This window comes from Glycine soja, chromosome 16 (assembly GCF_004193775.1).
Source record: "Glycine soja cultivar W05 chromosome 16, ASM419377v2, whole genome shotgun sequence".
Lineage (NCBI taxonomy): Eukaryota > Viridiplantae > Streptophyta > Magnoliopsida > Fabales > Fabaceae > Glycine > Glycine soja.
In genome coordinates this window covers 29,994,514-30,066,602 of record NC_041017.1, presented here as the reverse complement: position 1 = coordinate 30,066,602, position 72,089 = coordinate 29,994,514, and the positions used below count along the sequence as shown (strand labels likewise).

At 35.7% G+C, this 72,089-nt stretch overlaps 5 protein-coding genes, 2 non-coding genes and 1 pseudogene across 12 annotated transcripts; 4 read left to right on the top strand and 4 right to left on the bottom strand.

The window, feature by feature from the left end:
* Positions 1 to 14,523: 14,523 nt before the first annotated feature.
* Positions 14,524 to 21,840, bottom strand: LOC114389953. Its single transcript, XM_028350650.1, has 2 exons — positions 18,511 to 21,840; positions 14,524 to 18,227 (listed from the first exon to the last, which is right to left on the bottom strand). Exons 1-2 carry the CDS (start codon positions 21,838 to 21,840, stop codon positions 14,745 to 14,747), a joined length of 6,813 nt encoding a protein of 2,270 aa, XP_028206451.1. The 3' UTR covers positions 14,524 to 14,744.
* Positions 21,841 to 22,196: 356 nt separating this feature from the next.
* Positions 22,197 to 23,639, bottom strand: LOC114389951. The gene has a single exon (XM_028350649.1). The coding sequence runs from the start codon at positions 23,637 to 23,639 to the stop codon at positions 22,197 to 22,199; it is 1,443 nt and encodes a 480-aa protein (XP_028206450.1).
* An 8,291-nt stretch (positions 23,640 to 31,930) lies between these two features.
* LOC114391113 (phosphatidylinositol transfer protein 3-like) lies at positions 31,931 to 35,796 on the top strand. 5 transcript variants are annotated; one of them, XM_028352103.1, is made up of 6 exons: positions 31,931 to 32,126; positions 32,831 to 32,931; positions 33,349 to 33,525; positions 34,167 to 34,265; positions 34,351 to 34,596; positions 35,168 to 35,796. In XM_028352103.1, exons 2-6 carry the CDS (start codon positions 32,866 to 32,868, stop codon positions 35,468 to 35,470), a joined length of 891 nt encoding a protein of 296 aa, XP_028207904.1. In that variant the 5' UTR covers positions 31,931 to 32,126; positions 32,831 to 32,865; the 3' UTR covers positions 35,471 to 35,796. The 5 variants fall into 5 exon arrangements, with proteins under 5 accessions (XP_028207904.1, XP_028207903.1, XP_028207906.1 ...); XM_028352102.1 differs by having other exon boundaries at positions 31,931 to 32,130; positions 32,837 to 32,931; XM_028352105.1 differs by lacking the exon at positions 31,931 to 32,126 and adding an exon at positions 32,159 to 32,177 and having other exon boundaries at positions 32,837 to 32,931.
* Positions 35,797 to 43,608: 7,812 nt separating this feature from the next.
* On the top strand, positions 43,609 to 48,048 carry LOC114391216 (TATA-box-binding protein). 2 transcript variants are annotated; one of them, XM_028352256.1, is made up of 10 exons: positions 43,609 to 43,815; positions 44,120 to 44,202; positions 44,973 to 45,060; positions 45,404 to 45,475; positions 46,013 to 46,063; positions 46,353 to 46,397; positions 46,499 to 46,591; positions 47,123 to 47,224; positions 47,314 to 47,387; positions 47,664 to 48,048. In XM_028352256.1, coding segments are annotated over exons 2-10 (603 nt in total). In that variant the 5' UTR covers positions 43,609 to 43,815; positions 44,120 to 44,125; the 3' UTR covers positions 47,665 to 48,048. The 2 variants fall into 2 exon arrangements, with proteins under 2 accessions (XP_028208057.1, XP_028208056.1); XM_028352255.1 differs by having other exon boundaries at positions 44,082 to 44,202.
* A 2,109-nt stretch (positions 48,049 to 50,157) lies between these two features.
* On the top strand, positions 50,158 to 50,244 carry TRNAY-GUA. The gene is given in 2 exon segments: positions 50,158 to 50,194; positions 50,209 to 50,244. It is a non-coding gene; the product is annotated as a tRNA-Tyr (tRNA).
* Positions 50,245 to 53,879: 3,635 nt separating this feature from the next.
* On the bottom strand, positions 53,880 to 68,131 carry LOC114389950 (annotated as a pseudogene).
* A 100-nt stretch (positions 68,132 to 68,231) lies between these two features.
* On the bottom strand, positions 68,232 to 68,867 carry LOC114389949 (CBL-interacting serine/threonine-protein kinase 14-like). The gene has a single exon (XM_028350648.1). The coding sequence runs from the start codon at positions 68,865 to 68,867 to the stop codon at positions 68,232 to 68,234; it is 636 nt and encodes a 211-aa protein (XP_028206449.1).
* Positions 68,868 to 70,610: 1,743 nt separating this feature from the next.
* On the top strand, positions 70,611 to 70,684 carry TRNAI-UAU. Its single transcript has one exon. It is a non-coding gene; the product is annotated as a tRNA-Ile (tRNA).
* The last annotated feature ends 1,405 nt before the right edge of the window (positions 70,685 to 72,089 follow it).

Sequence of the window (72,089 nt, the reverse complement as noted above, 5' to 3'; positions counted from 1 at the left end):
TCACCAAATCTTGATTATATGTGACAGAGTGCATGTTGCCACTAGAGTGTAGCAGATGTCACCTAGGTTCTAGTTCATATTTCCATCTTATAGGAAATGACCTACTCACTTTATTGTAAGGCTACATTTAACAAACAAATTAATATAAGCAAGAGTACTGTTATATATCAAGTCATGTTTATTTTAGAATAGTCTTGAAATAATTTCTAACTTGATCAATAACATGAACAATGTTGAACATTTCATCTGATTCTTTGTTAATCTTCATCATTATATTAGCCATTTCCTTTCAGTTTTGTTGATGTTCATTCATGATTTGTAAACTTCATTTACAATATAAACATGACATTAATATGCATGATACATTTGACATACCATCATAAAGTCTTATTAACAAACACATACACATAGAACCATGCAAACCAGAAACAAAACTGTGCAACCAAAGCCTATTTTCTAACAGTGTGTACATGAAGCTACTACCATATACATGACCTAGAAGGCCACAACAAAAATAAAAAAACAAACAGCAACACTACCATAGCTTACGAACACAAGCTTCATTAGAGAATCCCAATAACAAGCAGCAACACTAACATTTACACCATTATCAATTTCAGAGAGCACATTTTCAAACATAATGCAAACGCGTTGCGATGCCGTCAACATCTCACCCGTGTTTCATCTTCTCAAAACCAAATATGGCTTATTTGTCGCGAGGTATGGAGAAGACGAAACACGACTAAGGTGGTGACCGCAGAACGTTGAAATGCGAGGAAAATTAGGTGCAAGGAAGATGAACTTACCTGCTAACAGAGCAAACGCGGCGAAGAGGCGTAGGGGCGCAAGGAGGAGAACAGGCGAGGAGGCGAACAGAAAGGAAACGAACAAACAAAAGTGCACGCGAGAGAAAATATGACTCATAGAGAAACTTCAAATATTTTTAAATGTAGGTTTTAACATCGGTTTTTACTAAAAATCGATGTTAACGTATCATTTATTAACATCGGTTTTTAGTATAAAAAAATACAATGTTAACGTTAGCATCACATAGTTAACATTGGTTTTTAGTAAAAATTGATGTTAACTCAATCATGTTAACATCAATTTTTTGAAAAACTGATGTTAACGAAGTCATACTATTTATAATTTTATCATCGCATTTTTGTTAACATCAATTTTATCAAAAAATCGATGTTAAGATGATGATGTTAAATATATATTTGTAATAATGTATACTGCTATTGCCTTTACTTGTTCATGGGCATGTTTTTGAGATGTAGTAGGTGATACTTTTCGTTGACCTTTCTTTTTGTACTTTCTCATAGAAGATCCCGAGAATGCAAAAAATTATATACGTTTGCATTTAAAATAGACTAAACAACAAACATATATGGGCATATATAGAGTATAGTTCATTTCCTCTGATTATAATTTAAAATGATGTCTTAGTCTTATACGTGTCTGATTTCAAAAGGTTCTCATAAAAGATGTTCTTGTTAAACAAAACACCCAACTTGTAGAATAAGCCTCTTTGTTTGTTAAACAATGGATGTGCATTATTCATCCTTTGTCCTAACAGAATTGTTCTTTTGAAAAGGATAAATTGAAAAAGGTAAGAGGTTAAGAAAAACTCCTGAAAATATTTCTTTAAAGAAAATTCATAAAAACGATATCTTATTGAATAATAATTGTATTTTATTTTATATTATAGGAAGTTTAGAAAGAATCCACAATAAAGTTAAAATGTGCAGTTTATTTTCAAAAGTTATTTTTGTTATAGTAATTAAGAAAATTTCTTCAAATATGTGTAGTATAACTTTTATAAAGAAGAATTAATATATAGTAATTTAACAAATAATCAGACATTATAATCTCTGTCACAATACTCACGAAGCTTACGTACCCAACATATCAGTTTTGCATCGTCAAAGAAAAAGCACTAATGGCTCCTCTTAAGATTTACAAGATCAGCCAAATCCATCACGCAGGCAAGCATGCAAAACCATGAACGAATGATTTCCAAAACCCACTTTTCTCAAGTGCGACTCTGCCCACAGTGTCAAAGTTAATCAATCTCAGTATAAAATTTCCATCTTTTCCATTGTAATAAAATTGATGTTTTAGGTAAAAAAAATCAATTTTTTTAAAAAATAATTTTCTTTAACATAAAATATTATCTCTCATTTATTTCTCTTAAATCAAACAACGCATATCATTTTAGTTTTATTCTATTTATTTTTCTAAAATTATATCTCTTATTTCTTGTATTTTCATTTATTTTATTTTTTTCCCTTTAAATCAAACACACCATAAAGAATAAACAATATTAGACAGCGGCATGACTCATTTGACATTTCGACACTCTTAATCAAACTTTCTAGAGGGAGTAGGTAATTGGCTAAAAAATTGACAATTCAGTTCGGAGCTTACCCTTCTTGGCAAATTTCCCCATCTTGGGTTCTTTTAAAAAGTATTTCCCTAAATGGGGTTCTTTTGAAAAAATTTACATGGGGGGTTGTTTTTTACGTAAACTGCATGGGTTCTTTAGCAAACCGCCATTGCCAATGGCGAGTTTGCTGTGCAAAGCCACGTGGTATGGAAACCGCCACTCGTAGTGGCGAGTTGCTTTGCAGGTTCAAGTCGCCACCTGTGCTGGCGAGTCCGTGGTTGGCTTTGGAAACCGCCAGTCAAACTGGCAGGTTGGGTTTGCAGGAGGTTCAGGCGTAGGGGGTAGGCGGGCGGTGTAGCTACGGTGCTGCAGGTTGCAGCAGCAGGCCCAGAAGCCCAAATCGCAAGTCATGATGGCGATTTGGCTGTGCTGTTTGCTTCCAAAATATTTTCTGGCCTATAAAGCGATGCAGGAGGTGCTCCCTTGCTTCGTTTTTGAATCTTCACTCCTCACTTCATTGCATTGCTTCTTCCTTCTCTTGCCATTGTTGTTTGCTTCCTTCCAGTGAACCCATATTATTTTTTTCTTGCTACGTGTTTGTGTTATTGGTAAGTATGCTGTTAACTGAAATTTTTTTGTGTGTGTGATATATATTTTTAAGTATAATTGATATATTAATATTAATTGATAAATTTTTTATATATTGTAGGTGAAGTTTTTGTTCTTCTTTGGCCTACACTTTTTGGTTGCTTGTCTTAGTATGTATTTGAGGTAAGTTAATTTATTTTTATGTTGTTTGGTATATACTTTTATATTATATACATATATGTTAAATTAATTGTAGTTGAGATACTAATGTTATTTAGGTTAGATTTTTGTAAGTTGTAAGTTATTAGCTGTGTTATATATATATGTTAGGTTAGTTTTAGTTAATTTATAAATATTATTTTAAGAATATTAGTTAGGTTAATATACATATGTTAAGTTAGTATTAATTGTGCTTTAGGTTAGTTTTTGATAATATTATTTTGTTTAGATTTTATAAATTAGTATGGTATTATTTGTTTTATATATGTGTAGATTTTGGTTAGTATATATGTAGTACGTTTGTTTAGTTTAGGCAATAATTTTAAATTTTAAGTAGTATCCTAAAATAATAAAATTATTTGTGTTATATGTACGTTGTAGTTAATTTGTTAATATGAATTTGTTTAAGTTTTTTTAATTGATATGTTACTATTATTTGGTTTAGATTTTTTACATTTGTATGATATTATTTATGTTATATATATAGTATGTTAGGTTTGGTTAGAATGTTGATATTATTTAGTTTATTTTTTTAACTTTTCTTGGAATATATGATACGTTGTTAATAATATATATATATATATATATATATATATATATATATATATATTGTTTAAATTTTTGTTTCCATTGTATTTTTTGGATTTTTTAATTTATTTGTGTAATATATGTAATATAATTTAAATTTTATTTATTGGAAAATAAATTGGTAATTTATATAAATTTATGTATGTATTTAAATTTTTAATTTTGTTATTTGTATAGTATTTTAGCTAGTAATTTAGTTAGCATTTTATCTTTTTTATGTAATTTAATTTATAATTTTGTTAGAATTTTAATATTATTTAGTTTATTTACTTTTAATTTTTATTGGAATATATGATATGTTTTTAATTATATATATATATATATATATATATATATATTGTTTAAATTTTTGTTTCCATAGTATTTTTTGAATTTATTTTAATTTATTTGTGTAATATATGTAATTTAATTTTAATTTTATTAATCGGAAAATAAATTGGTAATTTATTTAAATTTATGTATGTATTTAAATTTTTAATTTTTTTATTTGTATAGTATTTTAGTTAGTATTTTATGTTTTTTATGTAATTTAATTTATAATTTTGTTAGAATGTTAATATTATTCACTTTAAAGATTTTTAATTTTGTATAGTATTTTGTTGTTCAAATTTATGTATTTTGTTATTTAGTGACATTTTAATTAATTTGTTGTAAGTCAAATTAATTTTTTTTATGTTAAATTTTTGTTGTCAATTTTTTTGATTATATTTTTTTTTACAGTATCGATGGCATCTTCCTCGTCGTCTTCATCAAGTATACAAATTAAGTCTAGTCCAATATAAGGAGACGTTTTATGGATGCAACCCAAACATGTTTCAGAACATGTTTGGAATGAGGAACCAGACAGAAAATTGCATATTCGACGAGCTGTCCCCATTTATCAAGGTCAAGAAGAGATACCAAAGGAAATTATTCCTCCACTTCGACAATCTGGCTTTTACTGGATAATGAAGATAGGCTACCTCAAAATAAATTCGTCATTAATTACTGCCTTAATTGAAAGATGGAGGCCCGAGACCCATACATTTCACATGAGATGCGGAGAGTGTACGATTACTCTTCAAGACGTCTCTCTATTATCAGGTCTGCCTGTTGATGGGGCACCATTAATTGGTCAAACTAATCTTGATTGGGGCGAATTGTGTGAAGAATTGTTGGGCGTCAGAACACAGGAGGGTGAACTACAAGGCAGTGTCGTAAAATTAAGTTGGCTGGCTCACCATTTCTCAGAAATAAATATCCATGACGGTAACGTAGAATATCTACAAAGATTTACCCGTGCATGGATCCTCATATTTATAGGAGGTGTTCTATTTGTTGATAAAAGTAGCAGTAAAGTTTCTCTAAGGTACCTTCAATTTTTACGGGACTTTGAACAGTGTAGCACGTATGCATGGGGACCTGCCGTGCTTGCTTATTTATATAGAGAGATGTGCAGCGCCACCAATTACAAAATTAAATCAATCGGAGGTATGTGCATCTTAATCCAAATGTGGGCATGGGAACGCTGCACGACTTTGGCTCCAAAGAAGACTCCTCCTGTACTAGAAAATAAACCACTAGGGTACATGTTAGTTGTTTTAAAAAAAATTCATTTGAAAATAATCAATAATGTAACGCATCGCCACTAATTATTTCATATTTTTTTTGTAGGTGACTGCGACGTGAAAACCAACATATTGACAATGATGATCTAATAGTTTTCCGTCGCAAATTGGATATCATGAAACTACATGAGGTAAGAAGATCATTATGTATTCGTTAAATAATAAATAAAATGTCATGTTTAAGTCAAAATTAACAATTGTCTTATTATATGCAGTTTCTGTGGGAGCCTTACACAGCAACTGTTTTGTCGATGTTGCCTCCCATTTGTTTGGTTGGTAGTGTGGCATGGTGCGCAATGGTGCCACTCATTTGTTTCCATGTTGTAGAGTGGCACCAACCCGATAGAGTGTTGCGACAATTTTGCATGCAACAACCTATTTTGGAGTCTCATTCGCAACCACAGAATATCCATGGGCTGACGCTGAAAGGCAAACAAGATGAAAATTGGTTCCAGCTGTTGGCCTCAATGATCAGTCAGTGGAATAATCGAGTTGACTTTAAGGTCGACATTTATCCTCGACAGGAGGGCCTATTGAGTTTTAACTCAGATTACATAGTTTGGTATAGGCGAAAAACAAAGATGTTTGTCGACCAAAACAATGCAAAGACAGCTACATTGGTATTTATTTCTTTTTAAATATTTAACTTCAATTTTTTTTAAAGCATCGACATTAATTTGCTGACCCTAATAATTGCAGGGTGAAGTTGCGGAGACATTGCAGTATATGGTGTCACCACAAGGGCGTAACACATGGACAGTGGATGATCTCGTGCCTTATGTGGAGAAGTTGACGATTTTATCCGAAGAGCAAGAGAGGATCACTGAGCCTGTGGCACATGGTCCAGCATCAGAGCGTCGATTTCCGCCACAACAATTTCACATGCTTTCGTCCAGTGTGGAAACTCGAGGTTTTGACAGACGAAGGGAGATTGTTCAAGCAGAAGATTTTTTCCAACAAATGGAGCAGCGTGGCCATGGAATGTACTACACGCTACCAACATTTTCTCAGTATCCTTCGCAGATGTATCAGTATCCTTTCGTATGGTGGTGTTGCGGAAACACATCCTCATTTTTCATGGCCGACCATGACCCCTTCGCAGCAACATGATGCCCCAATGGCAACACCTAATGCCCCATTAGCTCCGCAATGGAATGTACCCGGAGCAATACCTGATATAGGTGATTTATTAGGTGTAGATTTGCGTCACGAGTTTTCTGCTGAGGTTGAGCAACAAGGGTGGCGACAGTGGGCAAGAAGAAATCCTGATCGTGAAGCCCGAAGGTGGGATCGACCATGTGGCACAGGCTCATGCCATCACGGACACCATAATGACTGATTTTTATGTCTCTATTTAAAATTTGTGTTGTATCTTTGTAATTTGAATTTCAGACTTAATTTATGGTATCTCATAGTACTTGTTATGGAATGTGTTATGGAATTTCGTTTTCAATGACTATTTGTTATGGAATCACCATCGCAGACACCATAATGAGTATTTTTATGTTGCGCATCAAACTAGAATAATAAATAAAGTCGTAAAGAAAAATTAAAGTAGACAAATGAAAATAAGTAATGGTACTGACTAACGACAAACACCATTTTCAACTTCTAAATGAAAAATTAAAGTAGGTTTAGGGTTTAGGAGTTATGGGTTAGAGTTATGAGTTAGGGTTAGTGTTTATGAGTTATTGGTTAGGGTTATGAGTTAGGTTTAGGCTTTATGAGTTACGGTTAGGGTTATGAGTTAGGTTTAGGGGTTATTGGTTAGTGTTATGAGTTTGGGTTATGGTTTATGAGTTATGGTTAGGGTTATGAGTTAGGGTTAGGGTTTAGTAGTCAGTGTCTATGACTTAGGTTATGTGTTAGGGTTATGGGTTAGGTTTACGACTTAGGGGTTATGGGTTAGTTTTAGGACTTAGGGGTTATGAGTTAGGTTTAGGGGTTATGGGTTAGTTTTAGGACTGAGGGTTTAGTGTTATGAGTTAGGTTTAGGGTTTATGAGTTAGTTTTAGTACTTAGGGGTTATGAGTTAGGTTTAGGGGTTATGGGTTAGTTTTAGGACTGAGGGTTTAGTTTTATGAGTTAGTGTTAGGGTTATGAGTTAGGTTTAGGGTTTATGAGTTAGTTTTCGTACTTAGGGGTTATGGGTTAGTTTTAGGACTGAGGGTTTAGTGTTATGAGTTAGTGTTAGGGTTATGAGTTAGGTTTAGGGTTTATGAGTTAGTTTTAGTACTTAGGGGTTATGAATTAGGTTTAGGGGTTATGGGTTAGTTTTAGGACTGAGGGTTTAGTGTTATGAGTTAGTGTTAGGGTTATGAGTTAGGTTTAGGGTTTATGAGTTAGTTTTAGTACTTAGGGGTTATGAGTTTGGTTTAGGGGTTATGGGTTAGGTTTATGAGTTAGGGTTAGGGTTTAGGGGTAGTGGTTGAGGTTAAGGGTTAGTGGTTAGGGTTTAGGGGGAGATGCGATTGTCCATTTTTCCTTTGAGATGCGATCAATCCATGTTGCTATGGTTGGACTCAGTTCACGAAATTTTTCTAAATTTTGATAAAAAAATGTGCTTGCAAGGAGTGTAGGCTGCATAAAATTAGTTATGAATAACAATTTTAAGTATAAATGAAAGTAAAATAAACGTGACCATCAAATATGAAATCTTACCCAATTTCTTCAACATTTCTTTTTGTTTGGCATTATTGAATTTTCGATTGAAGTTGCTTGCTATGTGTCGCATGCAGTAGACATGATAACCGTGGGGAGGTTGTCAGCCAAGTGTTTCGTTAGTGACAACGGACTTTATACTCGCGTGTCGATCAGATATCAGACAAATACCATTTTTATCTGTGACATATTCACGCAAGTGTGCCAAAAACCATGACCACACTGTCAACGTCTCACCTTCGACCACGGCGAATGCTAGAGGAAGGACACCACCATTTCCATCTTGTGATGTGGCCATTAAGAGGGTCCCATGGTATTTGCCGTACAAATGTGTGCCGTCAACTTGTATGATTGGCTTACAGTACTTGAAAGCCTCTTTACATTGGTCAAAAGTCCAAAAAACTCTATGAAATTGGCGGTGTTCGCGACTAACCGTATTTCCAACGACAAAATCGTCATGTAGTATTTGAAAATACGATCCAGGAGAATGATTCTGCATGTGTGTTAGCCACGACGAAAGTTTCGCATATGACTCATCCCAATCGCCATATTCAATAGCAATGGCTTTCTGTTTCGCCAACCAAGCTTTTTTGTACGACACCTTGTACGCAAATTGACTGTTAATCCTCTCTTGAGTCAATGAAATTTTTATGGATGGATCTTCTCTGATCATGCCTGTGAATAGAATAACAAAATTTAAATGACAATTAAGGCTAAACAATAACATAATTTGAACATAAAATACGTACCTACTACACAAGTGACAATTAAATCTGAATCAGGTTTCTCGTGATCTTGGGTCATGGTCATATTGAGACATGTGTGTGGTCCATCCCATTGAGTGACTTTTCATGAATCAGTTTTTTTAGATAGAATTGCCCTCATGTAGAAAGGGCAAGGACAATCTGCATATTTATTCACGCAACAAACCACATACTTGTCCCATTTGCTTTCAACCACTTTGAAACTTTGATGCACCTTCATAACATATTGTTTGACCGCATTCTTTACCGCATCTTTACTATCAAATTCCATGCCAACATATAATTCTTGGCCAACATTAAAACTGGATGGCATCTCCAAACCATAAATGTCCTCCTCATCAGGATGACTCAAGTTGATATTATTATAATGCAAAGCATCATTCCAAAATGGATTATGAATTCCTTGTACACCTTATAGTCCAAAAAAAAATTCAAATCATACTTATTTGGCCTTTAATACAATTGTCGTTAAATAATAAATGTATTGACGTATTTTTTAAAAGGAAATCATACATTCTGCTGGATGAACAATTCTTACTGGTGGAATCATGTCGGGGACTTCATTGTCTGTATCTGATATACCGTCAACACTGTCATCTTTGTCTAACGACTCTTCAACGTATGAGTTAGACACAAGATAATCATCATCATCTTCGTCAAGATTTAAATTGCTCATATTTGTTGGCGGTTGTGTGTCATCATTAGATAAATAATTTCCACATGATGTAAGGGAATTTGCAGAATGAAACATTGAACCACCAGCCACATCCTTTTCTATGTACAATTCTAGAACTGACATTTCTTGTTGTTGTTTAAAACTTTCCAGCATCGTTTCAACGTCTTCGTCATCGCAAATTTGCAAGGCAATATATTTTTTTGACACTAAAAATCTACAACTGATAGCATAAATAATTTCATTATTTTCTAACTTTACCTTGTCTCCAATTTTTTTCTTCAAAGCATTGAAACTAATTCCACGTTTAATCTAAATTGTTTTTTTACTGCCTTCAAATATTACACCATCATTATCTTCATATACTTTTCCATTCAAATACAACACTGTTGTCGCGGTGATTTTTGGATATCAAGCTATTGATTAGCGTTGACTCGCAATTTTTAAGATCACCACCGATCTTTTATTTTTCCGAAGAAAATGGAGAAAGCTCGAAAAACCCTAGTTTTTAAGAGATCAAAAGGTCCGGGGGTTGGTTACGCAAAGGGAAGGTACTAGCACCCTAAACGTCTATAGTACTCTATAGGAACCTCTTGCTTATTTTATCTTTATGCTAAATTGATTATTTGTTTGGAAATAAATGCTTAAGTGTGAAAAGATTAAAGAGATAGGTTTAAAAGAAAGGAGAAAAAAGTTTTTTTGTTTATTGATTTGGAAAGACAAAGTCTTTTGCCTACATACCCGAATGGGATCAAAATCATGTAGTTCGGGGTAGAAAGTCGAGTGGTTGGTTTTGATTGATTTTAAAGTTCGAAAAAGAAGAGTTTAGGCAAGATAAGAGGCCGAAAAGGCATAGAAGAAATAAAAGAAATGAGTTCGATTGATTTTAAATTGGAAAAAAGTTTTGATTGATTAAAGATTGATTAAAGATTTGATTAAGAAAGAAAGAATAAAGATTGACCCCCTTTTTGAAATTTTGATTATGGAAAGTTTTTGGGTTTTGACTTTTTTCTTTTTTCTTTTTTTTTTTTTTTTTTTTTTTAGTTATGCAAAGATAAGTCTAAACGCGCCGGATCCCTTAAAATGACGTTGGATCAAGTGAGGGTCCTTTTCCTCGGATACGGTTCAAATTACATTATCGTCCTCGGCAAAAAAAAAAAAAAATGTGAGTGTCGGCGCAGATTCTCATCTTTATTTTTATTTACATTGGACCTAGATACATTCTAATTGGCAATAAAAAATTGCAAATGCATTAAAATAAATATGCTAGAAGAAATAATAAAAATGCATGAAATACAAAACAATAAATACATATGGTGCATAAAATAAATAAAGAAAATAAAATGCAAGACATAAAAATAAATATAATGCTGGAAATAAAAAAGAAAATAAAAATGCAAGACATAAAATAAACATGATGCTAAAAATAAATAATAAAAAATGCAAGACATAAAGTAAACATGATGCATAAAATAAAAATAAACAAAATAAAATAAAAAATGCAAGACAAAAAATAAATATGATACTGGAAAATAAAATGCAAGACGTAAAATAGATATGGTGCTGGAAAATGAATAAAGAAAATAAAAAATGCAAGGGCATAAAGTAAATATGATGCATAAAAAAAAAGCAACAACAAAAAAAGAATAGAGAAGAAAAAAGGGGGTGCAGAAGTAACAGGGAAGTGCAGAAAGTAAAATACTAGAAGAAACAGAAAAAAGAAACGGGCTCAAATAAAAATGTGGGCTTAACAGATCAAATCTGAATCGTCAGATTGATCGAAGCGTCCAGATTTGATCATGGGGAGACACAGTCTTAGCCATTAGATCTCAATCAAACGTCACAAGAGAAGAAGAACAAAGTAAAAACCAAGAGGTGAGACGCATCTGATCAAAACAGGGGATAACATTGGCCGTTAGATCTAGGATCTAACGGTTCAACCCTGACGGTCCATGGGGACACAGAGATCCGCGTGCACCATAGTCTTGGTCATGGCAGCAGTATAAATTAGAAAATAAACACAAAAAAAACATAAATCCAACCTCTTTCTCTCTCTAAAAAAAAAACGCTCAAGAGCTCTCTTCTCTCTCTAACACACACCGCCGGAAGTTGTTTACCGGCGCCGTGGCTGGCTGGCCATGGGTGGCGGCGCCGCCGCGTCGGAAAAAGAATCTCCTCCTTTTTTTTTTTTTTTTTTTTTTTAAAAAACTACATGTTTTGAATTCCCTTTTTTTCCTAGTTCTCAAATCCACAGTTATTTTTTTTTGAAAAAAAACCAATACCGATAAAGCCTAGATCTAGCCTTGAATCTTAGAAAAAAAGTGAACTACCTTTGTCCTTATATTATCGTTTAAGCTTCAGAGTAAAATCGGTTACAGCTTGGGTTGTGTGGGTGTGGGTGTTTGACGCAGTGCTTGTGGTTGGTGGTGTTGGGTGTTTGACGCAGTGCTTGTGGTTGGTGGTGTTGGGTGTTTGACGCAGTGCTTGTGGTTGGTGGTGTTGGGTGGCGGATCTGATGTAGGCTTGGTCGATGGTGGTGGTTCACGGAGGAGGAGGGTGGCGGTTCTTTGTAGGCTTGGCTGATGGTGGTGGTTCACGGAGGAGGAGGGTGGCGGTTCTTTGTAGGCTCGGCTGATGGCGGTGGTTCACGGAGGAGGAGGGTGGCGGTTCTTTGTAGGCTTGGCTGTTCTGGCGCTTTGACTGTCCGTATTCACTCCTCTGACACGCACAGTAATTAATGCAGCATTTAAAGGACAGAATTAGGGTAAAAAACGAAGAGCCCCTCTGGGCCTGGACCAAAAAAGACCGAAAAGAAGAAAAAGGAAAAAAGGAAAGGAAAAAAAACAAAATATAAAACAGCAAACATAAAATAAAATAAAATAAAATAAAAAAAACGAAAAGAAGATACTAATAAAGATATTAATAAAAAACGGAAATAATAAAAACACTTAATAAAAGGAAAAAAAAAGAAGAAAATAATAACTAAGAATAATAATAATAATAATAAAAAGGTAAATAAAAAAAAAAAAGGGGTCGTCTTCAAAACAAAAATGAGGTATTTTAAAATACCTCCCTGCCGAAATTTCATCTGAAATGATGGAAATTTCCGGCTTAAAAGACGAGAAAAAAAGAAATAAAAACGGGTCAAAAATGGGGTATGACAGATGCCCCTATTTAAGTCTCTTCGTTACAGAGATTTAAAAGTGAAACTTTTAAAGCGACGGGTCGAAGAGATTTAAATACAGAGTACACCATTTTTGACCAATTTCAACTACTAAATGCTATGAATGCACTGTTATGCATGAGATGCTGTGCATGATCTGTTATGCATGTAATGTTGCGAATGCTTGCGATGCAAGTATGAATGCAAGACGAGGAAAATGGCTCGACTGGGAACAACAAAACCAAATGGTACCCGATTTTGTCAAAGAAACGGGGTCCGACTGGGGATCACATGGTTTTACTGGGGATAAATGTCAGCTGTTCGGGTTGACGACGAACTGCCACTGACGACAAAGGGACAAAGATAAATGTCAGACGTTCGGGTTATTGCCGAACTAGCCAACTGACCAGAATTGAAGATAAATGTCAACTGTTCGAGTTATTGCTGAACTAGCCAATCTGACAAAAAACAAAGATAAATATCAACTGTCCGGGTTATTGCCGAACTAGCCAACTGACCAGAATTGAAGATAAATGTCAACTGTTCGAGTTATTGCTGAACTAGTCAACTGACAAGAAACAAAGATAAATGTCAATTGTTCGGGTTATTGCCGAACTAGTCAACTGATAAGAAACAAAGATAAATGTCAACTGTTCGGGTTATTGCCGAACTAGCCAACTGATGAGAAACAAAGATAAATGTCAACTGTTCGGGTTATTGCCGAACTAGTCAACTGATGAAAAACAAAGATAAATGTCAACTGTTCGGGTTATTGCCGAACTAGTCAACTGATGAGAAACAAAGATAAATGTCAACTGTTCGGGTTATTGCCGAACTAGTCAACTGATGACATGAAACAGAGGCAAATGATGCACAAGCTGTTCATTAAAGAAATTGCCACTTGGCGAAGAGAGGGTGACATCTTTGGATCAGACACACTGGGGATGACACCTGGGGGAAATAGAGGGTTACAAATTATTCATGATTGATCGAAATGGAAAGATAATTGAAGCAAGACTCATGATGGTTAATGCAGCCATGTACGCATGATATTGTCTTTATTGTATATGCATGAATGTGTATATGCATGAATGTATGAATACCTGAATAACGACACGACTTGTATGACCGTATGGAGGATTGACTTGTATGATTGTATGAATGATAAATTTGGTGGAACAAGATTGGACAGGTAAGATTGAAAGTGACCCGACGTCGCATCACAAACACTCGGCAATCTTCAATGGGGATGATGCCACTAGGGTATATCAAAATAGTGACGGGGTAAAACCCGGCGTATGCAGCAACTGATGGGGAATAAACATTTCTTGGGGAGAACGTACCAATCCAAAAAACATGGTAGGAGAGCTGGTGCTTCTGTGGTCATGCTTATTATTATTATTTTTTATTTTATTTATTTTTTTTTTTTTTTTTTTTTTGAAAAAAGCAATTGACCACGTGCAACCTGCAAGGTTTATCCATTCTCAGGGTAGCTGTTGACACACCCTTCATCTATTCACGAGTTCAAAGAAAAAGTGTTTTGTTGTTTGTGCTTCTCAAAAAAGACATGAAAGAAAATTTATGATTTTGAGACATATTTTGTTTCAAATGCTACCATAAAAAAAGGAAAGGTTTTATAAGCTGAATAAGTGAGAATTCCAAATGAAAGGCAACAGGCTCAAATTTATTTGAAAGAGTGGTGACCTGCCAATGACATGGCTCCACTGATCTTACAAAGTTTGGAAAATGGTAAATAGAAATCGAAGGTTCATTGAACACAATAACCGTTGTTCCCTCTGACAACCTTGAATTCCACTGTTTGGATGCTTCAGATTCAGGGTCTCCTTGACATTCCATTGTGCCCCAAATGAACAAAGATCATCTCGATGCAGTTACTTTGTCTTTTGATCCTTAACTTTTGCATAGATCGCCCTTTCGGGTTTTCGACCTATCAGGCTAATTATTTTTTCTGTTTGATGTCTCTAATTTTTGCCTGGGCCGCCCTTTCGGGTTTTCGACCCACCGAGACGCTCATTTTTGCCTAAGCCGCCCTTTCGGGTTTTCGACTTACCGAGCTGTTCTTTTATTTTTAGACAAAGTATTTCTTGACTGCATCCGCATTCACGGGACGAGGGAGCTCATCCCCATCCATAGTCGTAAGAGTCAGTGCACCACCAGAGAAAGCTCTCTTGACGACATATGGGCCTTCGTAATTAGGCGTCCACTTGCCCCTAGAATCGGGTTGGAAAGATAAAACCTTCTTGAGCACAAGATCTCCTTCTTGAAACACACGAGGACGAACCTTCTTGTCGAAAGCTTGCTTCATCCTCTGTTGATAAAGTTGTCCGTGGCACAAGGCCTTCATGCGTTTTTCTTCAATTAGATTCAACTGATCATATCTGCTTTGGCACCATTCAGCTTCTGATAACTGGGCCTCCATTAGAACTCTCATTGATGGAATCTCAACCTCCACAGGGAGTACTGCTTCCATACCATACACCAAAGAGAAGGGGGTTGCCCCTGTTGAGGTACGCACTGAAGTGCGATACCCATGCAAAGCATACGGTAACATCTCATGCCAGTCTTTGTATGTGACCACCATCTTCTGCACTATCTTCTTGATATTCTTGTTTGCAGCTTCAACTGCGCCATTCATCTGAGGTCTGTAAGGAGAAGAATTGTGATGCTCCATCTTGAACTCTTCACACAAATCTTTCATCATCTTGTTGTTCAAGTTCGTTCCATTATCTGTAATGATTCTGTTGGGCACACCATAACGGCAGATGATCTGATTCTTGATAAAACAGACCACAACTTGCTTAGTCACATTTGCATAAGATGCTGCTTCAACCCACTTGGTGAAGTAATCAATAGCCACTAGAATGAAACGATGCCCGTTTGAAGCTTTCGGTTCGATTCTACCAATCATATCGATGCCCCACATAGAGAAGGGCCACGGAGAAGAAAGAACATTAAGTGTAGTTGGTGGTACATGAATTCTGTCAGCATAAATCTGGCACTTGTGGCACTTCCTAGCATGTTTGCAACAATCTGTCTCCATCGACATCCAGTAGTAACCTGCTCTCAACAACTTCCTTGCCATTGCATGTCCATTGGGATGAGTTCCAAAGGAGCCTTCATGTACCTCATGCATCAAAAATTCTGCTTCTTGCTTATCTACACACCTGAGTAGTACCATGTCAAAGTTTCTTTTGTACAAAACATCCCCATTTAGGAAGAAATTACCAGACAATCTTCTCAAAGTTCTCCTATCCTTGTTGGATGCTCCAGGTGGATATTCCTGACTTTGGAGGAAACACTTGATATCATGGAACCAGGGCTTATCACCAACAACCTCTCCGACTGCAAATACGTGAGCGGGCCTCTCGAGGCGCTGAATTCTGATTGTTGGCAAATTGTTTCGGTGACTCACTTCGTACATGGAGGATAAAGTTGCTAACGCATCTGCCATCTGGTTCTCATCACGAGGGATGTGGTGAAGCTCCACTTTGTTGAAGAAGGTTAGCAAACGCTTTGCATAATCTTTGTATGGAATCAAACCGGGGTGGCGAGTTTCCCATTCTCCTTTGATTTGGTTGATTACGAGAGCTGAATCCCCGTAAATGTCAAGGTTCTTGATTCCCAAGTCGATGGCTTTTTCAATGCCCAGGATACATGCTTCATACTCTGCCATATTTTTGGTGCAATCAAACTGTAACCTTGCAGCGAAAGGGAGATGATTACCTTCAGGAGTGATAATAACTGCCCCAATTCCATTGCCAAAGACATTCACGGCTCCATCAAAAATCAAACCCCATCTGGACTCGGGATCTGGACCTTCTCCAAGCAATGGTTCATCACAATCCTTCATCTTCAAGTACATAATCTCTTCATCAGGAAAGTCAAACTTGATGGGTTGATAGTCCTCGATTGGTTGGTGAGCCAAATGATCAGCAAGAACACTCCCCTTAATTGCCTTCTGGGTGCGGTATTCGATATCATACTCGGATAACAACATCTGCCAACGAGCAATTCTTCCTGTCAGAGCGGGTTTCTCAAAGATATACTTGATCGGGTCCATTTTAGATATTAGCCAGGTGGTGTGATTAATCATGTAATGACGAAGACGCTTGGCAGCCCAGGCTAGTGCACAACAAGTTTTCTCAAGTAGGGAGTACCTGGACTCACAATCTGAAAACTTCTTGCTCAAGTAGTAGATGGCATGCTCTTTCCTTCCGGTCTCATCCTGTTGTCCGAGCACACAGCCCATAGAATCTTCTAACACAGTCAAGTACATAATCAGAGGCCTTCCTTCAACTGGCGGTATAAGAATTGGAGGTTCTAGCAGATAATTCTTGATACTATCAAAAGCCTTTTGACAATCTTCGGTCCAAACAACCCCTTGATCTTTTCGAAGCAACTTGAATATAGGTCCGCACGTGGCTGTCATGTGCGAGATGAAACGAGAAATGTAATTTAGACGTCCAAGAAAACCTCTCACTTGTTTCTCTGTTTGTGGAACCGGCATTTCTCTAATGGCCTTGACCTTGTCAGGATCTACTTCAATACCTTTCTGACTGACTATGAAACCCAAGAGTTTTCCAGATCTAACACCAAAGGTACATTTGTTGGGATTCAGTCGAAGTTGGTACTTTCTCAGCCGTTGAAACATTTTCAGCAAGTACTCGACATGTTCTTCTTCAGTGCCTGACTTGACAATCATATCATCCACGTACACTTCTATCTCTTTGTGCATCATGTCATGAAAGAGAGTGGTCATGCCTCTTTGGTAAGTGGCACCTGCATTTATCAACCCAAAAGGCATTACCCTGTAACAAAAGGTGCCCCAAGGCGTGATGAAAGATGTCTTTTCTCTGTCTTCAACTGCCATCTTGATCTGATTGTACCCAGAGAAACCGTCCATGAAGGAGAAGACCTTGGACTTTGCAGCGTTGTCAACCAATACATCGATGTGAGGTAGAGGAAAGTCATCTTTCGGACTAGCCTTGTTCAAATCCCGGTAGTCAACGCACATCCTGACTTTGCCGTCCCTCTTTGGAACAGGCACTATGTTGGCTAACCATTGAGGATACTCTGATGTGATAAGAAAACCTGCATCGATCTGCTTCTGTACTTCCTCCTTGATCTTGAGAGCCATGTCAGGGCGAGTTCTTCTCAGTTTCTGTTTGACCGGTGGGCATTCGGGCTTCAAAGGCAAACGGTGCTCCACAATACGGGGATCCAAGCCGGGCATATCCTGGTACGACCATGCGAACACATCGGCATATTCTTTAAGTAATTCAATCACCCTTCGTCTGACAGTTGCCTCAAGCGATGCCCCAATCTTGACTTCCTTCTTATCTTTCTCGGTTCCCAAGTTAATCACCTCTACTACCTCCTCATGAGGCCGAATGGTTTTCTTTTCATATTCCAATAACCGAGCAAGTTCCTTCGGGATCTCATCATCCTCCTCCTCTTCAGCCTCGTAGACAGGAAATTCGAAGTTGGGAGAGAGTGCAGGGTTATTATGTTCAACGGGCTCATAAATGCTTAGTCTGCATATGATTGATGACTGACTTTAGAAAATGAGTGAACAATGCAGACTTTTTATAATTAATTGAAATCAGAAAACAAAAAAAGAAAAAAAGGTTTTGGGTTTTTTGTGTTACCATTTTCCAGCAAGAGCAATAAGTATAGATATTGGGATAAACCACATTTTCCATTAATAAGAGTAGTGCTTGAAACAAAACAGCCCTACATGATTGCGCTTTCGTCCTGGGCAAGACGAAAGGATCTTTTTTGGAAAACAAACAAACAGAGAAAACAAAGACACATTACTTTGATGCATGGACTACTGAAGGGATGTCAACCGCGTCCCAGTTGCGGACAAGTTTTCCAGGTGTGACAAATGCAAGTACTCTCTCTTCAGGAACGTCTTCCAAGACAGCATTGGCTTCTGGCGAGTTGTTGATGAACCCGGCGCTACAAAAGGTGCTAGTAATGGAGCTTGATCCAACACTGTTCGTTGCGGATCCTGCAGAGGAAGCAAATCCTAGTCCTTCACGGTTTTTACTCTCTATCAACTGCACAACTTTTCCCCATCCTACACCTGTTCCCTCCTGCACCACTTTCTGTGCGCTCTTCCAAGTAGCAAAAGACACTTCATTCTTCTCTGGCTTTTTACCCTCTACAGTCAGTCCTTGGAAAGAGGTTCCTTCTGTTTCATCAGCACCAATAAAGGAAAAAGCTGACAAATGACTAACCAACAAGGCTTCCTCTCCACTCACAGTGATCAATCTCCCATTTCTGACAAACTTCAGCTTTTGATGCAAGGTGGATGTCACGGCCCCCGCTTCATGGATCCACGGCCTACCCAAAAGGCAACTGTATGCGGCTTGGATATCCATCACCTGGAATGTAATTTGGAAAACAAACGGCCCAATTGTAATGGGCAAATCAACCTCCCCGATAACAGACTTTCTTGATCCATCAAACGCTTTGACAACCACCCCGCTTCTTCTCATGGGGGGCCCCTGGTAGGAAAGTTGATCTAATGTGGATTTGGCCATTACATTCAATGAGGAACCAGTGTCCACAAGTACATTCGACAGAGCATCAGACTTGCAGTTCACCGATATATGTAACGCCAGATTGTGGTTCCTCCCCTCCTCAGGAAGTTCTTCATCACTAAAACTTAAATTATTGCAGGCAGTAATGTTTCCTACTATACTGTCCAATTGATTAACAGTCACGTCCCTCTCCACAAAAGCTTGGTCTAACACCTTCATTAGAGCCTCACGGTGTGCTTCTGAGTTCAATAGCAGAGACAAAATGGATATCTTAGAGGGAGTTTGCAGCAGTTGGTCTACTACTTTATACTCACTCTTCTGGATCAGTTTCAGAATTTCGTCATGATCAGAATTCTTGCTAGTCCCATTGGATTGGCCCACTTCCTTCCTTGTACCGGGGCCGTTCACTGTCACCTGTTTAACTGCCGGATCATTCATTTTCTTTGCAAACAATGTGGGGATAACACGTCCATTCCTCAGAACCTTACTGTCACTAGCAATGTTGTCCACAGAAATCGCAGGAGTTAGAGAGGGCAAAGGCACCTCCTGCCCACCTTCCAACATCGTGGCACTATACTTGTAAGGGACCGCTTTTAGAGAAGCATACGGCATAGGTCCTGGCAAGCTAATCACCAGTGGAGTAGTAGTTGATTCCCCACTGTTATAGCTTATTTCCAACCGCTGAAACTCAGGGGTAATGACGCACACTTCTTTGTCCTTCCTCATGATGATTAGTTCTCTGTTGTCTATCAACCCTTGTACGTCCTCTTGTACCTTCGGGCATCCTTTTACATTCACAGGACATATTTCACATGCTGCATGATCATGGTCAAACAGAGCTGCCTCGCACATCTTGATATGTATTGGGACCAGGGGAGTTCGAACGTGTTGGACGTTCAGGATGACACCGTCTTCATCACAATCTTGTATCATGTTGACAGCAGGCCCATGGTTCGGCAGAGGGTTCGCCTGAACATTGGGATTCTGATCTTTGAAGGATAGCAAGTTGGCCCGGACTAGTTTTTGCACTTCATTCTTCAGGACATAGCAGTTTTCAACGTCATGACCTGGGGCCCCTTGGTGGAAAGCGCAGGTTAAATCATGACGAAACCAGGGAGGTAAAACATCTGGTGTACGAGGGGGTGTTCTGACCTGGACAAGGTTTTTTGCGAGCAGGGCGGGGAGTAAGTCAGCATACTTCATTGGGATTGGATCAAAGGTTGTTTTCTGGCGGTTTTGTGAGTGATATGGCTGTTGGGGGGTTTGCGGGCGATTTTGTTGTTTTTGAGGGTATTGTGGCTGATGGTATTGCTGTGGAGGGTATTGTTGTGGAGGGTATTGTTGTGGAGGGTATTGTTGTGGAGGGTATTGTTGTGGAGGGTATTGGTAGGGGTAATGTGGCCTTTGTTGGTGATATGATGGGTTTGGAATAGTGGATGCGACATTCGCAACCTGACGATACGGGGTGAAATTCTGCTGAGGCTTACCATGAGCTACCATTCCCACCTCTTGATCTTTCTTCTTCGCAAAGTGGCCTCCAAACTTCTTGGCATTACTTGCGGCAGGGGCACTTTCCCCGGTCAAACGTCCCTCTCGGACACCTTCCTCTAATCGCACCCCCATGTTGACCATTTCGGTGAAGTCTGTTGGTGCACTTGCAACCATTTTCTCGTAATAAAACTGGCTCAGGGTCTTCAGAAATATTTTGGTCATTTCCTTTTCTTCCAACGGCGGGATAATCTGGGCAGCCACTTCCCTCCAACGCTGGGCATACTCCTTGAACGTTTCCTTCTCTTTTTGTGTCATCGCACGGAGCTGATCACGATCTGGGGCCATGTCCAGATTGTACTTATACTGCCGGATGAACGCTTCACCCAGGTCATTGAAAGTACGAATGCTCGCACTGTCCAAATTCATATACCATTTCAGAGCGGCCCCAGTCAGGCTGTCCTGAAAGAAATGAATAAGCAGCTTATGATTGTCAGTATACATGGACATTTTCCGTGCGTACATCACCAAGTGACTGCGGGGACAAGAGTTCCCTTTATACTTCTCGAAGTCTGGCACCTTGAACTTGTGAGGGATAGTAACGTTTGGGACCAAGCATAATTCACAGGCGTCCTTTCCGAACAGATCTCTTCCTCGGAGGGCTTCGACTTCCCTTTGCATACCATCAAATCTTTCTTGGAGTTCTTCCATCTTGTCGAAGGCTACAACATTTTCAGCTTGGAAAATTGGTTCAACCTCTTGTTGAATAGTGTGAATCAGTGGAGCTGAATAAGTCATTGCAGCTTGAGGGAAAGAGGTACTGGGTTGCGGAACTGGTGCTGACTGCTGAGCAAAAGGAGGTGGAACTTCAGATACAGCGGGCTGGGGGCTTCCACAGACTGGAGGTGGCATTCCCCATGTACAACCTGGAGGCAAAAAGAGGGGTGGAGAAGTCACTGTAGATAGCGGGGTTGTGCTCACCAAAGGCTGCTCTACAGCAGCGGCGGCAGCTTGAGAGTTCTGGGCGGATAGGAGTGCACTCATCATAGTCGTCAACCTATCCATTCCCTCTCGTAAAGTGGCAACCTCCTCCCTGAGACTCTGATTTTCTTGTTCAACTATATCCATCCTCTTCCGATTGGCCCTGGTGTTGTAAATGCGAGTTGGTTTGTGGAGAATTCGCCGAGCCACTTTCCTTGGGCGGCGGCTGATTGACTCCCCCCCTTTTGAAGTAGTGAACACAGTGTGAGACTCGATTTAGAAACCATGAATGCAACATGATGCATGCTTATGCTTATGCAAAGAGAAAGGGAACAAATTATTATCGAAGAACTTGTTAGAGAAATTGTAAACATCATAAACTGAAACACTTCACTTAAGCATTGGAACATTACAAATTTTTTTTTTTTTTTTTTTTTTTTTTTTTACAAGTCAAGAGATTTCGGGAGCTAAAATCTAAACATAAGGTCCTAAGAACTTCAGACTCAAACTCCCGGAGTAGATGGGTCCTCGGAATCTGAATGTGCACGGGAGAACAAATCCATAAACCTCCTCTTCCTTCTAGCATCTCGGTGGAGCAAGGCGTCTTTCCGACGAAGCAAGTCGTCCTTCTCAATCATCCTCTGGTTCTGGATAAAAAGCTCACGGCTCTGTTGGGCTATCTTCCCTTTCAAAGTCTCATTCTCTTGCTCGAGCTCCTGGCATCTCCTCTTCCAAGTTTCTTTTTCTTGCCTTTCTTTGGTTAATTGTTCATGAAACTCTTCCTTGGTGTCGAAGGGGATAGGCAAGGATGATGGTGGGATGGTGGACGATAGGTATCTAGGTAAGCGGTAGGGTAGGCCAAAGCTCTTGGTCCTATCAATAACCCACTGGGTGTAAGATTCATGCACATAGTCTGATTTTTTCCCCAACTGACTTCTGTTGAGTCTGCGGATAGCGCTCCAAGCTTGTGCGAATCTTTCCCTTTTGTTCGAGTGATCTCCATGGTTAAGATAGAATTCATTAGTCAAGGCAAGGTTGTTTGGTTTTGTCTTTATCGGGTACCCAAATTGTCGTCGAGCGAGAAGTGGGTTGTAGCTAATTCCGCCACGCATACCCAGAAGAGGTACGTTGGGATATTCACCACAACTCACAATAATCTCTCCAACATCTCTAGCCGCTTGGTACCAAACAATGTCAGATGGGTCAAGAGTCATGATTCGGCGAGGCCAAGAAAGTTTGTCATCATTGGTCTTGAAGGCGCGGGATTGAGGTAAGTGGGAGGTAAACCACAGATAGAGTAAAGGTGCACAACAAGAAATGGTTCCACGGCCAGCCTGGGTACGGTCATGGATAGAGTGGTAGGTATCAGCGAGTAGAGTGGGTACGGGGTTCTTTGTAAGAAAGATTTTAATGGCATTGATATCGATGAAGTTGTCAATATTTGGGAAGAGTAGAAGGCCATATATAAGGAGGGCTAGGATAGAATGGAAGGCAAGTATACTAGCTGCTTCAGCAAATATGGAGGCTTGTTGGTAGAGGAAGTGGGTGGGAAGACCTTGGAGGCCTCCTTTAGAGGTAAGGTTTGCCTGGATGATGGAAGTTTTAAGATGGAGAGCGGCTGCGATGTCGGAGGGTTTAGGGGTAGGCTCAAAACCATGGAAAGGTATCTTGTCTGGCACAGGTAAACCAACTAGGTAGGAGTACTCTTCAAGTGTGGGGACAAGCTGGTAATCGGGAAATGTGAAGCAATGGTAGAGCGGGTCATAGAACTGAACCAGGGTCTCTAGGCATCCTTCCTCAACATCTACTCTAAGAATTCTGAGCAACTTCCCATGATGAGCTTGAAAATCAATTGGATCACTTACTAAAGATGCTAGCTCCCTTAATCTCAACAGGTCTATTTTTTTGAAAAGGTACTTCCTAGTGCTTCTCAGTGGGATGTCCATATCTACAAAGTTTACAAAGAGCTTGTCTAAGTCCTTCGATAATTTGGATGAAAAAGAGTTTATGCATGGATGCATGTATGCATGATTATGCCAAAGTACGAAGAAAACATGGTGAAGTTAAGTCCAAAATGTCGGAATTAAGGGTAAACACGCCGTTTGGTAAGGACTATGGTTTCATATGTACCTGTATCACGGGTTCTACCAAGTTCCCAAAGTCATTGACCACTTCCGGATATTGTCGGATTACGGGACTACTCCCGGTCTAACAACGTCCATAGGAAAGCCTCGTTTGAGTGTAGTATCGCGTATCAACTAATTCAAGACTACTCTTGATTAGCCACCGCACTACGTCCTAAAAGGCTAAGATGGGTTAAAGGTAACTAAAGGTCCTCAACTTCATAGGTCGCTTGGAAATATCAATGCTGAACACGACTACTCATGCCAACATAGTAATATTCCCAAGATCCCTCCATTGAGCGGGGTTATCACATGTGCCACATCCGAAACTCACTCTCGGAAAGACACTATGATTATACCACCATCCTATCTTATGTTTCCCTCAAGTCCGGGTGTAGGACTTATCTCACCACTCACGTAAGAGATAAACACTTAAGCACGTATTTACAGTTTCAAATAATAACAAAGCATAAAGATGAAAAAAACAAGATAGGTTTAACCCACTTAGGAGTCTTCGATCCCCAGTGGAGTCGCCATTTTTCTGTCGCGGTGATTTTTGGATATCAAGCTATTGATTAGCGTTGACTCGCAATTTTTAAGATCACCACCGATCTTTTATTTTTCCGAAGAAAAGGGAGAAAGCTCGAAAAACCCTAGTTTTTAAGAGATCAAAAGGTCCGGGGGTTGGTTACGCAAAGGGAAGGTACTAGCACCCTAAACGTCTATAGTACTTTATAGGAACCTCTTGCTTATTTTATCTTTATGCTAAATTGATTATTTGTTTGGAAATAAATGCTTAAGTGTGAAAAGATTAAAGAGATAGGTTTAAAAGAAAGGAGAAAAAAGTTTTTTTGTTTATTGATTTGGAAAGACAAAGTCTTTTGCCTACATACCCGAATGGGATCAAAATCATGTAGTTCGGGGTAGAAAGTCGAGTGGTTGGTTTTGATTGATTTTAAAGTTCGAAAAAGAAGAGTTTAGGCAAGATAAGAGGCCGAAAAGGCATAGAAGAAATAAAAGAAATGAGTTCGATTGATTTTAAATTGGAAAAAAGTTTTGATTGATTAAAGATTGATTAAAGATTTGATTAAGAAAGAAAGAATAAAGATTGACCCCCTTTTTGAAATTTTGATTATGGAAAGTTTTTGGGTTTTGACTTTTTTCGTTTTTCTTTTTTTTTCTTTTTTTTTTTTTTAGTTATGCAAAGATAAGTCTAAACGCGCCGGATCCCTTAAAATGACGTTGGATCAAGTGAGGGTCCTTTTCCTCGGATACGGTTCAAATTACATTATCGTCCTCGGCAAAAAAAAAAAAAAATGTGAGTGTCGGCGCAGATTCTCATCTTTATTTTTATTTACATTGGACCTAGATACATTCTAATTGGCAATAAAAAATTGCAAATGCATTAAAATAAATATGCTAGAAGAAATAATAAAAATGCATGAAATACAAAACAATAAATACATATGGTGCATAAAATAAATAAAGAAAATAAAATGCAAGACATAAAAATAAATATAATGCTGGAAATAAAAAAGAAAATAAAAATGCAAGACATAAAATAAACATGATGCTAAAAATAAATAATAAAAAATGCAAGACATAAAGTAAACATGATGCATAAAATAAAAATAAACAAAATAAAATAAAAAATGCAAGACAAAAAATAAATATGATACTGGAAAATAAAATGCAAGACGTAAAATAGATATGGTGCTGGAAAATGAATAAAGAAAATAAAAAATGCAAGGGCATAAAGTAAATATGATGCATAAAAAAAAAGCAACAACAAAAAAAGAATAGAGAAGAAAAAAGGGGGTGCAGAAGTAACAGGGAAGTGCAGAAAGTAAAATACTAGAAGAAACAGAAAAAAGAAACGGGCTCAAATAAAAATGTGGGCTTAACAGATCAAATCTGAATCGTCAGATTGATCGAAGCGTCCAGATTTGATCATGGGGAGACACAGTCTTAGCCATTAGATCTCAATCAAACGTCACAAGAGAAGAAGAACAAAGTAAAAACCAAGAGGTGAGACGCATCTGATCAAAACAGGGGATAACATTGGCCGTTAGATCTAGGATCTAACGGTTCAACCCTGACGGTCCATGGGGACACAGAGATCCGCGTGCACCATAGTCTTGGTCATGGCAGCAGTATAAATTAGAAAATAAACACAAAAAAAACATAAATCCAACCTCTTTCTCTCTCTAAAAAAAAAACGCTCAAGAGCTCTCTTCTCTCTCTAACACACACCGCCGGAAGTTGTTTACCGGCGCCGTGGCTGGCTGGCCATGGGTGGCGGCGCCGCCGCGTCGGAAAAAGAATCTCCTCCTTTTTTTTTTTTTTTTTTTTTTTTAAAAAACTACATGTTTTGAATTCCCTTTTTTTCCTAGTTCTCAAATCCACAGTTATTTTTTTTTGAAAAAAAACCAATACCGATAAAGCCTAGATCTAGCCTTGAATCTTAGAAAAAAAGTGAACTACCTTTGTCCTTATATTATCGTTTAAGCTTCAGAGTAAAATCGGTTACAGCTTGGGTTGTGTGGGTGTGGGTGTTTGACGCAGTGCTTGTGGTTGGTGGTGTTGGGTGTTTGACGCAGTGCTTGTGGTTGGTGGTGTTGGGTGTTTGACGCAGTGCTTGTGGTTGGTGGTGTTGGGTGGCGGATCTGATGTAGGCTTGGTCGATGGTGGTGGTTCACGGAGGAGGAGGGTGGCGGTTCTTTGTAGGCTTGGCTGATGGTGGTGGTTCACGGAGGAGGAGGGTGGCGGTTCTTTGTAGGCTCGGCTGATGGCGGTGGTTCACGGAGGAGGAGGGTGGCGGTTCTTTGTAGGCTTGGCTGTTCTGGCGCTTTGACTGTCCGTATTCACTCCTCTGACACGCACAGTAATTAATGCAGCATTTAAAGGACAGAATTAGGGTAAAAAACGAAGAGCCCCTCTGGGCCTGGACCAAAAAAGACCGAAAAGAAGAAAAAGGAAAAAAGGAAAGGAAAAAAAACAAAATATAAAACAGCAAACATAAAATAAAATAAAATAAAATAAAAAAAACGAAAAGAAGATACTAATAAAGATATTAATAAAAAACGGAAATAATAAAAACACTTAATAAAAGGAAAAAAAAAAGAAGAAAATAATAACTAAGAATAATAATAATAATAATAAAAAGGTAAATAAATAAATAAATAAAAAAAAAAAGGGGTCGTCTTCAAAACAAAAATGAGGTATTTTAAAATACCTCCCTGCCGAAATTTCATCTGAAATGATGGAAATTTCCGGCTTAAAAGACGAGAAAAAAAGAAATAAAAACGGGTCAAAAATGGGGTATGACAACTGTTATAACCGAATTCATCGTGTACCTACAAAAACAATATTTTAATGAATTATTCATAATAAATTCAAAATAGTCAAATGTAATCACAAAAAGTCTTACGAAGCAAATTTCAACCTTATGAGGACAAATTTAAATCTCAAGAACGCTCACACTTTTTCAAAGTTGAAATCTAGTTTTTAATATACTCCAACACTGAAGAAATTTAATTAAAAATTTGATGACACAAATCATTTTACTGAAAACTAGTTTATTTAAAAATTACTTTAAAAAATTATAATACAAATTATTTTACTAGAAACTACTAAATAAAATAAATTACTTAAAAAAATTACTTGAAAGCTGAAATCTAGTTTTAATTAAAAATTACTTAAAAAATTATAATACAAATTATTTTACTGGAAAGTAAGAAATAAAAAAAATTACTTAAAAATTATAATACAAATTATTTTACTGGAAACTAAGAAATAAAAAAAATTACTTAAAAAAAATTACTTGAAAGCTGAAATTTAGTTTTAATTAATAATTACTTAAAAAAATTATCATACAAATTATTTTACTGGAAACTACAAAATAAAATATAACTAATTTAATTATAAAATTAATAAAAAAAATATACATTCAAACTGCTATAAAAAATTACTTACATAAAATTATAACACAAATTATTAATTTCCAAAAAGGAATAAATTATTTTTACTTCCAAAAAAGGAACGTGTTATCAATTATAATTTTATTAAATATATATAAGAACATATTATTTTTACTTCCAAAAAATAAACGTATTATTTTTTTAGTAATAATATAAATAATTTACACTAATAATGTTTTGATATTTAATTTATTAAAAAAACTTTAATAACCTATAAATAAAGTAGTATGTTTAAATTTAATATAACTTAAAAATGCACGTTTTTTTTCTAGTCAGACCTAACCTATATTAATGGTACTAAAAAATTTGATGTATGGTAAGTACTATTGTTTTTCTTTCCTCCTTGTCAATAACACAATAAACAAATTTATTATGACAATTTGAAAATAATGCAAACATGGATAGTGACGGTGTGAAGTTGAGCGCAAAATCAAATAAGGCCATCTGCATGTGTAACAGGCATGGATTCAAATATTTAACCCTCAAATATCAAACCTTATGCAGATAAATCCCTAAACACTCACAGTTATGGAAAAAAAATTATAACATAAATTATAGCAAATTCCATAACCTTATGCGGACAAATCTTAGCAAACAACAACATACTTAAAAACAAATTATAACATAAATTATTAATTTCGAAACTACAAACCTGATTAAAATATAGACTTAAGAAGAAAATAGAAAACCTTGCGGAATTCCTTAACACTCACAATTTTTAAAAACTGAAGTTTGAGTAAACAGGTAACAGCGTTGAGAAACTGAAATTTGAGTACACAGGCAACTACGTTGAGAAGTATTTCGTGTATTTATAGCCCTTAAATCGCCACTGGAAGTGGCTATTTTCTCTGCCCTAAATCGCCAGAGGGAGTTGCAACTTGCACTCAAATCGCCAATGGCAGTTGCAACTCCCCTTTAGGCCTGCACCCCCTGCAAAAGCAACCCGCAAACACTGCAAAAGCAAAACCCTACGTTTACGGCTGCACCAGCCAACCCGCCAGTTTGACTGGCGGTTTCCAAAGCCATGACCAGACTCGCCAGTCATGGTGGCAACTTTCGCCTGCAAGGCAACTCACCACTGCGAGTGGCGTTTTCTATGCCACGTGGCTTTGCCCAGCAAACTCGCCATTGGCAATGGCGGTTTGCTAGAGAACCCATGCAGTTTACATAAAAAATAGCCCCCCATGTAAATTTTTTCAAAAGAACCCCATTTGGGGAAATACTTTTTAAAAGAACCCCAGATGGGAAAATTTGCCTACCCTTCTTTTCTATTTTATTAGCTCTGCCGTATGTCCTTCGTCCTTACATTATAGTTCAGACTTACAAAGCTGTCGTATTCATTTTTGTGTTTAGTTCAACGTCTTTAAAATGAAATTGATTTAATAAAATTAATTATCATTAAAATCGATTTTAAAGTAAAGCAGTTTATTATGTTTATGTATTTTATTTTAGCAGTATGATAATACTCAATTTTAGTATAAAATATTTTATTTAATACAAAAACATTTTAGAGAATATATATTAACAATAATTTTGGAAATATTTAATGTTAAAATTATAAAATTTAGTGAAGTAACTTCTTATGATTAAGTGACTTGATTTATGTAACTCTCATGTTATAAAATTGTAATATTTTTTTATAAAAATTATCTAAAATAATTATATATGAGAAAAGATGAAATTATATTGGTATAACTTTTTGATAATTATTATATTATTTTTATGACTTGATATAAAATATGATTTTTATTCATCCAACCATTAAATTATATTAGTCGTTTGTGTCAAATTTTATTAAAATTAAACAACAAAAAAAGTAATTAAATTATTTATATTTTCATATATTTTAAAATGTTTATATTATGTTGATTTTAATTTATATGAACGAGATAATAAATGATTTTGGATTAATATCAAATTTTATATATGTGATTTATGTAAAAGGAATTTTTAATCCAACAATAAATTTTAAAAAAATATTATTTATTTGAAAGTTATAAATTGATGTCATAATTATCAAAATTATATCAATATAATTTAATTATTCCTCATATTTTATATATATATATATATATATATATATATATATATATATATATATTATAGAGAGAGTGTGTCGGTGTGTCTGATTATTTTCAAAATATGAAATTAAATATACTCATATAAAACTTACAATTATTATCAAACTATTAGAATTAAATAAAATCATATAAGACAAAAAAATTATTTTAAATATATTTACAACGTAAAACTTTTTTACATTATTATTTAAGAATAAATGGACATACATGATATACTTAAGACACGCTACTGGAGATCTTCGAGGATTTTAGACCATCCCTCCTTCATTTCAAACAAGTACATTTGAATTATGATGGATAAGACATTTTAACTAGTTTTTATTTTTTTTTATTAGTTAAAAAGGTTATTTGAGTGTTTCGTCCAATAATTTCTAGTATTTTTTGAAATATTATTTAAATATTATGTTCAATAAGATATTTTAATTAATTTTTAATTTTTTTTTACTTGTTAAAAAACTTCTTTGACTTTTCAGTAAATAAACTTTTTTCTTCTAGTATCTATCGAATCACTACTTGTAATAGCATTTTTTTAACGCTAACTTATATTTTATAACTTTTTATATTTTCTTCTATTTTTATCCTTAATATATTTATTCAATTTCTTATTTATCATTTTTAAATAAATTATGATTGTATTAATTTTCTGTCATTTTACATTTTTAAATATTTTAATAACTAATTTTATCAAATATTTACAATTTAATATACTCACCCACCTTATTATATGTACCTATTATTAAAACACATTACGAATGCATTTAAAGTTATATGGATTGACAGATATGTATTGCGGGGTGTTTTTAATCGACAATAGTGGCTTTTTAATCCTATATATGAATTTGGATTTCGGTGGCTGGGTATGGTCAATAAATTAAATAGTTCTCTAATTATAAAATTATTTAAAAAAAATTATTTATAATTTTGTTTCTAAATTTTAAATAAATTAATTATTTTTTATTTACATGTGTTTATTTAATTATTCTCTCTAAATATTAATGAAAAATGATTAATTAGATAGAGAAATAAAAAATCAATAACTTTAAAATGATGTATAAATAATTGATAGATTTAATGAAATTAAACATGTTTCTTAAGACAAGTGAATCTTCATTAAGAAATTTTAACTTTAAGATTTAATTTGTTAAAAAAAATGATTTAAGATCTTCAAATGAAATATACTTATATAAAAAATGAAAGAGATAGAAGTGACATGACATCAATGATCTATAAAAAAGAGACTAAGATCTCACCATCACTCTTAAGATCTGTTTTATTTTTTATTTTAATAATAAATTTTATTTTGATATCTTAAATCATTTTTTTAATACTTAAATGCAAATTAATTTTTATGGAGAGAGAAATTAGAAAAATCATTTTTTAATATATGTACCGTTCTTTTACCAGAGATCTCCACGTGGAGCTTTGACATTTTACTTGAATAATGGATAGATCTTAAGGTTAAGATCTTATAAAATCTCTTATGGAAGATGTTCTAAAATTTTAAAATAAGATCTTCTATTGCATATGATTTTTATAATTAAGTACAGAAGGAGCACTACATAAGAGATCAATAATAAGTTTATTTAAAAAAAAAAAGAAGCATTTTTTAAAACTGTTTTTTAAGAAGCACATGTAATTTGCTAGTTTAAAAAAAAAACATAAAACGGCTTATTTTAAATAAAAAAATAGTTTAGACAACAACATAAAAAACCACTTATATTAGTAAAATAAGATTTTTTTCTAAAAAAAGATTCTTATACAAACCTTTTTTGAAGGAAAACATTACACAGACCTAAATAGCAGATATTTTTTTCCAATCAGCAATTTTTTTTCCTTTTTGGAAAACAAAGCACGTTGTCGTTGTAATTTGCCTTAAATGGTATTAATTTCAACGTGACCTGACTTTAATTTCTTTGAAAAAAATTAAAGAAGTTGGAAAATAAATAAAATCATTAAAGAAGTGAAAGGGAAAGCATATGTAGTACCTACTCTCGTTGTAGTTTTGGGACCACAAGTCACAAGCATTATTAAATGACACTCGCGCAAACCAAATCACACGAGACAGAGTGAGTGAGTGAGTGTGCGTGAATCGTGATTTAGTAGTGAAACGCACACACTCGCACGTCCACTTCCATATTCTCAATTCTCTCTTCTCCAAAAATCTCATACCATAAGTTTCTACTACTTACCTTTAGTAGCTGCTTTTGCTTACAAACACCTACGCTCTCTCTCTCTCTCTCTCTCTCTCTTCAGGTTTGTAATGTTTACGTTTCATTGATTAATTCATTCCTCACTACACAGTACGCACACTCTTCCTTTCTCTCTTTTTCTCATTCTCTGGATCCGATTCAGGAATATTATTATTTTTAATTTCCCCTGTTTGCAAAAAATTAAGAATTGTTTGCGTCGTCAGATTTGAAAGTGCTTCAATTGAAATTTATTTTCATTTTTATTTTAGTCTATTTTATTCCCATTCGTTTCGTAAAGTCAACGCTGCCGGGAGAAGCGTGAAAATAGGGTGTTGATCCCAGTTCTCACGTTTAGTTGTGTAAATGGATCCGTTTCAGAAGAGAGGAAACAAACAAAATTAGGTTCAAAACGTTGACATTCTTCGTGTATGTACCTAATAACGTGTTGGACTCGATGAATAATAGGTGTCTGTTTTTTCAATTTTGTCTTTGTTCGAGTAGATCAGTCCTTTACTTATATTTTATGTTGTTTAGACAGTTTTGTGCATAAAAATTGTTAGGTGTGTTACTGTGTTTTGGTTTGATTCCAAATAGGGTGATGTGCATGTGATTGAGTACAGTACAGGTGGAATTATTCGTTCAACTTATGGAATTGTTGCAAAGTTCTGATTATTTTCTTCTTATGTTTCAACTTTTACGATTTTGTGATGTTGTTGTGGTTGTTAGGTTTGAAGAGCAAAACTAATCTTACTTGATGTTTTGTGCTGCAGGTTGGGAATTAGTGCCTTTGGTGGTCACCATGTTCCTTCTTAGAAGGCAAACCCAGAATCACCATGAGAATGATTCCTCATATCAAGATACAAAGGTAAACTTCTTTGTTTGATGCCTTTTGTTAACTCGTTAGTTTTATATCAGATCTTGAAAAAAAATTCAAAGAATGGTCTTAGCTAGCAACACACTCCTTGTGTTACACACTCTTATTGGTTAAAAATTGTTAAAAACTACAAAATCATAAGTGGGGTTCATTAAATAAGAAGTGGGTTCCACACAATTTATGATTTTCAACAACTTTCAGCTAATAATAGTGTGTTGCTTGCATTTCTCAAATCCCAAATAAAAAAGTAATTTTGAGTGTATTACACCTTCATCGAATGCTATTTTTGAGTGCATGGCAATCAGCATCCTGTAAGGATGATGGGAAAAATTTATGCTTGTCTATAAGAAAAAACATTCACGGGATGCTAGCTTTTATGAGGATGAGGTGTAACACATCTACAAACAGGTGGCTGAACTCAAGACAGCTCTTGGGCCCCTCTCTGGTCGTCAATTAAAGTATTGCACAGATGCATGTCTAAGGAGATATTTAGAAGCAAGGAACTGGAATGTTGATAAAACCAAGAAAATGCTGGAGGAAACACTTGAGTGGAGGGCAACTTATAGGCCAGAGGAAATCCGTTGGGTTAGTTTGATTTAACTTGCTTTGATCCCTACATACTCAATTGGTGATGCCAAAAATGAAATTGATAATGAACATGCCATACTTGTAACATTGATCCATGTCTCAAACAAGATGGATCAACATATTAGTACATGGTCTTGATGTTTATCATCCTGTTCTAACTTGTCTTGAGCTGGCATAATGGTCTGTGTTATTTTGTTCTTTCTTGTGGCAAATGCAATTCGTTGGTTTATCATGTCTTTTCTATATTGTCCCTTTATTTTATGATCTGTTTCAAGATACCTCTCCGTAGTCTATACTGTGAACATAACTAGTTTTTTTCTTGGAGCAACATAATTCTCAGATTATATAAATCAATACTTTAGTATTATATTACTCAATGTAAGGTCAATAACATATACATCTAAATTTTAAGGTGTAATTGAGTTATGGAGCTGTACTTTTGAAATCAATTAAGATCATACATTAGCATCAGATTACATTTGGTTCCAAAATTATGATATGCTACCTTCTACATGTGTTTAATATCTGTATAGCCTGCAAGGACCAAATGAAACTGCCATCAAGTGATAGCCTTATGGATATTGCTCTTTCGTGTATTATAAACCTCTATTTACAATTAAATAACTTCCTACATCCAGGCTGAAATAGCACATGAGGGTGAGACAGGCAAAGTCTCCAGAGCTAACTTTCATGATCGACATGGGAGGGCTGTGCTTATTATGAGGCCAGGGATGCAGGTTTGAACTAGAATGTACTTTCAATAAGGCTTCTCTGTACATGACTGGTTAACTTAAATCTGTCTAATCTGTTTCCTTTTGTTAGAATACAACATCGGCTGAAGATAATATCAGGCATTTAGTCTATCTGTTGGAAAATGCTATCCTGAATCTTTCTGAAGGTCAAGAACAAATGTCATGGTTGATAGACTTCACAGGATTATCACTTAGTACAAATATATCTGTTAAAACATCTCGTGATATTATTCACATTTTACAAAACCACTATCCAGAAAGGCTTGCTATCGCTTTTCTGTACAATCCCCCAAGAATATTTCAGGCTTTCTGGAAGGTTTGTTTTCCCACCCAGCAAGTTATATTGTTCTGTTTTTGTGTGGCTTTATTCAATTATATTTAAATATTTGTTCTACTTTTAAAGATCAAGCAATACTTGTCTAATCCTTTTTGCTTATGTAAATATTATGTTCTGTATCACTTTTAACTTTTAGAACATTTCAGAATTCTTTTTGTAATTGAATATTCAAATCATATCATGTCTGTCAGTTAGGAAAAATTTAGTTGCCTTTCAGCAAAATAAACTAGAATAGAATTTTACACTGTAGTTATACCCAAAAAAAATCAGCCGAGTAAACTAATTTTGCTCTTTCGTCTGTTTTTCTTTTCAAGTTCTTTTGGGGATGGGGTCTGGAATTATGTAGAAGGATGTGTGAATTTGGTCTCCCCCCCCCCCCCCCCCCCCTTTTCTCTTCCTCCTTTTCTGTTTATCTTCTTCTACCTTGGCCTATTTGAAAGTGTGTATATTGGTCAACTTCTATGATTGTACTCAATTTGTGGTTGAATTATGAGCTTTTGACAGTCACCTCTTCCATTTGACAAATTTGAAGTTTCCCTCATTTTGATAGGCCATCAGATTCTTCCTGGATCCCAACACAGTCCAGAAGGTGAAGTTTGTTTATCCTAACAATAAGGACAGTGTGGAGCTGATGAAATCACTCTTCGACATGGAAAACCTTCCAAGTGAATTTGGGGGGAAAACAAGTTTAAAGTATGACCATGAAGAGTTCTCGCGATTGATGACTGAGGATGATGTGAAAACTGCCAAGTTCTGGGGACTTGATGAGGAGCCCTTCAACCCTCCTAAGAAGGGGCATTCTGGAGCAGAGGTGGCACCAGAACCAGTGCCTGTTCAGGCAGTAGTTAGTTAGTTAGTTGAGCAAGTTTTCATACTGTAGTCATTTATAAATTGAAGTGACTACATAACCGAATCATGAAGGAACAAACAATGTAGTAGTGGCTAATTTAAGGAGCCGAATAAGTGGCATTTGGTATCTTTCAACTTTTAACCATGTAGTCGAAGCATCTTGATTTAATCGCTGCTACAGTCCTTTCCTTTTAGGTGAGCGGACTTTAATTCTGATTTGATGTTCAGACTATACATGTTTGTCAATTCCCCTAGACTGTGCATAATGAAGTTTCTTGTGTACAGAGGGATCCCTCCACCTATTTAATATATAATACAAATTATGTCAAATATTATTTTTGATCTATTATGTTTTAGTGTTATTTTACTTTGGTATATTAAATTTTAATAGTTTTATTTTGATCATTTATGCTTTTGAAAGTTTAATTTTGATTATTTATGTTTTCGAAAGTTTTATTTTTGTCTTTTATGTTTTTTAAAATTTCATTTTAATCTTTTGTTTTCAAAATTTTCATTTTGATCATTTCTTATGATTTCTATTAATTAGCAAATATTAGTGTTATGTTAATTTTTAAATTTTATAATAATTAATTTAAAATAGTGGTAGTTAAAAACCAAAGTATGATCCAAAATCATCATTGTAATATCAAATCTAAAGCTTCTCATCATTGTTTAGATCTAATGTTTCTAATCTATGTTAGTACTGGCCACTGGGTAATGATTTGGCTATGGGGTAGCATACTAGTGTTGTTAGGAAGATGGAGGCTTCATACCTAAGTAGTTTCTTGATGACGAATGTAGTGATATTGAGTTTACGAATCTGAGTGGATAGTGGTTCTAGTGTGTTGTTATGATAGTTATGGAATTTGCAGAAGATGATCAAGGTTGATAAAGTAGGTGTGGTTGAATACATTTTAAAGATAGTGATGATTTTAATCGCTATTATTTTAAATTAATTATTTTAAAATTTAACTGAATGTTAATATTACTAATCGAATTAGAAGAAATAACCAAAATGAAACCTTAAAAAACATAAAGGATTAAAATGAAACTTTAAAAACTTAATGTACCAAGATGAAACTTTCAAAAACATAAATGATCAAAATAAAACTTTCAAGAACATAAAGGACTCAAATGAACTTTTAAAACTTAATATACCTAAGTGAAAAAACACTAAAACATAATGGACAAAAAAAACATTTAGCCTACAAATTGTATATTGAACCATAAGAATGAAAAATAATTGAAATTTATTTCTCTTAGACTGTGTTTGGATATGGAATTTTATATGGGAAAAGTAATTTTTTAGAGGATTTAAAATTTCCCAACCCTGGAATTTCTTGCTTGGATGTCTTATTGAAAGAAAATTAAATTTTTAGTATTTTAATAGGTAATTCTTTATTAACTAAAATCTTGGAGGTGTAAATCTTGTCTAAAGAAAGGGAATTCTAAAATTCTTGTTTGCTTTCACAAAGGTGGACCTCTCTCTCTCTCTCTCTCTCTCGTAGACACACGACCATCATTGCTCTCGCACAGACCACTCATTCACGCTCGACAATCGTCACTCTCTCACTCATTCTCGCTCTTTGGTTCATCTCACTCAAACTCTCTTTATCTTTGATTCATCTCTCTTTCATAGGGTTTAATTAGGATTCTTCCTAGGTTTTGATTTAGGTTTATTTTGCAATGTTCCTTTCTCTTTCTCTTTCTCTTTTCCCTCGCTTAGGTTATCACGAATTCTATTTTTCCTAGGGTTTGATTTGGGATTGATTATGCTCTTAGGGTTTGAAGCTCTGTTGTGCTAGCTTCCTTTAATGTTTTCCTCGTGAAATCCGATCATGTACTAAACTATCTTCATGACTAACGTTGATACTATGTTGTTAATTATTGCAAAGTATCATTTATATTGAATTATCTATGTACATAAGCTCGTAATTTTTTACTAGGTACTTATAATGGAAGATATCCATAACAATCCAATTTTTATGTGGCATGATATTTTGTAATATGGAAGATGATATAACCATCAAAGTTTTATGTGATGCAGGCAAAACCATAAACAATGAAGAAGGTGTGTGACACAATTAAAAAGCAATTGGCACTGCCAGATGAATCAATTGTTACTAAAGATTCTAAATTTGTTGCACTTGGAGTTGATTCTCTTGACATGATATATTTGTACTGACAGTCATCAAATATGATTTAATTACATACATGATTTGAGGTGATTATCAAGCATTTTTGATACACTAAACATTGTTTTAACTCAAAATTAGAAATCATCTCATAGGATCTTTAGGTTGTTAGTTTTAGGACTTTTTTACGCTTTTGTGGAAGTTTTTACAGGAAATTGAGTAAGGAACACAAGCTGAGTTCTGCTCACTTATGTGTGGCTTGTGGTGCACTTAAGTGAGCTAAGTTAGAACCAAATGAAGGAGACATTGACATGCCTCACTCAAGAAAACTTTCCTCAACACTTGAGCAAGAGGAACCTTAAAGATGAATGAGGAAGTCAAGCTCGCTTAAGCGTGGCATGTGATGCACTTAAGAGCAAGCTAAGTTAGTGAGCAGCCTTGGATTCACTAGAGGCCCTCACTTAAGTCTAAGCTTCAAGGTGCTTAAGTAAGGAAAGTAAAGCAAGGGCATGTCACGAAGACCTCACTTAAGCACGACATTTTGTGCGCTTAAGCAAAGAGAGTCGAAAGTTGAAATATTTAGGATCACAAAGCTCAAGCAAGATGTTACTTACGCTTCAGTGAGGAAGTCACGACAAGCCCAAGCCTATATCAGAATATAAAAGACCTGAGACACAATAGAGGAGGTATTCTGGTGCGATTCAGATAAAATCTTTCTGAGATAAAGAGTTCTATTCCCAGGGCTCTTAGTATTGATTCATTACACATTTATATGCTTGATCTTGGGAATCGTAATCAAGTTATGGGCAATTAATCTCTTCATGTGTCGAGGTTGGATAGGCTGAACTTAATTTTATGTAATACTATCTTTTAATACATTTATTCAGATTTATTATTTTACTTATTCTCTTAATGCTTGCTTTAGATTGATCACATATTATTTGATATTAAGAATTGATAGTTTAGTCAACAGACATTCGTTTGATTCCTAAATTAAGAAAAGTAAGTACTTATTTGGGATTGATTCAAGAGATAGGTTAATACTAATTAGGCTCCTTTAATTCTTAAACATTAATTTTGGTTATTTATATTGATTTGCCTAGACATTGAGAATTAGTCTAAATAACTTAGACTCTTTCACCTAAGAAATTAGGATTAGAATATAACTATGAATTGGGAATAAATTGCATGAATAACTAGATTGATTGAGATTATTGAATTGAAAAAAGGAGAAACCAAGTTCAACCTTGGCTATTCAAATCATCAATTCTCACAACAAGACTACAATTCTTTCTCCAACTATTCCCTTTTATTTGGTTTTAATCTTTTGTCTATTTTTTTATGCATTCCAATACAATTAATTGATAAATACTTTTACCAAACCTTAGTTTCTAAGTCCTAATTGTCGAATATACACTAGTCCTTTGGGAGACGACTTGAACACTAGTCCTATTTCTATTTCAAAACTTGATTATACTTGACCACAAGAAATATCCCTAACATGTATTCATCTATTTATCGATGAATTATTTTTGTGGTGTATAATCATAATACTTAAATCAAAGTGTATAGATCAATAAATATATAAATTTATTAGTATTTGCTACACTTGATTGCATTTATCATTATGTCCATGTATTGTGTTGCTACACTTGATTGAACATTTTTAAGTTTGGATACATTAAACCATTGACCCAACACCAATTTAATTTTTGGATTTCTGCAAAATGTGATAGGGATAATATCCTTATAGATTCTACTATATATTTTATTTGAAGCACTCAAATCTTCTAACCAGTCTATTTCTAATTTCTGTGATCAATTTCTTTGTTGCCATTATGCCTAAATCTTGGACAAATATTTTTTTATATACCCTTGTAAAGAGATAATTGGCATAATGACTTCGACACAAAGCCATTGATTGGTTGACAAAAAATCCCAATAAGTTAGTGATTCTAAAATCCCTTCCATTGGATGAGAAGGAAGAATACATCAAGGGTTTTATATCTTGATGCCAAATTCTTACTTAAGTGTGCAACTAACACATATTGTTTTCATAGTAGGATTATATAACTTAGTAATATTGGGAGGTAGCCTAAAGAATTTTTATCTCCTTCATTAACTATGTCTAAATATTTTTGAACATGTCTCCCCCCTCTTGGCTGCCTTCCTAACATGGGATATTTGCTATATGTAATGCTTATATAGCAGAAATATTGAGAAGTTGAAAATTTTAAAACTTACAACATTCTAAATTTCTAATTGTGTCATATTGTCCTTGTCAGAGTAGTCAGTAGTTTGTTTGACATATTGTCATAAAATTTGAGAAAAAATTCAATTTGGCTGCCAAGTAAAAAATAATGTGAGTGCCATAAGTTGATGTCCTGCTATTCTTTCATTATTTGAGTTGTTAGTATTGTTAGTTGTTTTAATATATGATACCTAATGTCTACAATGAGATAACTGTAGTGCAACCTCTTGAGTTTACCGTTTATTTGTTTGTCTATTTTCTTTCCACCAATATAAATAAAAAAGGGGACATTGTGAGATAATTATTATAAACAAACCTTATGATTAATTTATGAAACTTTGGCTTCTATGATCTTGTGGTTCGTGTTTACCCCATTTGTGTAATGAGCAGTGTTATTATATGCGCATTTCACATTATTAACAAATATCAATGTTTTATTTTTGATGTTATGTGGAAATATTAGAATTGCACTTGTTAGTATTCACTTTTTCTAAGATTGGTGTTTGTGTTCAATGTAACATAACTGCATTTTAGAGTGAAGCCTCTTGGTGTATCAAATTAAAAAAATTCATAATTAAAATCCTCAAATGACAAACCTTATATATCTGAAAATTATCCAAATTTTAGTGTGTAATCACAGAGAAAAATATGCATTTGTAGAGCTTAACTAGTCAATGCCTATATATAGTAGTGCGTAGATATTGAACAAGTTGCTTGACTATAATTGTTATGACTTTCTTTTTAACATGTTATAGCTTTGAACAATTATCAAGTAGTTGAGGATGAACTAATGAGAACAACATTATTTTAGCTTTCAAACTTGTATGTTATTTTTGGTTATATAATTGAGATTCAAACTAATTTTTAATTGTCTATCATGAACTTTTAGTTATATGGAAGTTTATTGAGAATGAATATTGTAAATGAGTTGAATCTCATATTCACATATCTGAACAATTTTAATTTTTGTGATTTTTCAAATGAAACTAATGATGAAAATTGCTTGATTTATTTTTTAGTTTTTCTTTCTTGTTGGAAAACATACATTTTTTATGTTGTAGTTCTATGTTTTTATTGTTAATATATAATTGGAGAAGAATATATATATCCAAAATAAAATAATTATGAAAAAGTAATTACTTTATTTAAATAATAGAATTTATAAGTGAAAAAATTAATTATTTTAGTCTGGGTAAAAGATTTTATAAATGAAAGAATTTAATTGTTTTATTCAAATACAAATTTTAGAAAAAAAAATCATCATTTTTCAAAATAAGAAATTATAGAAATGAACAAAATTTAATTGTTTTATCCAAACATAAGATTTCGAAAATGAAAGAATTTAATTCCCTGATACAATTAGCAAAATTTAGAAATGACGGAATTTAATTCCTTGATACACACCCATACCTTTTAGACTCCGTGCTTGAAGAACTATGGACTGTCTCGCTAGGTAGGTTGATCTAGCATAATAAGTACCCTAGTTCTCAAACTTCATGCTTGAGGGTTGTAGACCTCTTGATCAGGTAGATCGATCAAGCATAATAAGCATTCATGCCTTGCAGGCTCTACGCTTGAGGTGCTATGTTCGACTAAGTAGACCAATCGGGCATAGAGACCCTCTAACTTTAGAATTGTGTGTGTGATTTAGGCCTCTAACATTTAGTCCAATCATATTCAATAAATAAGGGTGACCCCTTTAGTCACCTTAGGTCACATATTCTAGTGTTCGTCAAGACTTCTTGATTGAGCCTTCGATTTATAAGTATGGGTGATCACTTTGGTCACCCTATGTCACGTATTCTAGTGTTCGTTAAGGCTTCTTGTGTGTGAGTCAAAAAATAATATTTTCTATGACCAATAGCAAACATAAATTAGATTAAGCTTTTTTAAAAAAATCTTAAACAATCTAAAGCTAAATTTTTCATTCGAGATAATCTTACAACTCTAATATCTTTAATCAATATCCATAAGATTCACACACCTTTTACTTTCAACAATTAAATGCCCATAATTAGATTAGATAAAATCATAAAATAACAATAATAATTAAAAATTGGATAATCTAATTTTCCAAAAGTCCAGCCAAGTCAACCCATACACCCAACGGATACTCTCGTATTGGGTTGTGCATGAAGTAGGCATTCCACTCCTACACACATATAAACATGAGGTGACATGTGATAACCTTTCTCTCACTATTGCCTCTATATCTTTCCACACATAACAAATCATAATTTTAAAAGTCCAACTCATGATTAATATGGACAAGACATTGGGTCAATGGTTAAACCAATAGGTCATTATTTGATCCCATGACTCAGTTTGTATTAAGAAAATTAATAATTTTATACCTACCTTTAAAAAAACAAAAATCACATCATAAATTAATTTAATTTCACAAACTCATTCTTCAAAGCATTCATCCATCACATATTAATATAGTTCCACATAGGGACAAAATATATGGGGGGCTAGTAAGGACTTCAGCCCCCGCTCCTCAGCATTAATAAATATATAATAATTAATAAGATATATACTATTTCTAGTAAAAAAATACTTATTAATAAATATAATAATATATGTTATCAATAATTATATGTATTAATATTTTTTGTCACTAATTATAAACTAACCCAAAGAAATATGATAAAATAATATTTTTATGACTTTTTATCAATTATTATTACATAGGTTAACTATACTTTTTTATATTATTATAAGTCTCATTTACCTATTTATACATTTAATTATTAACATTAATTATTCTTAAGATTAAGATTATATTATAAATATATTCATATATAATTGCTATAAAATTTGATGACTTTTAATTATTAGTGTAAAATATGTTTTTAGTCTCTATACTTTTATTGAATCATAATTTTAGTCTCCAAACTTATATATCGAGCAATTTAGTCTTTGAACTTTATAAAAAATAAATTTTAGTCATTCATCACAATCTCAAGTTAAAAAGGTGCAAAAATTTGGGAGTAAGTCTAGAGACTAAAATCATTTTTTTATATAAATTTCAAGGATTAAATTTACAATATGAAAGTTTCCAGACCAAAAATAATTAACGTAAGTATAATGGACTAAAAACATATTTTATTTCAACTATTATTATATTTGATGAGTTTATTCCTCTTTTTTAAAGCCATATTATTGTCTATTTGATCGTCTTTGTGAGATCAACAAATCTTTCAAAACTTGAAATAAGAAATATGTATTATTTGAAATAAAAATCAATTTTAGTTTTACCTGTAGAACTAATAAATAATTATTTATTAAATAATTATTTATTAGAATTTAGATATTTAAATAATTAAAGTACAATTTTGTCCAACCCTCCTTTAATGATTTCCTAGAACCATCCCTGGATCCACAAGCTTATTATTATTAGTAAAATAGTTTATTATATTTTTTATTAGTATTATTATATAGTTTATTATATTGTTATGTTTTAAAAATTATTATACTTTTATTACTATTATTATTAATTATTTTTTTGTATTATATTATTATTTTTATTATTTAGTTTATTGTATTTCATTATTATTTTAGTTTACTTGAAACCCTAAACTAAATCATCTTCATGCTTCCTTGCTGGTTGTGTACTTGCGTCTCTGTTTTGATTTTCTTTTTTTTACAAAATTTAAAATGTCCGATCCGGATCAGTGGATCATCGATTGATTTAACCCCGAACCGGACCCAAATCAAATTACCCGGTTTCTTTCTCTCTCTTTATATCTTCTTCGCATTCTCTGTGCATACAAAACCGCACACACACTCTCTCTTTCTCTCTCTTCAAATCAAAACCCATCACAATTCACAACAACATACAAATCCCAAATCCTATCTTTTCTCTTCTCATATAAAAGAACCCTTCTTTCGAATCCTTCCCGCTCTTTTCCCTCTGATTTAATTCATGCGCAGATCCAAACCCTAATCCATCTCTCCGAGGTCTGATTTCACCCCCAATTCGTGTTTTTCTTGAACCAAATTTAAAACAAAAGAGGGTTTCGTTTAATACGAAAGCAAAAACTGTTGTGTTTTTTTTTTTTTTACTTTCGAGATCTGGGTTCTTTTTTATTTATTTATTTTTGGATAATAAAGGTTTTATCTTTTTGTGTTTTGAGTTGAGAAAAAGAGAAGCGAAGTTTATTTGTTGTTTTGGTACTGATTGGTGTTGAACGTGGTGGGTTTTTCTTTATTTTCTTGGTGGGCAGCTCTTTGATTTTTGAGTTAATAAAAAAAAAAAAATTAGGGTTTGATGGCTGACCAAGGATTGGAAGGGAGCCAGCCGGTGGATCTACAGAAGCATCCTTCTGGGATCGTGCCTACCCTTCAGTGAGTATCTGTTTTTTGATGAACAAATTTTCACTTTCTCTTTTTATTTGGTTTCATTTGCGAGCTTCAGATGGTTGAATCTTAAGTTGTGGGGTTACCCCTTTTTGTTAGAAATAAGTCAACCCCCATGTTTGTAGAGCCTACCCACAGATCACACTATTGCAAGTTCTCAATTGTGTGGTGATTTTGCACTCTTTATTAAGTTTTGTGACTTTTGTCTATTTAGCACTTAAACATACTTGTTGAGTGCTATTGAATACTTTACATTTCTTTTATTTTTTTTATGAATACTTTCAGGCACTAGTCATCCATTATCATTGTTCAACTCTTTGACAACATGAAAACCTCAAGTTTAAATCCTGACTGTAAAATTGTGTGCGCATTACAAATTTGTGAAAATTTTACATTGCATCCACTTTTTAGGGTTGGTGATTGTGCTGTGTGCTGCTATGCCGCTATAGTAATTGGGTTTTAAGTTTAACTTTTAAGAGGTGGCTGTTTATGTTGTCATCTACCTTTTCTGGCATTTGCTACTGTTGATTAATAACATTTGCTTCTATCACTATGTTGGAATGTATAATAATTTTGCCTCTTTTCACATTGGAATGTTAAGGATTTTGCTTCAATTTTCATTGGATTATCTAATAATTTTGCTTCTGTTTACAATTTACTTTGGATTGTGCAAATAATTTGCTTTTATTTACATTAGCATACATAATAGTTTTCCTTCTTTTTATGTGGTTTAATAATCAAGCTGTTTGTACATCCAGAAATATTGTGTCCACAGTCAATTTGGACTGTAAGTTGGACCTCAAAACAATTGCACTTCAAGCTCGTAATGCAGAGTACAATCCCAAGGCAAGTTTCATTTGTTTGTAGTGAATTTCACTCAAATATGCTATCTGCACAATGGTGCATGTTTACATGTTTCTTTTTGTTTTTGCATCTGAATTACAATAAAGGCTAACTGGTTTGTTCTGCAGTCACGTATCCTGCTTTCTAAATTTTTTTTGGTTCCTATCTGGACCAGAGAAGTGTGGTTAATCTAAACTACTATTTTATATTAATATCCCACATGATATCTTCTGCTTGTTACTATGTTTCTGTTATTCGGAATCATTAATTTGCAGATGTATTATTTGTGCTAGTTCTAATGGTTGGTGGTATGCTGTACTGATGTCTGTGATGTGTTTGGTTGCAGCGTTTTGCTGCTGTCATTATGAGGATAAGAGATCCCAAAACAACTGCACTTATTTTTGCTTCTGGCAAGATGGTATGCTCCTTTGCTGCACTGTTATGCCTATCTTTTAGATGATAGTAGTGCATTTGGATATTTTTAATGCTGTCCTCAAATTAATTCCATGTTAATTTGTAGTTGTGTGGTTCTCTTGTTGAAGTCTGTTTGGTATCTTTTCTATTTTAATTAACTATGTTTATCAAATCAATGGACAAACTGGTGTTAATTAGAAACTGTCTTTGCCTTTAGTATATCATTGTAGGTGCTAGTAATGAGGTTGTGAACATGGTTGGCTCTTGTCAAAATTCCATGAATCAATTGGTTCTGTATAGCTGATGAGAGAGAAATCATGGAGCAACCTCAATTCCCAATCATTAATTTATGTAAAATGGAAATAAGGAAGATATACTATTTCTAAAATTATTTTTACAGTTTTATTTAGTGGAAAACTATATATTTTCTCTTGTTTTAATAATTGAGCATGAACCTTGCAATTTACAATACCATTGCAATTCAAGAATTATATTATATGCCTTCTTGTCTGTGATTCACATTAATATGACTATTGACTAGGTTTGTACTGGAGCTAAGAGTGAACAACAGTCTAAATTGGCAGCAAGGAAGGTATGTTACTGCTCCTTGTTTTTGTTTTTTTATATCTCCATCATCCTGTTCAGATTAATGTTTTTTTCTCAGATGGAGTCTCTGGTGAAATAAACCATTTGTGGTAGCTTGGTTTTGAAACTATTATTCCTGTTTTTGGAGTAGAGCTCTTAAATCATTTGGGTGGATGGTTTTAACTCTTTACATGTGTTTAATATCCATCCTCAAATTATTTTCTCCAGTTAGTGTTGTGCAGTTCATTCTGAAAAATTTACATTATTTTTTAAATTTTCTATTTTCCACCTTTCAGTATGCTCGTATTATCCAAAAGCTTGGCTTCCCAGCCAAATTTAAGGTACTGCTTTTGCTCTTTCTCAATCCATGTTTTTTGTTCTTTTCTCACTGTAACTATGTTGTGCTTGATTACTAATTGGTTCCTTGGGTATTATGCTCTAGGATTTCAAAATTCAGAACATTGTCGGCTCTTGTGATGTCAAGTTCCCCATACGGCTGGAGGGTCTTGCATATTCCCATGGTGCTTTCTCAAGTGTAAGTTTTAATTTTTTGGGAAAATAAATTGGTCCCTGGTGACTTTTATATCAGAATATTTTGTTTTCACAATCAATGTTTGGCTATCCTGATGTTTAGGGTCACTTATAATTGTAAGGTTGTTTTTTTAGACTTATATAACTTGATATGAAGTAACCTACAGAAAAATTGTATTTTGTTTAAAGCACTATGTTGCAAACTATGGAAAACATTATTTACTGATGCTGACTTACAGATGCAAAACTGAAACTAATTTCCATGGCAGCCAAAAATCAACAAAACTGTTTTAATGCATTGCCCAACGTTGTAGATACTTCTAGATGGAAAGGTTTTTAGAGTTTTAAAAATTTAAGTGGAGTCAAATGGTTAAACTTGACTAATAGTGTTATAAATCCCGATGATTGTGTAATGAAGAAAGTATAAATTATCAAAGGGGGCCATCTTCTATTCTGTCTATGCATGTGCTTTGTCTAAATTCTAGTAGAGGAAAATGGTGGATATTCTCTTATACTTGCTTATTTGTGGTGGCAGTATGAACCAGAGCTGTTTCCAGGGCTAATCTACCGTATGAAGCAACCTAAAATAGTTTTGCTTATATTTGTCTCTGGAAAAATTGTTCTAACAGGAGCCAAGGTAATATTTTTGCTTATAATTCCCCCCCTCCCCCCAATTTTTTTGGCTCACTGGATTTTTATTTATCTGTTTTCATTTCCATTTTTTAGGTGAGAGATGAGACTTACACTGCCTTTGAAAACATATATCCCGTGCTTACTGAGTTCAGGAAAAACCAACAATGGTATGAAGTTGTCTTTGCATATTTAACTTTTTCAGTACATACAGATGTAATTTCAACGATTTTGTATAGTCATCATAATCATAAAAGCATTACATTTAGATCCTGGATGTTCACAATGCAGATGCAGATACTTTTCTATGTCGTGTTTTATATAAGTGTTGATGTTACACTTATTCATAAAATTGAATTTTTGCTACTTTTGAACTTTTTCATGTGATTACCACTGTTTCTGGGTATCAAACTGTAATTCAATATTTGATATGGTTATGATGGCAGATTGTAATTCAAGAAAGAGCAGGAGCAGTGGTTTGGCAGAGAAGTTCGTGGAACTGTAAATATTAAGACAAAGGATATAATCTAGATTGATATAAATTAAAGACAGCCGTTTGTGTTGCCCCTTGTCTTTGTTTTTTTGATTTGTCTTGATGTAGTAAAGTGGCAGACGTTGTCTATTGAATTGACATTTTTGAAAAAAAAAAAAGAGAAAAGAGGATTTTGAGGTGTCAGAAATGAGGAAAAAAAAAGTGGAGCTAAATGGAAAAAGTAGCACATTGAGTCCTGACAGTAGCTTGAAAATGTTTTGATAACTTCTACTATCAATTGACCGTAGTGTGATCTAACTACTGAGTAGCATTGAATATCTTGATCAACAAATCGAAAATTTGAGCCTGCTAAATTTGTAATCGTTTTCAGAATTTGGTTTACATTGATAGATGGAACTACTTATTTAGTATTTTGGACCTTGATTTTTTGGTTCTTAAGTGAGGTGTCCTCCAGACTTCAGAGAATAAAGGGAATTTAAAGTTAATTAGAAAATCAACTGTTAAGAGCTATAATAAAGTTAAATTATACAACAAAATATAAACAATTTCAATATCTGATTGATCTCATCGTAGTACATTCTAGACTAATTTGGGATTTTGGTGTTTTTTTTTTAATTTTTAAATCAAGATATTTAATTATTTTATTTTTTAAAAGAAATAACGTGAAAATAAAAAATATTAGAAGTTGAATTTATAATTTTTTATTCAAAAATAAGATAATAAATTATTAAGATACTTATTTTATTTAATTAATTTTATAAATATTATTTATACGTATTATTAGTTCAGATTTATTAAATTTTTTTAAATTATAAAAGTTTATAAATTAAAAAAAAAATATTTAGTATTACATAAATTAAATATTAAATATTTTATTTTAATTTAAAATTTTTATAAATTGGAAAATAATTAATGACTTTTAACTAATGATATACATAAAATAATATTTATAAAATTAATTAAATAAAATAAATATATTAGTAGCTTATTATAAAAAGTCATGAATTTAACAAGATTTTTTTATTTTTTATTTTATTTAACTTCTTGCAAGTATTAAATCAACATTAATACATCATATTAAACCTTTTTTTATTTTTTTATTTTATTTAATTTCTTATTATATAAGTTTCATGTTCTTACATAAGTGTTACATTGACATCAATATATTATACCAAAATTCATATTTAACTTTAGATGATTAACTAACAGAAATATTAAAATTATTTATTCTAAAAATTAAAAAAATTAAATGTCTTGATTTATAAATAAAAAAATAAAAATCACAGATTTAAAATTATAGAAAAATTTAAAATTATAATTTACGCTACATCCTATTAAAATTGTGTAGAATAACTGCTAATGTTTCTTATTGTGATTTAATTGCCTTAAAATGTTAAAATTGAGATTCTTTTTTCAAAATTATACATAGCAAAGAAAAAGTATATAAAAAAAATAGGATGACTTCTGTTTGTTTTTAAAATAACGCAAGCTTGAACTTGAGAAAGTTAGACAAAGGATTGAAGTGTTTTGGATTTTATATAACCTATCATAGAGCTATTTTGTATAAAGCCCAAAGCCCAAAGAATTGAGGAGCAAGAGAAAGAGATGGAGACAAAAAGTGAAGCAATTTTCTTTTTAAATTAGTTTATTTTCTCAATTCATTTTTCATGGTTCTAACATGGAAGTTGTCTCCCACATCTCGATAAAATTATAACCGTGCCTGTTCTTTTACCGTCTAAACAATTGAATCTAATTCTCACTCCATTTTAGCTGCTCTAATTTAAAAACCAATCAATTCACATTCAAGTTTCTAAACATAGCCTTGTGTTTGGTTTTATCTTAGACGATTTCACTTGAAGAATTGGTTTTAGTCTAAAATAATTAATAATTATTATTTGAAGTAATTTTAAGTAACTTTTACATTAGGATTGGATATTTACTTGTTTGTTCTAGTTTGTTGTTTAGTTTTTATATTTTTCTATTGTACCAAAAAAATTAACTTTTACGTTGAATAAAAAAATTCATACTAAATTTTGTTATTACTTTAGGACCTGATCATAATATAATATGATAAGATAAAATAAAATAAGATGATTATTCTATTTTATTATAATGTTATTTTTCATGCCAATAAAATATAATACGGTTATTTTATTTCTTATCCTATCGAGTTAATCAGATTATAAAAATCATAAATAGCTTAATGAAAGTTTACAAGTTAGCATATTTCATCTCACTAAGGAAAATGTTAGAGAAGCAAAATTTGTCTATATAACTCCTTTTTGCTTTCACAATTGTTTCCATGTAGTTCAGCATAAATTCTGATAGTATTCGCATTTCAGTAGTAAATAGACAATAGTAGTAGCTTTCAAAAAACAAACAAACAAATAGTGGTGATTAACGTCGTTGATTAGAACAAATAAAAATTTAGGAAATCTAACAATATACCGACCTTAGCTCAGTTGGTAGAGTGGAGGACTGTAGTTGTTATAACAGACATCCTTAGGTCGCTGGTTCGAATCCGGCAGGTCGGAACTTTTTTAATTCAATTCTTATTTTTAGTAATTAACGAAATAAATAGGAATCAGAGGGCTTTGCTTATTGTATTTCTCAAAATGGTTACTAAACGAATCTGAGAAATCTTAAATCGTTATTGTCTTTACAATTAAGCTGTACCAATTTACATGAATTTTATAAAATTAAACAAAAATCATAGGAACATCATCGTGCATGCAATAGTGGTGTTTATAAATTAACTTAATTTAATGTAAACTAAATCGTAAAAATTAAGAAGTATTTTTTATTAAATTGGATCAAAATTTATATATTTAATTTTGAAAACTGATCCATATCATGCACAACTGTGAGTCTGTGAAATAATAGGCCAACACACCTAATGATTAATGACTCTTTGACATGCCTTACAAATGTTGAGTAATGTGATGAATTTAACAGTAGTTTATTTATTTAACGTTCATTAATCTAGACAAAACAGTTTGTACTGGTGTTTAATTATGAATAGTTGTGTAAGTAAGTACCAAAAAAAAAAGTTGTGCAAGCATATGTATGTTGCGGAGTATATGATGGTATCAAAATTGTTGTGTGTTTGTTTGGTCATACATAGGACTGTCGCCATTGGTGGTCTGGCATGGCCATATAAAATTCTAAATTCTAACTTTTATTTGGGTTCAAGCTTAGACAAAATAGGTTGAAGTTTTAAGTATGAATCTTGATATTGTCATATATTAAAAAAAGAAAGAGTTTCCTTCAAAATTAATTATGCAATTTGCATGGTGCAATTGTGATTTTTGACTAAATTGTTTATAGAAACAGCAAGGAAGCCTATAACCTTGGCAAGTGTTATGCTCGTTGCCAAACGTAATTGATCGATGTACGTTGTAAAAAATGTTTGAGTAAATTATAAAATTAAGACAAAAAATTAGTCACACTGCAACAAGACAAATAAAGATGCCTTTCAAAATAACGAATGAACAACATATAGTTATATATACTTCACAACAAAACTAACTTCGCTTGTTCCAAGGTCTTTGTCTTTAGGTTCAAGATAAGTGGAGGGACAGTTTGATATAAGCTTGTATTCCATTTGGCTTATAAGAGATTCCTTTTTTATTTATTTATTACATTATATTAGAGAGCAGAATAAACAAATAAAAAGAATATAGTCTACGCGTCTCATATTTATAAGTTAGTACTCTAATCATCAAATTATTAATCATTCACAACTAGTTAATTTGCATAAAGTTCATCACTACATGTGGTTTGACAAGGGAAAGGCATAATAATAGAATAAATATGATGTAAGAGTGGACCTAACCTTTCTAATTGTTGTTGTCACTATGAACTTACCATTATAGCATGATGCATGCTTCCAAACTTGTCTTCCATCTCAGGTAAAAGTTAACTTCAACCGGATATCACTTTTTACATTAATAGATTCCGTTTTCATTACATTATATTAGAGAGAACACAACAAATAAAACAATTTGTCTGTGTCTCATTTAAAAGTCAGTGCTCTAACAATCAAATTATTAATCAAGCACAACTTGCTAATTTGCATAAAGTTCATGTGGCTTCACAGTGGAAGGCATAATAATAGAATAAAAATGGTGTAGGAGTGGACCCTTTTAACCTGAAACCATCACTTTACTATAATAGCTAGCTAGCTAACTTGCTGCATGCTTTCAAACTTCAACGGCTAGTCACTTTTTTACCAAATGAAACGTGTGTTTGAGCTTGCGTTTGCAATGTTCCAAATCCAAGATTTTAATGTCCGAATAAGATGAAACGTAGAAGTTATAGGGACTAGCTTGAATTGAATCCTTCAAAACGCATAACTACAAAACTAATAAAGAAAACATATGAAGGCTTTTCATATTATCAGTTAATCTCAAGTTATGAGAGATGGTAATTTTATTAACTTTTATAATAATTATTTAAAAATTTACATCTAGTATAATTTTTTATTAATTGGAAAAGTAAGAAAAAAATACTCTATTGAACTCTAAAATGTTTGTTGATGTTTGGAGATAGTAACTACGGTTAGATAGTAGTTACACAATGTGAATCTCTTATACATAATATTCAATGACAAATTTCATTTAATTAAACCAAGCAAAGTAAAGAATCACCAAAGCCAAATATTTTGGCAAATCATTTGAAGTCATCAGGAGACCGGGTAATGGGCCAAAGCGAGAAGCATGGGTCTCAGTACATCTCCAAAACAGTTTCCCACTTCCTTCTTTTCTCTTTCTCCTCTTCACTTCAATGATAACCAATTCATCCATTAACCGGTAAATCCAATCCCTCTATCCTTACTACCCCGAAGCCACTCTTATCCTTCTTCACCATCACCGTTACATTCTCTAGCGCCTTCATTGTAACGAACTGCTCCTTAGAATCCGAATATTCTGGGTCGGTAAACAAACCCGAAATGTCAACCCCGGGCAAGAAAGATATCAAGTCAAACGTATTTAAACTATTAGTCACAACCCAATTCTCGGGTTGGGTCAAGTTATCCATATACCTGCCCCGACGAAATTGGTTTCTCTACTGTCCCAAGCTGTTCCTGTGCTCCCCCTTCAAAACGATACAGTTTTCATGATTTTCATGAAGTGGGTTCACGATTAACTATTAACACTGTTATGCGTCGTTTTGAATGGGTAGCACAAGGACAGCCTTGAAAGGGACAACAAAGATGTCAGATCCCGCCCGACTAAACCACGTGTCTTGCATGACCTCATCCAATGCGATCCTTGATAGCAGTAGCAGCCTAGCAACTACCAAACCAATAACGAACTACACTAAGCCCACTATTTTGTTAGGGGACAGTCATAGTGCTCCCTCAATTCTGTTACCATTCTGTTAGGGGACAACCATAGTGCTCCCTCAATTCTGTTACAACAAAATTGTTAGTTTGTTAAGTACCAATAGCAATGAAAGCCTATAAATATGAAACAATGAATGAGAAGGAGAGAAGAAAAGAATTATGAAATACTTGTTTAGTGTAGTTAGCATAGCATAGAGTAGTTTTTGTTCGTAACAATTTGGTCCGACCTGCCCCTTCTTTGCTGCTCTTCAATGGCGGATGCCGAACCTTTTTCCGCTAGCCTGGACCGCCTCGAGGCCGCCATGACCAAACTTGCTGCAGCCCAAGCTTCCATGGATTCCAATCTCCATCCATCTCAACTTCGTTTCGCAACGACCCAAGCCTCCATGCTCTTCAAACTCGATTTCATTATCCTGAAACTGGATACCATGATATCCAACCAACGCTCCCCGTTTCCTTTTTCACTACAACCACCACCGACAGATGCCCCAATGTTGACTCCCCTTCCTATGCCGACAACAATTCCATGCCTCGCACCCAAGCAACACAGCCCCACACCCATCTCGACTCCGCTTCCCATGGCTGGAAAAGGAGATGGTCCTGTTATCGAAATCGATTCCGGCACCACTTACTTCCCCGTCAGCGTGTGGCAACACCACCGTGTCAACATCAACCGCCAGTTCCAGCCCAACTAGCCGTTGCCTCTGCCGCTCCGCACCAACCACTGCCGTTACCGCAAGATCCCCTACGACAACATCATCTTGCTCGGGGATGCCGCCGTGGCGCACCAGATTCATCTGCGTTGGATTTGGGTTCTTTCTGCTACTGAGACTCAGCTTTGCTTTGTTCGTCATCAACGTCAACGCCCGCCGCCACATCCACCACCACCACCTCCGAAGCCACCGCCTCTACCTCCACCATGGCTGGCACAGGCTGAGCTTCATCGACACGTGTGTTACGACTGTCAACATTGAAGCCAAACCATTTTAACAAACGGGTAGCCACTCAGCGCGATTTCAATTGCTGTAGCTTTCATCAACTTGACCCAAACAAGCCCACAACACACAACAACTTTACTCATGTACCCCTATTTTTTTTTTCTAAACAGCCCACTATTTTGTTAGGGGACAACCATGGTGCACCCTACCAAGCCTCTCAGCAGAGTACTGAAAAAGGTTAATAAAGAACTGCATGAAATATTCTAGAAAGTCTGGTATTGCATCAGCTGCAATACGTTGAACTTTAAGACTTGTAGTCATCAGGTTAGACAACACGGTATAATTAACTTCCTCCCTGTAAGATCCCATCAAGTTAATCAAGGAGGTCAATGATTCCTGGCGAGCCATACAAAGTGCAAATGAATCATCCAAAATGCCAAATCGGTCTGATGCAGATAAGAGTTGTTTCTCTACTGCATATCAAAGTCTAGCAGCAAGCAGCTCATCATACTTCACCCTGTAGAAACCAGCCTGATCCACATTAAGTTTAATCCAACAATTTACACCTTTGTGTGTGGAACCAAGGAAATCTTTGACATCATGTGTTTCAAATTTTGATTGCAAGAGGAAACTCTTGCGGACATCATAAGAGCCAAAGCATAATGTTATTGGAACAATCCAATGGCTGTGGCGTCCCTAAATTAATGACTGGTTTAATAGTAATAATTTAAATAACAAAAACCATGATAATTTTTTTTTCTTCGTTTTCTTTTTCATTTCTTTCTCTTTTCACCATAACTAGGTTTAGAAGGAAAATCCTCACTATAAAGTCCTGAATGGCCAGTTCACAACTCTACTCGGAGTCATTTCTTTCTTACCGCTCATAATTTTCTAAATTATTTTGCTGTTTCAAAAAGAAGAATATACCAGCCATTACTTTAGGTCGTCACGTGAAAATAAAAGGATAAAGTACAGTCGGTAAATTCTTTTACAAATAAAGTTGCTAATGCTTTCTTTCCAAATAACAAGATCGATCATAAATGCAATCATCATTTAAAGCTGTCCAAAATATGGGAGTTTTACAAAATATATAGTGTCATCCAGAGCAAAGGTGTCCATAGTGGTGGCTTCAGCCACATGTATACAATCATCAAATTCCTATACATCAGGTCTACCCATACAAAAACAAAAGAGTAAACCTAACAGTCAGTCCTAGATACACCCACCCTCAAAAAGTATACAAAACTAATCTAAAAAGCTGTCCACTAGGATGAAGAGCCTCCGCTGATCGCCATCTCCCTCGGGCCACTATCCTCCGTAGAGTCTGCCTCAGATGCCGACATGACTTCCTCGGGAGAATCCACCTCAAGAAGTGGATCCTCATCACCCTCTAGAAAGTCAAGGGCATCCACAGCAGGCTCAGGAGGTAGCTCCTCCAGGTCCTCCTCAGGGTCTTCCTCGGATGACGTTACCTCGATCACTTGAACGGGCTCCACTAGACGATATGGTGTAGGCGTGGGTAGTATCCACTCCACAGTGCGCTGAAGCGTCCGTGCAGGTTCATCTGGATGCACCAAAGAAGTAGCCGTGAATCGAATGGTGCCCCGAAATCGGCACCTCGTGTTGCCTTCGAGGGTCTCCCAAGCTCCCTCTAGGCACTCCATCTCTACTCGATCACGGATTAGCTGCGCCGCCATCACGATCTACAAGAAAGAAGAGAAAGGGGTAGACTCTTTCACAAGAATCTAACTGCGCTGCACACAATGCATCTCATAACCACTACATGACGTTAAAAGGAGTATCTTAAGGCTTTTCATCTCTGGTAATCGATTACACAACCTTGGTAATCGATTACCAGAGGCTAAACTTGAATTACACAGCCTCAGGACATGAAATATGCAATAATACACTGTGTAATCGATTACACATGCCTGGTAATCGATTACCAGTGACCCATTCCTCTGTGTAATCGATTACACAGGCTGGTAATCGATTACCAGAGACTCCCTAAGTTTCCTGACTTCGTTTTCAAGCCTGGTAATCGATTACACCCCTTGGTAATCGATTACCAGAGACCATCTTAGCCTCCCGTCCTCAATTTTAAGCCTTGTAATCGATTACCCACCCTTGGTAATCGATTACCAGAGGCCACAATCCACATATTACACAAAATTCACAGCTGGCCAGCCACCACAAGCCTCCTTGCTTTGTGGTCTTGTTTTCCTTTTATCTGTTGACTGCCAGGAGCTCGCCTGCATCACAGGTTCTCACTGACCGACTATGCCCGGGTTGGGTCGGGATTGGTCAAGCTTGGTTTTGGGCAATAGCACCCCACCTGACGTCCCCAAGGTCTCCTGACCCCCGCGACATATCTCCAGGTACCACTCTGTGGTCAACAATAAAAGCAGGAAGTTTCACCCTTCAACACTTCCTCATCTCAAGCTTGTAGGATTATGGGGTACCCATCACATGTGGTACTAGGTGGCGGTCGGGCGATGGTGCACAACAAGTTTTCCACATCCACAATGCGCGCATAAACCCACCATCCCCTGTTGCCCACCTCCAACTGAGCTCACGTACTCCCACGTAGCCCATATCCTTGTTCCTCTCAACACTGGGTCCCCATCAATCCTCCCAAGCTTCCACAACATCCAAGCAAAACAACATTCAAACAGCACAAGCTATCACAGCCAAGCAAAACAGAGCAAAGGCAGAGAACTCTGCTCAACACATCAACCAAAATCACAGCTTTTCTCACTTAAAGACCACAGTAACAATTCCTTCGATCCAATTCGTTAACCGTTGGATCGACTCCAAAATTTTACTGGAAGTCTATAGTGCATAAGCCTACATTTTGACCGTTGGGATCTACTGGCAAACATCCAGAACTGATTCTGCACTAGACTTTCCACAGCCAACCACACACAAGCATTTTCTCTGCACTTGTGCAAAATTCTGCTGCACAATTTCACAGCAAAAATTCTGCATAAGTGCAGATTTCGAAAATTACACTTCCTCTCATCCAATCTTGCCCAAATCAATTCCTACAAGTCCCAAATCATGTATCAATCATGCCTAAACCAAATTCAAGCTTTAAAGCACAGCAACACAGAATCTAGGTGTCCAACACCCCTCCATTCAATGGCTTTTCTAGGTTTGAAAGGTGAAATTTAGAATGAGGTAAATTTGAAGCAAACTCTCACCTCACACCAGTCCATAACATCCATTTAGACTTGTTCAAACTGGATTTACACCTAAAATCTCACCGAATCAAAATTTGACTCTTCAACACCCAAATTTGCCCTAGAAATGGCTCTTTGTTCACTTTGGTCATTTATTTTTCTCTCTAGCACAGTCCAAGTTTTCTCATAAGTCCTAAATGACATTTCAAACTAGGATTAACTCACTTTAACCTCCATTTACCACAGAATTCAGACTTAACCTTCCAACTCTCAAAGCCTCACTCTTTTTCCACTCATAACATCACATTCTCACTTTCCAACCCTAGGTTAACTCTACATTTCATCTCTAACAGTTTTCCATGAGCAGTTTTTCAGCATACAACATCACAAACATCATCACAAAACCCTAAAACAGAATGGGTATGTTTAACTCATCCAAACATGGCAATTTCAACAAGCTTTCAACAAGTTCCTTCACAAATAATCATCACACAGCAGAAAACTAACATAACCACCCATCATATCTCCCAAAACCCCATACCCACGAAATTTAAGAGAGAAAGAAGTCCACCCAAACCTGGATTTTCGAAGTCCCACTCGTAGCCACGCACTTCACGACCCCGAAAATGCTCTCCTTTCACGATTTGGGGCAGAAATGAGCACCAAAGGTTGAAGCTTTGTGTGGAGCTTCAATGGAGAATGGAGGAGAAGGAAAAAGCAACGTGAGGAAGAGGGAGAGAGAGAGCTGTTCTGAAATTGGGCTGAGTGAAGAGAGAGAGGGTTGCTTTTTGGGTTTTAATAAAAGGGTTTTCTCTTTTTCTATTATTTTATATAAGCAATGCCACATGTCTCCATTTGATTGGAGCAAAAGGGCCCACTTTCTCTTTTTGACTGTGACCCATACTCAGTCACAAAAGTGAGGAAAATCTGACCTTAGAAACGCTAAAATCCTGCCTCGGGTTGCGTGCCATTTCTCTGGTTCCAGTTTCTCGCGTTTCTCTGCGTCCGTCGGGGCCAGTTTTTGAAAGTACTCAATATATATATCAAAACGCTTAGAATAAAACCCCGAGCGTGGTTTAGAGGTTGGTTTCGTTAAATTTTAAGTCGCACGCAAAACGATGATTTTTAACTAATTAATTAGGAATTAACCCATAACCTCCCAGTTATTGATTTCTCTCCCTTAATTAGCCTAACCCGCATATCTTGCCCCCCGCTATTCCTACTTCTACCAAGAACATATAGGCATATAAACTGAATAATACTTATATATAATCATTCAAAATACATCGTTTTCGAAAATTCCGGGTAGAATTTCCAGGATGTTACAATACTCCCACCCTTTTAGGAATTTCGTCCCCGAAATTAACTACTCTATGAACAAACTTGGGTACAATTCTCTCATCCTAACTTCCAACTCCCATGTAGAATCACCCTCATCGGTTCCCCATTGCACCTTCACCAATGCGATCTCCTTTCCTCTCAACGACTTCATTCTTCGGTCAGTGATCTTCTGAGGTTGTGCTTTATAGGTGAGGTTATCCTTCACCTGTACCTCGTCCACTGCAAGAATATGTGATGGATTCGGGTTGTATCGTCTCAGCTGAGAGACATGAAACACAGGATGCAAATTCGATAAACTCGGAGGTAAGGCGATATGATAAGCTACAGGCCCAATCTTCTTCAAAATCTGATATGGACCTAGATACTTGGGTGTCAACTTCCTAGCTTTAAGAGCCCTTCCGACTCCGGTTAAGGGAGAAACCTTCAAAAACACATGTTCTCCTTCCTGAAAATCTAGTGGCTTCCTCCTTCTATCATAGTAGCTCTTCTGCCTATCCTGAGATGCTTTTATCTTCTCTCGAATCAACCTCACTTGTTCATTAATCTGTTGTAGCATTTCAGGTCCAAGAAGTACTGCTTCTCCATCATCATACCAACAAATAGGAGTTTTGCACTTTCGTCCATATAAAGCTTCAAAAGGAGCCATACCAATACTGGCTTGATAGCTATTGTTGTAAGTAAACTCAATCAATGGTAAACAATCCATCCAGCTACCTTGTTGCTCTATAATACACGCCCGAAGTAGATCCTCTAGAGTCTGAATGGTTCGTTCAGTCTGACCATCTGTTTGAGGATGATAAGCTGAACTAAGCTTCAGCTTTGTCCCCAAGGCCTCATGTAGACTCGTCCAAAATCGCGAAGTGAACCTTGGATCCCTGTCGGATACAATACTAGAAGGAATTCCATGCAACCTTACTACTTCCTTGATGTACAACTCCACTAGCTTTTCCATTCTATACTTCATATTCACCGGAATAAAATGAGCAGATTTGGTGAGTCGATCTACTATGACCCACACGGCATCATGCCCACGACTAGTCTTGGGTAAACTAGATACAAAATCCATAGATATGCTCTCCCATTTCCATTCCGGAATCTCCAATGGCTTCAATTCTCCCGATGGTCGTTGGTGCTCAACCTTAGCCTTTTGACATGTCAAACATCTTGCTACATATTCGGCTACATCTTTCTTCATGCCATGCCACCAAAAACTTCTCTTCAAATCTTGGTACATCTTAGTCATTCCTGGATGGAAACTAAGACGACTTTTATGTGCTTCCTCCAAAATCTGAACTTTCAAATCATCTAGAGATGGCACACATATCCTCCCCTTGAATCTAATTAACCCGGTTGTATCCTTCTCAAACTCCACACCCCTATCCCCCATTACATCTAACACCTTGCCTTGCAAAAACGGATCATCCCCTTGAGCCTCGCGTATGTGGTCTACAAATTCATTGGTAATCTGCAACGTTCCCACAAATAAGCTCTTGGGTCGCACCTCGATTGCTAGATTCAGATCTCGGAACTCCTCTATCAATCTCTGCTCCAAACTCATCATAGTCGCAACATGTAAAGATTTCCGGCTTAGCGCATCGGCTACTACATTAGCCTTTCCTGGATGGTAGGAAAGTCCAAAATCATAATCCTTGAGGAACTCCATCCATCTTCGTTGTCTCATATTGAGTTCCTTCTGATCGAACAAGTATTTGAGACTCTTGTGATCACTGAAAACTTCAAAACGAGTACCGTACAAATAATGCCTCCAAATCTTTAAGGCAAAGACCACCGCTGCTAGTTCCAAGTCATGAGTCGGATAGTTAACTTCATGAGGACGTAATTGACGCGAAGCATAAGCCACTACTCTTCCCTCTTGCATCAACACACATCCCAAGCCTTGCCCGCTTGCATCGCAATACACTTCAAATGTTCTCTTAGGGTCGGGCAAAATTAACACTGGAGCTGTCGTCAACCGCCTCTTCAACTCTTGGAAACTTTGATCACACTTCTCATTCCAGACAAACTTCTCATTCTTACGAGTCAACTTAGTTAGGGGCAATGCCAATTTAGAAAATCCTTCAATGAATTTTCTATAATAACCAGCTAACCCCAAGAAACTTCGAACCTCCGTTGGAGTTGTCGGCTGTTGCCACTCCATAACCGACTCCACCTTGTTTGGATCCACCGCAACCCCATCCTTAGAAATCACGTGCCCCAAGAACTGCACTTTCTCCAACCAAAAGTCACATTTTGACAATTTGGCGAACAACTTCCTATTCCTCAGGATATGCAACACAATCCTCAAGTGTTTCTCATGCTCCTCCTTATTCCTTGAATACACTAGGATATCATCAATAAACACAACCACAAATTGGTCCAAGTAATCATGGAATATACGGTTCATATAGTCCATGAAAATAGCCGGAGCATTAGTCACTCCAAATGGCATGACTAAATACTCGTAGTGCCCATACCGAGTCCGAAACGCAGTCTTCGGGATATCTTCCTTCTTAACTCGGATTTGATGATACCCCGATCGCAAATCTATCTTCGAAAATACCGTTGCTCCCCTCAATTGGTCAATCAAATCATCTATCCTTGGTAGCGGATATTTGTTCTTGATAGTGACCTTGTTTAACTGCCGGTAGTCTACACACATCCTCATACTTCCATCCTTCTTTTTAACCAATAAGACCGGTGCTCCCCATGGTGATGCACTTGGACGAACAAATTGTTTGCTCAAAAGATCCTGCACTTGTGCCTTCACCTCTGCTAGTTCTACCGGAGACATTCTATAAGGCGCAATCGACACTGGATTCGCCCCAGGCACCAAGTCAATAATGAATTCCACTTCTCTCTCAGGTGGCAATTCACAAATATCATCCGGAAAAACTTCTGGAAATTCTGACACCACCGGTATACAACTAACTTCAGCGTCCTCTTCCACATACATAGAGAACAACACCATGTAAGTTCGAACATCTTCCGTTTCTTCGTTGGCCGCATCCTCTTTCAATGGTTCACGTGGAACTACATCTCCACCAAACATTAGCATCTTCTCCTTACAGTCTAGAAAGATATGGTTAGTAGATAACCAATCCATCCCCAAGATCACATCTAGATGAGCTAAAGGTAGGCAAATCAAGTCCGCCATAAAAGATCGACCCTCAACAATTATAGGACACTTCAAACACACCCGAGAGGTGGTTACAGGCTCGCTCGTCGGAGTAGACACCACCATATCATATGGCAACTCCGTCGCACATAACCCCAACCTCTCCACACATGCATGAGATATGAAAGAATGTGTGGCACCTGAATCATAAAGTACATCTAGTAGTTTATCAGCAATCAAACACTTACCCCGTATCAAATCGTCGGAGGCAGCCGCTTCTGAACCACTCATAGCAAATACCCGAGAGGGTACTTTTGGTCTTCCACCACTAATGTTGTTGTTGCTAACATTACCGCTCCTTGTGGAATTAGTGGGTCCACGATTAACGGTGTTGGAATTGGCAGTCACTGTCGGTCTCCCGGTTACCCTACATTCTCGAGCATAATGGCCCACTTTGCCACAAACATAACAACGGTTCTCTTGTGTCTGCTGGAGCTGTGGGCAATTCCTCTTAAGATGCGGTCCTCCACACTGAAAGCATTGTACCCCAGTCCCCCTTGACTGGCTCATGTTGGAGGCAGCCATAGGTTGCTTCCCCTTGTTGCTAGCATACGGCTTCATCCTCTTGTTACCATTCCCCCTAAAAGGATGGTTTCTCTGAGGTCCTCCAACACCTCTAGCTTGCCTCTCCTTCATCTTGTCCTCAAAAATCCTGCACTTTGTCACCAACTGATTAAAATCCGTGATCTGCATATAACTAACCGCCTGTTGGATCTCCAACCGAAGCCCATTCTCAAACTGAGCACATAAATCTTCCTCATTCCGAGCATCTTGGTATTGAGGCCAATACTGCAGAAGCTCATTAAACTTAGCCGTGTACTCCCCAACAGACATGTTTCCTTGCTTCAAATCCAGAAATTCCCTCGCCTTCCGCTTCCTGAGATCTCGTGGGAAGTAATTCTCCAGGAACTTGTCCTTGAAGGCATTCCAAGGAATCACGCCTCCAGGTGCAACAAACGAAGGTTTCACGAACTTCCACCAATTTTCAGCCTCCCCTTGGAGCATAAATGTCGCATAAAGAACCTTATGCTCCTCAAGGCAACCCATCGCCTCAAAAATCTTTTCCGTCTCAGCTAACCACAACCTAGCACCTTCCGGATCATAGTCTCCACTGAACTTTGGCGGGTGGTTCTTACGGAAAGCCATGAGTCCCCGATACTCCGCCGGCTCCACATCACGTTCCTGCACTAGAGTTTCCAGCACAGCGGTGATGCGGTCAAGGACGTCACGGTTCTGATCCCTACCACGTCCTGCCATACCTATCCTGTAGGGAAACTATTAGCACCCAAGAAATCCTAATGAGAGAGTGTACCACACAGGCTATGACAGTTATAACAACATCCTTCTCTTTATACATACTTATACACACAACAATCCTACGAATCAGTCACACATCCATGCTCAAGACAATAAGGCAGAAATACACACAATGTGTGACTTAACGTCACTCCCCGAAACCTGCTCTCAAGTTTCAGAGATACACAGCATTCACACAGCAAGACCATAAACAGGTTCACTAGAATCCAACTTTTGCTCTGATACCACCAATTGTGGCGTCCCTAAATTAATGACTGGTTTAATAGTAATAATTTAAATAACAAAAACCATGATAATTTTTTTTTTCTTCGTTTTCTTTTTCATTTCTTTCTCTTTTCACCATAACTAGGTTTAGAAGGAAAATCCTCACTATAAAGTCCTGAATGGCCAGTTCACAACTCTACTCGGAGTCATTTCTTTCTTACCGCTCATAATTTTCTAAATTATTTTGCTGTTTCAAAAAGAAGAATATACCAGCCATTACTTTAGGTCGTCACGTGAAAATAAAAGGATAAAGTACAGTCGGTAAATTCTTTTACAAATAAAGTTGCTAATGCTTTCTTTCCAAATAACAAGATCGATCATAAATGCAATCATCATTTAAAGCTGTCCAAAATATGGGAGTTTTACAAAATATATAGTGTCATCCAGAGCAAAGGTGTCCATAGTGGTGGCTTCAGCCACATGTATACAATCATCAAATTCCTATACATCAGGTCTACCCATACAAAAACAAAAGAGTAAACCTAACAGTCAGTCCTAGATACACCCACCCTCAAAAAGTATACAAAACTAATCTAAAAAGCTGTCCACTAGGATGAAGAGCCTCCGCTGATCGCCATCTCCCTCGGGCCACTATCCTCCGTAGAGTCTGCCTCAGATGCCGACATGACTTCCTCGGGAGAATCCACCTCAAGAAGTGGATCCTCATCACCCTCTAGAAAGTCAAGGGCATCCACAGCAGGCTCAGGAGGTAGCTCCTCCAGGTCCTCCTCAGGGTCTTCCTCGGATGACGTTACCTCGATCACTTGAACGGGCTCCACTAGACGATATGGTGTAGGCGTGGGTAGTATCCACTCCACAGTGCGCTGAAGCGTCCGTGCAGGTTCATCTGGATGCACCAAAGAAGTAGCCGTGAATCGAATGGTGCCCCGAAATCGGCACCTCGTGTTGCCTTCGAGGGTCTCCCAAGCTCCCTCTAGGCACTCCATCTCTACTCGATCACGGATTAGCTGCGCCGCCATCACGATCTACAAGAAAGAAGAGAAAGGGGTAGACTCTTTCACAAGAATCTAACTGCGCTGCACACAATGCATCTCATAACCACTACATGACGTTAAAAGGAGTATCTTAAGGCTTTTCATCTCTGGTAATCGATTACACAACCTTGGTAATCGATTACCAGAGGCTAAACTTGAATTACACAGCCTCAGGACATGAAATATGCAATAATACACTGTGTAATCGATTACACATGCCTGGTAATCGATTACCAGTGACCCATTCCTCTGTGTAATCGATTACACAGGCTGGTAATCGATTACCAGAGACTCCCTAAGTTTCCTGACTTCGTTTTCAAGCCTGGTAATCGATTACACCCCTTGGTAATCGATTACCAGAGACCATCTTAGCCTCCCGTCCTCAATTTTAAGCCTTGTAATCGATTACCCACCCTTGGTAATCGATTACCAGAGGCCACAATCCACATATTACACAAAATTCACAGCTGGCCAGCCACCACAAGCCTCCTTGCTTTGTGGTCTTGTTTTCCTTTTATCTGTTGACTGCCAGGAGCTCGCCTGCATCACAGGTTCTCACTGACCGACTATGCCCGGGTTGGGTCGGGATTGGTCAAGCTTGGTTTTGGGCAATAGCACCCCACCTGACGTCCCCAAGGTCTCCTGACCCCCGCGACATATCTCCAGGTACCACTCTGTGGTCAACAATAAAAGCAGGAAGTTTCACCCTTCAACACTTCCTCATCTCAAGCTTGTAGGATTATGGGGTACCCATCACATGTGGTACTAGGTGGCGGTCGAGCGATGGTGCACAACAAGTTTTCCACATCCACAATGCGCGCATAAACCCACCATCCCCTGTTGCCCACCTCCAACTGAGCTCACGTACTCCCACGTAGCCCATATCCTTGTTCCTCTCAACACTGGGTCCCCATCAATCCTCCCAAGCTTCCACAACATCCAAGCAAAACAACATTCAAACAGCACAAGCTATCACAGCCAAGCAAAACAGAGCAAAGGCAGAGAACTCTGCTCAACACATCAACCAAAATCACAGCTTTTCTCACTTAAAGACCACAGTAACAATTCCTTCGATCCAATTCGTTAACCGTTGGATCGACTCCAAAATTTTACTGGAAGTCTATAGTGCATAAGCCTACATTTTGACCGTTGGGATCTACTGGCAAACATCCAGAACTGATTCTGCACTAGACTTTCCACAGCCAACCACACACAAGCATTTTCTCTGCACTTGTGCAAAATTCTGCTGCACAATTTCACAGCAAAAATTCTGCATAAGTGCAGATTTCGAAAATTACACTTCCTCTCATCCAATCTTGCCCAAATCAATTCCTACAAGTCCCAAATCATGTATCAATCATGCCTAAACCAAATTCAAGCTTTAAAGCACAGCAACACAGAATCTAGGTGTCCAACACCCCTCCATTCAATGGCTTTTCTAGGTTTGAAAGGTGAAATTTAGAATGAGGTAAATTTGAAGCAAACTCTCACCTCACACCAGTCCATAACATCCATTTAGACTTGTTCAAACTGGATTTACACCTAAAATCTCACCGAATCAAAATTTGACTCTTCAACACCCAAATTTGCCCTAGAAATGGCTCTTTGTTCACTTTGGTCATTTATTTTTCTCTCTAGCACAGTCCAAGTTTTCTCATAAGTCCTAAATGACATTTCAAACTAGGATTAACTCACTTTAACCTCCATTTACCACAGAATTCAGACTTAACCTTCCAACTCTCAAAGCCTCACTCTTTTTCCACTCATAACATCACATTCTCACTTTCCAACCCTAGGTTAACTCTACATTTCATCTCTAACAGTTTTCCATGAGCAGTTTTTCAGCATACAACATCACAAACATCATCACAAAACCCTAAAACAGAATGGGTATGTTTAACTCATCCAAACATGGCAATTTCAACAAGCTTTCAACAAGTTCCTTCACAAATAATCATCACACAGCAGAAAACTAACATAACCACCCATCATATCTCCCAAAACCCCATACCCACGAAATTTAAGAGAGAAAGAAGTCCACCCAAACCTGGATTTTCGAAGTCCCACTCGTAGCCACGCACTTCACGACCCCGAAAATGCTCTCCTTTCACGATTTGGGGCAGAAATGAGCACCAAAGGTTGAAGCTTTGTGTGGAGCTTCAATGGAGAATGGAGGAGAAGGAAAAAGCAACGTGAGGAAGAGGGAGAGAGAGAGCTGTTCTGAAATTGGGCTGAGTGAAGAGAGAGAGGGTTGCTTTTTGGGTTTTAATAAAAGGGTTTTCTCTTTTTCTATTATTTTATATAAGCAATGCCACATGTCTCCATTTGATTGGAGCAAAAGGGCCCACTTTCTCTTTTTGACTGTGACCCATACTCAGTCACAAAAGTGAGGAAAATCTGACCTTAGAAACGCTAAAATCCTGCCTCGGGTTGCGTGCCATTTCTCTGGTTCCAGTTTCTCGCGTTTCTCTGCGTCCGTCGGGGCCAGTTTTTGAAAGTACTCAATATATATATCAAAACGCTTAGAATAAAACCCCGAGCGTGGTTTAGAGGTTGGTTTCGTTAAATTTTAAGTCGCACGCAAAACGATGATTTTTAACTAATTAATTAGGAATTAACCCATAACCTCCCAGTTATTGATTTCTCTCCCTTAATTAGCCTAACCCGCATATCTTGCCCCCCGCTATTCCTACTTCTACCAAGAACATATAGGCATATAAACTGAATAATACTTATATATAATCATTCAAAATACATCGTTTTCGAAAATTCCGGGTAGAATTTCCAGGATGTTACAATGGCCTTCTCCTTGAGCACCGCTTGACAAGAATTGCGACTGATTAAATTCCAATTTTTTATCATTGACTTTAACATATACAACAGGATATCCCTTCTGCTTTGTCCATGAGGTCATTAACTTGTTCACTGGTTCACCAAATCCTTCCTCGAGTGCAGCCTATAGATCCTCAGTCTTAGCATTTGAGCAAGCATGTCTTTTTATATAGGAAGCCAGCGACCTCTGAAAGCATTCAACACCAAGATAGCTTTGCAGCATCCTAATTACATATGCACCTTTTCTATAACTTATTGCATCAAATATTTCATCAATCTCACAAGCATGATTGATCTCTACCTCAATTGGGTGGGACTCCGCAAGTCCATCCAGACTAAGACCCTCAGTAGATTCATGAAGAAATTTAGACCATATTTTCCACTCAAGAAAACAACTATCAGTGGCTAAATAGCTCACCCATGTTGCAAACCCCTCATTCAGCCACAAATGTGTCCACCACTCCATTGCAACAAGGTTGCCAAACCAGTGGTGTGCTAGCTCATGAGCTACTACAGTTGCAACCCTCTGTTTATTTGCAGCAGCAGAATGCTGGTCACCATATAGCAAAGCAGTCTCTCGATATGTAACTAAACCATAGTTCTCTATGGCTCCAGCAGCGAAATCAGGGATTGCAATCATATCCAATTTTGGCAGCGAGTAGGGAGTGGCAAAGTAACCCTTGTATAGTTCCAAAGTTTTCACAACTACATCAAGTGCAAATTTCCCCTAGTTTGCCTTACCAACTTGACAATACACCCGGACTTTGACCCCATCTGAGGTATGATCTTCCACATAATCAAATAAACCAACAACAACTGCAACCAAATATGTAGACATAATTGGTGATTCTTGATACGAGACTATTTTCAAATCTCCGTCTATTATTTCTTCAACAATTGGCATGTTGGAAAGAGCAACGAGCTCTGAAGGCAAATCCAATGTGATCTTGAAAGTATCCTTGCAAGCAGGTTCATCCCAACAAGGAAAGCATCGTCTGGCATCAGTTGGTTCAAACTGTGTAACTGCCATATTAGTTTGTTAAGTACCAATAGCAATGTAAGCCTATAAATATGAAGCAATGAATGAGAAGGAGAGAAGAGAAGAATTATGAAATACTTGTTTAGTGTAGTTAGCATAACATATAATAGTTTTTGTTCATAACAATCCTTGTCTCGGGATTCGTGTCTAACAACCTCGTCACTAGATTCTTGATCTTCCTATATAAAATCGTAACATTGTAATCATTGAAGGGTAAGTACCCAGCGTTGAGCACGAACAAAACGATGTCGCACGACCACACGTCCATGATGGCACCGTCGTACCCCTTCCTCGCGAGAATCTCGGGCGCCACGTATGCAGGGGTCCCACACAAATTGTGTAACATGCCGTCGTGTTGGATCCGGCTCCTCAACGCGCTCAATCCGAAGTCGGAGACATTGAGGTTCATGTCTTGGTCGAAATGAATGTTGTCGAGCTTTAAATCGCGATGGTATACGCCGTGTGAGGGACAGTGTCTCATGGAAGAGAGGAGTTGCCAGAAGTACTTCTGATGATGGTATACGGCCTCCACGGCAACCACGTGAAAGAGTTCGCCGCGCACGGCGAACTCCATCACGAAGTAGATTTTGGTCCTCGTGGCGAGGACCTCGTAGAGGCTTATTGTGTGCGGGTGGCGTAGTTGGCGCATGATAGCGACCTTGCACTCCACGTGCACCGCGTAACCGTTTTTCTCTAGCGTAGGCTTGCTGACGGCCTTCAACACCATGCTCTAGCACGTGTAGACGTTCCGCACGTGGTACACTTTTGCTGACGCGCCGACGCCTAGTAACTTGACAAGCTCATATTTTTTGAATAAAATGGCGCCTAGTAAGTTGTTGTCATCGATGATGAGTGCTTTTTCTTTTTCTCTGTGCCTATGAGGGCACCGTTTTGTGCGTAGTCTAGCATTGCCCAAAAGCAATGAAACTGAAAAGGTGGAGGTTAAGACTTAAGAAAATTGGGAAATTGAGGGTCATATAGTTAGTGGGAAATTAAACCGTGCAAAGAGAGTGTTTGGTTTTGCGAAGATGTGTTATCTTTCAAGGAATTATGTTAATTTGGTGAAGCAAGAATGGGGTGGTGAGATGGAAGTGCTATATTTTGGGGAGAAGGAAGGAGAAAAGCAAGAGATACCGTAAAATATGACGTGGAAGTGGAGTGGTATGGGCTATTTAAATATGATGGCGTTAATTAAAACCATATACTATGAAAATATATTGAATAATCAACGACAATAACAAGTTAACGAAAGTTTGAATTAACAAAAAAGAAAAAAAATAACAATAGTTTGAAGTGGAAATAATAATTGTATATATAGAACACCTAATAACCGTAAACATTTAATTAATGTCTATTATTTTTATGCATTTTTTTCTTATTATCACATCATATATCGTATTATTTATAATTTAAAATATGGATATACTTTTTTTTCTCTTTAACAGCCATTAGCTTTTGGTGTTCACTAATTATTCTCCAAAAATTGTCCTATTAAACTTTATCAATATTTTATTTTATTATTTAGATAATTTGATTTTAAATGAAATTTCATCTAATATTATTGGATTATAATGTTATAGGTGTAAAGGATTCATAAGTTTTACACAAGATTAATCTAGTTTGATTTTAAATTAAATTTGATCTAAATTTTGCTCTCAATCATGCTTTTTGAGAGATAACTGATATGATATTAAACTAATTTTATTCTCAACCATATTTGAGATCTTTTCATTAAAAATACAAACATATATTAAGTTAGCAAGTAATTGGGTGTATTTTAAAAAAATTATGGTTATAACTCTTTGACTTCACGCTAAACTTATAATACTTAATTATACAAATAATTTAATTCTTGTTAAACTAAAGTTATATTTAACAAAAATAATATTAATGTTTAACTTTTTTCTTCAATATTTCTTTTTACATTTTAGGTTATTGAGACCCACAAAATAAAAATAAATAGTTCATTTAAGTAATTATAAATTGTAGATATTCTCACCCCAAATAAAAAACACTATACACAAAAATAGTTCTTGCTATTGGAACCCAAGAATCACTTTCAAAGCATTATGTCGATGATCATCATTCTGTTTATATATTATACTCATAGTCAAAAGTTAAGAAAATAATAGCTGGCCTTGTATGTGACCCTGAATAAATTTTAAATAATAAAAAAAATCAAATTTACACATTTTTAATTTACAATGCAAGTTCAACATTCATCTTTCAAATGCTCACTTAAGCTTAATTTGTTTACGTGTTTGCAATTGCCTAGTTCAATTTATCATTCATATAGTGTTGTATTCATTTACAATAAATAAAATCATTTACATTAATCGGTGAAACCACTTGTGATCTTACTAATACTAATCTATATTGGATTCATTTAGTTTACTCTAGTTTTGAAAGATAAATATAACTATAAAAATGTTAAATTTATATATGTTTATTGGCCAAATAATAATGAAAGGGTCCCGTAGCTCAGTTGGTTAGAGCGTTGGTCTTATGAGCCGAAGGTCGCGGGTTCGAGCCCCGCCGGGACCATAATATGTATCTCTTTTTATCTCAATTAATAATGACAATTGCTTTGTCTGTTTTATTGGGTACGTATTTCACAGCTGAATTATATATAATATAATCCTTTAGAAGGAATTAACTGTTTTATTACTTACAAAATATTTCTCTATTCATAAATACCAACAAATCAATATAAAATATTACATGTGAATATACATTTAACATTTTTGGTAGAAATTAAAATTTTATTATCCTTTTTTTTTAATTTCAATCAAGAATATTTCTCAATCAATAGTTGGAGTCTAACTCCTTTTAAACTATAAAAGTCAAGGGAGTAAGTTTTATCTCCCCAACAAAACAAATTTTATACCAAATAATATTTATTATTCAATTTGAGGAGTTGATTTATAGAGATAATTATTGTTTGATGCATCTCATATTACAAAGGTTTAATATAGTTGAAAATTGTACTTACCCTTGAATTTCACTTGTAACTGACGGGCTGCACATAATGCATATTGAGCAAGATTGAACTTAATTTGCTGCATCGTGAAAAAGTCTTAAAAATAGAAGAACCACTTTTAATTAATAATCATGATATTATTTATGCATTTAGTTATTTTTCTTGTATTTTTACTTAATATAAGAAATACCAACTCCACGGGCTGGTCTTGACATTTTACATACCTAGAGTAAAACAATAGATAGAGAAGTCTTTGATGTATAAGTATCGTAAACATATATTTAATAAAAAAAATAAGGACATTATCGCATTAATAATATTCCATCTTTAGTTCCATAATAATCGTCATATTAGAATAAAAAATTTATCTCAAAATAATTATTATTTTACTTTTTATATGTAACATTAATTATTATTTTTCACTTATATCCTTTATAATATTAATTTTATGGGTTACAAAATCTAAAAATAAATTAATGATGATAAATTTAATTTTGTAAAATTATTATTTTCTTTTGTTTATTTATTAGTTTTTTTTTTCAATTTGTTTAAAATAATAGAGAATGACAATTATAAGGAAACGTAGGGTGCACAATTTATTAATTAAAAAATATTTTCTCTATTCATAAATACCAACAAATTAATATAAAATATTACATGTGAATATGCATTTAACTTTTTTGGTAGAAATTAAAATTTTATTATCTTTTTTTTTAATTTTAACCAAGAATATTTCTCAATCAATAGTTGGAGTCTAACTCCTTTTAAACTATAAAAATCAAGGGAGTAAGTTTTATCTCCCCAACAAAACAAATTTTATACCAAATAATGTTTCAATAAGTTAAAATTTGAAAATTGAATGAGTTTTTGAAAATGTCGATAAGATGAAATTGTTGCAAAATATTCAATTTTTTTCTTAAATATTCGTATTAAAGTTGTCTAGTTTTTTTGCCTCTCTCAAACATGAGC

What these genes read in the sequence shown, in the direction of transcription:
- LOC114391113 (XM_028352103.1), top strand. Translation starts at nt 32,866, where the DNA reads ATGTTCCTTCTTAGAAGGCAAACCCAGAATCACCATGAGAATGATTCC. An exon ending in CCTCATATCAAGATACAAAG is followed by an intron (nt 32,932 to 33,348) that starts GTAAACTTCTTT and finishes ATCTACAAACAG; the next exon opens with GTGGCTGAACTCAAGACAGC. An exon ending in TTATGAGGCCAGGGATGCAG is followed by an intron (nt 34,266 to 34,350) that starts GTTTGAACTAGA and finishes TCCTTTTGTTAG; the next exon opens with AATACAACATCGGCTGAAGA.
- LOC114389951 (XM_028350649.1), bottom strand. Translation starts at nt 23,639, where the DNA reads ATGGACATCCCACTGAGAAGCACTAGGAAGTACCTTTTCAAAAAAATA.
- LOC114389949 (XM_028350648.1), bottom strand. Translation starts at nt 68,867, where the DNA reads ATGGTGTTGAAGGCCGTCAGCAAGCCTACGCTAGAGAAAAACGGTTAC.
- LOC114391216 (XM_028352256.1), top strand. Translation starts at nt 44,126, where the DNA reads ATGGCTGACCAAGGATTGGAAGGGAGCCAGCCGGTGGATCTACAGAAG. An exon ending in GGGATCGTGCCTACCCTTCA is followed by an intron (nt 44,203 to 44,972) that starts GTGAGTATCTGT and finishes TTGTACATCCAG; the next exon opens with AAATATTGTGTCCACAGTCA. An exon ending in ATGCAGAGTACAATCCCAAG is followed by an intron (nt 45,061 to 45,403) that starts GCAAGTTTCATT and finishes GTTTGGTTGCAG; the next exon opens with CGTTTTGCTGCTGTCATTAT.
- LOC114389953 (XM_028350650.1), bottom strand. Translation starts at nt 21,840, where the DNA reads ATGGATATAGTTGAACAAGAAAATCAGAGTCTCAGGGAGGAGGTTGCC. An exon ending in ACGCGGTTGACATCCCTTCA is followed by an intron (nt 18,228 to 18,510) that starts GTAGTCCATGCA and finishes TTCTAAAGTCAG; the next exon opens with TCATCAATCATATGCAGACT.